We start from the raw sequence: 72,089 nt of genomic DNA, 5'->3' as shown, positions 1-72,089 counted from the left end.
GAAATAATATAAAACGTAAATACGATTTTAATTTTATCTACAAAAAAAATATCTTACTTAAATACAAAACATCCCAACTTTTTAATTTTTCAAAATATACGTTTAAACCCATAAGCATTTTAAATTCCTTCCTAAACGAGTCTGAATCCCGGGGTAACGTTCCTATTGAGTATCATTTGGACTGTTCTTCAATAACGAAAATTTGCCAGTTAATAACGCATATTGTTACTCAATCCTAAATGGCAGATTTTTACCCCGTCAAACAGAAAATATTTCATCCAAAAATTAGTTGTTATATTTGAAAACAGCTTTCTGCTTGTACGGTGTTTTATAACACTAATATTGGAAATTAAATGCAAACTTCCCTGACATTAAATTGGTTTAAAAGATTAAATAACAAACAAAACAAACACACAAACTAACTTGAACATGATTAATACATCCCCGGGACAATAACAGGTTTAATTTCACACTTTACAAATAACATGGATATTTTTAACAAGCCGTGATATCGACAAAACCAGGTGTAAAAACAGTACAGGTAAGTTGATGGGACTGAAAAATCTCATCGAGCTAAACAAAATATCGAGCTAATCATATCGAGGTAATGATAAATAATTACATTAAGATAATTAGGGAAAAATCGGGACCGACTAAAACACATTGTGTTAACCGGAGTATCGAGCTAACCGATATCGAGGTAACGTATATGATTAGGCTTCAAGATTCTGATACATCGTGAAAGTGGTTCATCATGATAAACTGAAGCCGTATACTGGGGATAAGGTTCCAAAATGGGTGGACAGATTATAGAAGGGAACAAGGTTCAAGCTGGTCAAGGCCCAAGGTCTAATCTGGATATACATTTTTTTTTGATGCATGCAAATATTTATTTTGTTAACTTCTTTCTTTAGATGGCCTCAGCGATGTTGAAGTGTGTTGCTAAACGGGGCAGGGTGTACCAATGTGCAACTTGTAGCAAGAAAGATGAGAAGTCACGCATAGAACTACACTTTATAAGAGCCCATGTCTGTGATTTCAATGTGCCATTCAAATGTGTTGCCTGTGACTTCAAGTGCGGGGATGCTGCAAGGGACAAACATGTAAACTCTCCCAGTCATCTTGAGAAATGTGAGGGAGATCAATAACTGCTGCCTTTCAGTTGTAAATCAACAGATCCAAAAGTATTAAAGTGGGGACAGGATTTGACAAGTTACAAGGGAGGAGTCGAAGAATCTGGCTTAGTGTTGGTGCAAGGCTGTGTCGGGGCTGAAGAAAGGGTGCTTGCCCCAAATCTGACAAACGAGAATGAGGACATATCCAGTGAAGGCAGCAGTAGTCCCTCCCCACCCAAGAATCATGCTAGTTGCAGCAATGTTATGATCCAGACAGAATTATAGACGATGAACTGAGTAAGACATTAAGGCCTTGAGAGAAAGGGTTTATGACCCTAGAGACGTTATTAGAAGCAGGAATCGTTAATGGAGAAAGTCATGGGAAGTCCAAAAAGATATACGAGAGGGCATGCTCAATCAAAAGGGGAGCAAGATAGGTGTAGGGAAAGAGAGGCGAGAAGATACACTGGAAGAATCGAGATGTCACAAATCTGGGCATTAGTATGGAGATCGCAGATGATGACAGCAAGTTCAGAGACTTTGTGAATTTTCTGTGCTTTCGCAAAAAATAAAAGTTTATACTGTGCGATTTTTTTTATTTTTTTATTTTATGTTTGTGTAAATTTTTTAAATAAAAAACATTTAGCAGGCGTGGATGTGGGGCCCAGGTGACCATGGTTGATGGACACAAGAAAAAGTAATATCATACTCCGTTATGGCTCGAATCCGGTCTTAGGGCTTATCCGAATTGGTGCAACTTGAAGTGTTTTTGTCGACTTATTTTCCGCTAACGGTGTTAACACGCTGTTTCTGTATAGTTTACCTGATGAACAACGTACAGACAGATGAACAGATTGTCTTTTTTAAAACGCTAGGTGTCTCCGTTAGGCCTTGATGAATTTTCCCAAAACTTCTCGAAAGATTTTGCGGGTACAGTGGCTGGAAATGTTGCAGTTTACGACATTCCATCTCTTGAGCAACCCCTTCCGGTGGTCGGTAAAACTTATAGATCAGGCCAGAAATTACAAATTTTTATCACACATAATTTTTTTTGTCTTGCATGTGTTAAAAGATTTTATTTCAGGTACAGCACAAGTTTTGGAAGGGGGATCGCCCCGAAATACTTTAGGAGCGGGTGCGCTGATGATTTGACGATAGCAATGGCGGAAGAGCGGAGACCTTGAGTTCCAGCAATTCTGACCGCCCTTTCCTGCAAACCCCAGCATCGCATGATATATAACGAAAAGCGCGCCTTGGATCTACCTCTCCACGCTTTGGAAATCTTTCCCTTACAAAATCTGTAAATTAGATTTTGGATTTTCTAAGCTTTTTTTACGCTAGTGCTAGGACAGGACATTTTGAAAGCGAAAGTTAGGATGGCGTTCAATGTTTGGATTCAAGTTGGAGTTTCCGGAGTTCAGTTAAGTTATTTCTTTTTTTTGAATTTCTATTTCTATTTTTTTTATATCATGTACAAGAACAGGCGGACGATGATTTTTTATCCTGAAGATTGATGACAGTTCTTGGACTATATTGTTTATACAGCGGTGTGGATGCGGTCAGCCAATCAAATGCTCAGCGCCGATGACGTTTTTTTTTTGTTTATGTTTTTGTACATGTTCTTCTTTCGTTTTGACGGATAGACAGAAGGAAATGCTGTGATGGGCCTGGGGGTAAAACGTCAGCTGCCGAACGTTTTTGAGAACTTGTTACTTCAATGGTTTTACAGTTCGTTCATATTCTGAGTTGCTGATGTTGACTGATTCATGAATTAACTTGATGTACAGAAATGATTATCTAACTATGCATAAAAGATGAAAGTTTAAAACCTAACTGGGTGTTTTTAACTTTATGGATTGGCGATTATGCGGGTTATGCTTCCTTTTTCATTTTCACCAAGGCTGCATTATATTTGAGGAACTTCGATTCATTTAGAAGATGCTGAATTTCAAGATACAGGGTTTAATACTTTCTTCCGCCATGAAACTTGCATGTATTTTATTTACATGGGCAGTGGTATATGAGTGTCTCACTCATCTCACTCTCATATTTGCAGTTTGCCCCAGCTAGATGAGTAATGCTCATATTTGTGCCTCCTGATGTCCATGATTGAGGACCTAGATCCTGACCAGTCATTTACAAGTTCTGGTAGAACAAAGGGGTACAGAACAGATATATACGATTTATGAATTTTACATGTACACATTTTTTTTGAGAATATTTTTCAATTATATTGTTGAAACTTATCAGACATGGCTGTACTTCATCCCCTCTTGTCTCTCATTCTTTAAGTGGTATGTTATAGGGATATCGGGGATTTAGGGTACGGCCCTTAGTAAAATTGCTTAAGTAGCCTTGCATGAACTAGGACTTGAACCGCACATTTTTTAATGATTGTTTTTAAGTTCATCGTCCCTGGACCCCGACAATATATATATATATATATATATATATATATATATATATATATATATATATATATATATATAAAAGCCCAATAATATGTGGATAGTTAAACAAATAAAGACTTGTCGGATCGTCAAGAATATTGATATGCTGTCTCGTAGACTGCATCTACCTATTTGCATTCCAAAATTGACATATCCAAAATATTTATACACTTCTTTAGCATAGAATATGTAATAAAGAATATTCTAATATAAAAATACAGACATAAAATTGTCTGTGTCTCTATATCTCTGTAACAGGTCAGTATTGTTATTACGCTTTGCTTCTCTTTATTAAGTTATATCAAGATTTTACAATGGTATTGGAGACCATTGTATATACACCGTAGTATGCATTATACAGAATACTAATGCAGCTGTCTCTAGATAAAATATTCCCAGTCTGATACAGGATCGACTGGTGTTGCTTCCGTGATATTAAAGACAACAGAAAAAGAACAAATGAACGAAAATTGAAAATCGAAATGTTGAACATTATTTTAAAGAAACCGTATCACAAGCTGTCATGAGATAATATTGAGTTACTCTTATACTGATCAAAAACAGCTAAGCTGCCGTGTATATTGCCAATACGTTTAAACTACAATTTCAGTTTTAAAAAATCAAACTCGTTGACAAAATTTCAATAGAATCAAACCATAACGTCATATCAAAAAAAAAATGTGTTTTACGACTTCATCCAGGTTTTGAAAAATAAATCAAAATGTCCAAAAAAGCGAGAACCGATCGGGAAGTCAGTACCTTATTTAAAACTAGCACGTTATTTTTGAGGAATTGGAGAGTGAAGGCTTACGCGCAGTTAACTGGTTTAAGCTCCTTTTATTTTTATTAACTTTAAACCGTTTTAAGTAAAGTCTTAGTGAACGTGAATGATGTTGCATTTTCCATAATCTCTCATGAACAGACTCATTTAAGCCAAGTCAGCAATGATTTAACTTGGTTGCACTTTATGCTTCCAATGGATTTTCTAACAGGCGCAAGCAATGTAAAACAGAAAACGTGAAAACCCAGGAATCGCCAAAAAAAATGAAAATGTTGTGGACTCAGTTTGATTGATCCTATGCATGGACGGCGGTGGAAGTCTCTAACTAAGCAGAAATAATTTCATATGTTTAAAGCTCCAAAAGCTATTAAAATACATCCACAGATGTGTTAATACTGTCATGTAAATGGAACCTTCAATGATTTCATGAAATGACCCCCAGTTGAAATAATGGACGAGACCTTAACGAATAAACAACAGGCATAACTAAAGAAACAAAAATTTAGAGCGGAGATCTGATGGCACCATGCGTATCACAGAAACTGTTAAAAGACAAAATTAAAAGCAGGCGCCATATCTAAAGGATGTTTAAATAAACCCCAAAACTATGAAATCGGTTGTATTGGAATCACAACACATAAGACATAAGCTGAAAAAAATCTAATCTGTACTTCTACCATAACATAAATGCCATGCTGAACGATCTGAATAGATCGAAATATTACAGCTATGGCCACCAAAGCGCGTCTTTCAGTTCATTTCATACACTGGTCGACAGATATTGACTTTAGGTTTTGATTTTTTTCCGAGGTGACGAATTTCCAAGGTAAAATACCAGCTGCTCCTGAGTTTAACATAATTGAGGATATTTTCGTCGCTGAACTTATGTCTTGTTTAGAACTGACACTTCATCTGGATCATAGCATGTGAGAAATGTTTCGAAACCAATCCTTCGTCTTTCCTTCATCGTAAAAACTACAAGACACAAAATGCATTAACCTTTTGATCCCATGCGAGTACACATTCTAATAAGATACAGCAGCTAGTGTGTCATTCCTATAAAATACTGATTTATTAGCTTGCTGATCAAAATATCTTCCAACTTAATTCAGTTTATGTAAATAAACAGATTGGTTGCTCTGTATAATATGAATAGCATTATTTGTTTTTCCTCATTACGACCACTTTCAAACGGAAAGCAAGAACTGTGCTACATCATACATAAATACACATGAAGAGTTAGCAAACCTTTGCAAATGACGCATTATCACAGGAATACACTATTATACGTTATTTTTTTTCTCGTTTCTGCGATGGAAAAACCCGAAAAGGTCTTGAAAATTTGAAAACAAGTATAAAGTGGACTAAAAGAAAAATTTATTTTATAAAAATAAAACACTGAATACCTTAAATCCTAGAATTTCTGTGTAAATATATATGACTACTGCTATTTTCAAAATTAAAATTAGTCCGCGGCGTGAAATTTTCGCGACGGATGGTAAACTTGAGAAATAAATAAGATAAGACTATTTGTAACAAAATAAACAGCACTTTCTCAAGTATTTATTGTCGCAAATACAGTCAGTTAGCGAATACAGCAAACATTTTGACAGTACAATAGAAGATTCTGTTTTAAAGTTCCTTGTGGATACAAATCAGCTAGAATCATGCAATCAGTGTTTTCTTAGACATTGTTCAAATAGATGAAATGACATTGTTAAAATGTTATCACGTGTGAACATTTTTACTATTATATTCAATTTTCAGAATGATAACTAATCATTTGAATATTACCACACACAAGTAACCACGAGTTATATTTCCTTACCCAAGATCCCGGCTTTGTTGTATATTAACCAAGTTAATGCCCTTATTCCATGATATTTCGTTGTAACAGACATGTACAAGTATGATGCATTTGTAAAAATCTTGTTGTGTAATTACAGATGGTGCTCTCCTAATGTCTAGGATGTATATAATTATTAGTATCATATTATTACTTTTACGTTTAAACACTTAACTTTAGTCTCGTCAACTTAGGATGACTGGTGGACAGTCAAGTTTCGTACAGTAAACCTCAGGCACAGTTAAAGTAATTTGGTTCAGCATGTTGTTTATTAGCAACATTAATGCATTGATTAATATCAAATTGTATCAAACGCATTATTTCCCCCTTTGAAGATTTTCATGAGAAGTTATAGGGTTTGGCAGTGTGATTCATTCCGTTGAATATCGTGATTCCTTTCCCGAAACATTCTTAGAAATAATGACCAATTTTGTGCTACTTGGTTTGGAGATGAAAGGACAGTGTGTGTGTGTGGGTGTGTGTGTGTGTGTGTGTGTGTGTGTGTTTTATTGTTAAGCCGTTTTTTCAATAGTGTTTCAGTTATGTAACATCGTGCGGTTAACCTAACCAGTTTCTGGATTCTGTACCAGTATAAACCTGTTCCCCGTAAGCATGGTAAGTAACTGCCGCTTAGCTCAGTAGGTAGAGCGTCGGTCTACGGATCGCGGGGTCGCGAGTTCGATCCTCGGGCGGGGCGTGTGTTCTCCGTGACTATTTGATAAACAACATTGTGTCTGAAATCATTAGTCCTACACCTCTGATTCATGGGGGAAGTTGGCAGTTACTTCGGAGAACAGGTTTGTACGGTACAGAATCCAGGAACACAGGTTAGGTTAATTGCCCGCCGTTACATAACTGAAATACTGTTGAAAAACGGCGTTAAACCCAAAACAAACAAACAAAAGTAACTACCAACTTCCCCACATTAATCTGAGGTTGAAGACGAATGATTTCAGGCAGAATGTCTTCTATCAAATCGTCACGAAGAAATACGCCACGCCCGGGGATCGAACTCGCGACCCCGCGATCCGTAGATCTTGAGCTTCCTATTGAGCTAAGGTTGAGGGCTGAAAAGGCATGATGGTACGGTATGAAACTATAACATTGCCAGACAGGAAGAACATGGACATATATTTCGAACTAGATGTAATTTTTATATTAAAAATGACACGTTCTAAATTACAGACTCCAGTAAAGTCATTTTTATTTACACATAAAGTTGAATTTTCTATTTTGAAGACTTTAAATGTATTTGTTTAGCATAAATGAATATACGCTACAGTTGGTTTTCTAAGATTTATTCTATAGGACACTTTCACTGGCTGTAGATGCAGTTAGAAATATCCTGTTCTCGTGTAACTGTTTCTGGCTCAACAGTCCAGTATTAAATGTTTTGTTTGCATTCTATACGAGTCAACAAATAATATCAAAATATAAAACAAAACTAATGACTTTTCAGTTTTTAAATCCTACCAGGACTGAACTGTTTTGATATTTGTCTTCTGGCCTGTTTCGTCGGGCCTTAAGGATGTTTTTCTTGTTGCTTCTGTCTTCTGAAAAGACATTGAGTACATACGTTTTGGGTTCTTAAGGTTGCTTTTTATATATTTATACACGAGCATTTTTGTGTTTTACATGCCATGCCTTTTTGTTTCCATTACGTGTGTTAGAGATTCACCTGGAGGGGATTACTTTTATTTACACTGTCCCATGTCTTTGGGAAAATGGTGAGGGTAAGAGTGAGGTTGGGTGCCCACCAAAAACCGGTTTAAGCTCCCCAGTGGTGTTTTTGCCACTGACCGTTCCAAAGGGGGGGGGCCCCACTGTGTTCCTTTGGTTTGTTCGTTTTGTCATTGTGTGTTGACTTTGTGTGCGCGCGTGTGTGTATGCTTATGTTCGTCTTGTCCTTATGTGTTGGCTTTGAGTGGTGTGTGTGTATGTGTTGTGTTGTTCGTTTTGTCCTGATTGTAAGCTTGAGCGTGTGTGTGGTGCACGCGTTTGCGTGCTGGGGGGTTCGTTTTGAGGAGGCTGCGCTTTTGGTGCGTGGCACTCCCTGTTTGATATTTTTCTTTGTTTTTTTTATACAGTAATGCATTTTTCTTACAGTAGCGTATTTAAATAAAGCTCGAGAGATTCACATACGTTAACAGAAAATACGTCATGGCAATACAAAGGCAAACAAAAATACGTAAATGCTCAGTGTTTCTTTTATTTTCTGCAGTGAAACATTATGTTCATTCAGTGAAATAACTCTGTTTTACTCAGAAATATACTTTATGAACTAACATGGTAACTAACAGTGATTTTTATCCGGTTTTGCGCAATAAAAAAATTAAGATACTGCACGATGTGGTTCGTTATTTACAGCACGAGATTCCCGGTGTAAGATTTGTATTTTCTAGCACTGATGCAAACATCGGAGACTCCCGTCTGGTATGCAAGTAATTATAATATGGTATATGGTACGCCTTGTCAGGACAACACTGTTAGCGTTCTTTGTTTTCTTTTGATTATATTCAAAAACACAAATGAATGCAATAATAAAACACAGGAGAAACAAACCAGCTAATACACAGATGAAATAGCAACGTAGCAGGCCAGTGGCAAAACCGTGGTCATTTTCAACACAGCAACAACACATATTAGCTTATAAATAAGTGCAACTGACATCCGTATCGTACACCAGTCGTAATAATTTCTATGCAAAAGTTGACACTCAGATTGCTTACCGTCTCCCTAGTAGCATAGTATCAGTAAACTGAATACAATTCTACAAAAAAAAATTATATATAAAATGTTTGTATGTCTGCATGTTTGTAATGCCATTCTTTCATTACGCTTTGTTTCTCTATTAAGTCATATCAAGATTTTACTATTATATTAGAGAATACTTATAGCCAGCAAGTAAATGTAACGGTCTAGCTTAAAATCTGCCAGAGTCGAATCATCGTATCGTATTTCCTTGACATTTTAAATTTATTTATTTGCAGAAAATAATCTAAACATAATCAGGGAAAACAATCGAAAATCGGACAGTACAGTTTTAATTATGCAATTCTATATCAATCTATTTATAAAACTGCTTAGCTTGAGTACAAAGCTCATATTTAATTCCACTTGGCAAAGATACCGTAATATGTAATATCCTCTTAAAAGATTGAATACTGTCGTCACATGTTCAAAATGTTTCGGAGTTTTTTTTCAGTATTACACGTTAACCTTAATCACATACTTTTTCTAATATTTGTTTCAGAACCCATTAAATCCTACATTGGTTTGAATAAATGGTTTATTTTAATATCGTCTGCAGTAAGAAAAATGCTTTTTTAAGTAGATATTCTAAGCATATATCACAACTCGCACATGTAATTTTCATGCCAATTTATTAACTTAAAATTATCGACAATTACGGTACGACCGATCGTAGCACCCGTCATTTCAAAGCATGAAAATTGCATTGGATTTAAGTAAAGCCAAACAAATATTTCGAAGAAACTTGAAAATTATTGTAAGATACCAAAACCACATTAAGGAAAGAAGTAGAAGCGGAGAACGGTATTGAGATTGGCGTAAAAACATGCTAGATTGACAGTTATCAAGAGGATTCCAGACTGCCACTGATAATGTGGATCATTCTGAAGGAATTCTGTGTTTTTCTAAATCATGAAACAATGTTTTCTCTTTGAAGTGGTAAGTTAATTCAGTTTTAAATGATTGGTAGCTTGTTTAATATACAGCGTATTTTGAGCATTACTTGTTCTCCAATATTTGTTGTTGTTTTTTTTTCTGTTTGGTTTAACGTCGCAACGACACATTTTTATGTCAAATGGCAACTTCCCAGCGCTGATGGTGGAGGAAGACCCCAGGCGCCCCTCCGTGCATTATTTCTTTACGAGTGGGCACCTGGGTAGAACAACCTTTCGTAAGCCAGTTGGAAGGGTCTCCAACATTTTGATAACTAAGAAGTAAAATAAGCAAGCTAGATCAAAACGACGAGAGTGGAAAGTTAAGTACAGGATATAGATGAGACAGTAATACCTAAATATGATTAAATTAACCGAAACAAGTTTCAAGTAAGCCAAAGTATGTGTAAGTGGCACCTTTATGGACGTTTAAGCTGCATGTAATGTAGATAGCAAGAAAATAATAACAAAAAAAAAACACGGAACTTGTTTATATTTTTTCCTACATGAGGGCTTTGAATTTTATGTTAAAACAGATTGAACAGCTGTCCAAATAGATGGTATGCACACTAACATGGTTAGAAAGCACTATTTTTAATACTGAACATGAACTTTTAGAGTTGGATACATCAAGGGAGGTAAACAAAAACAATAGATCCAATAACACTTTCTACTATGTTCATCAATATTCGAATCTTTGACAAGTATTAGAGAAAACAATTACTGGAAAGAGGATTTAAAAAGAAATTAATGTATTCTATGTTCATAACGGAAAATGTGGCATCCACAGTTTAAACTTTAAAGGAAACAGCGACGCATTTTACAAGCGGGCTATGGTGGCCCTGAATGTAATAGCTCTAAATCGCTAACCGGAGTTGCATAGCTCAAACAAACATAATCGGACATATTTCAGCCCATTCAGAGCAGTAGATTTTCCATAACAAACTAAACCAAACCCCGGAAGCCTTGCTTTTAACAAATGAGGATGGATTCAAATACTTACAGTAGCGGGACACCTAAGAAACATTTCTGTGAAATTATTTCAAAGTTGGATCAGTACTTTTGGAGGAGATGACATCGGAATATTTTTTCTACTTTTAGCTGGCGGACATGTGTTTTGACAAATCGGAATGAAATATACACTCTTGATAGAACATTTATCAAGGATGATTCGAAAATGGGGTCAGAAATTTCTGATATAATTTTTTAAAAAGTTTTCACTGTTCTCATTTGGGAAAATAAGTCACTATATCCCCTTGCTGCAAAGTTTCTAACGAATCGAAAAATATTCAAACACACTTGATAGAGGGTTCTTCAAATTAATTTCTGTAAAGTCATTTTGAAGATTTTTCTACTTCAGGCTATGGCAGCTGGCATGTTTTTTGACGAAATAATTTGATCAGTCTTCAAAAAGGCTACATAACGAAATTTTGTGCAAAATTACTTCTAATTCGAACAGGCCGCTTCTTTTAAGTATATTGTTCAAACTATCGACAGAATTTGAACAATCTTTTTAGAAGGTTCTGAAAAAGTATTACTGGAAATTATTTTCAAATTGGGTTAGGCTAAACAAGAAAAAAATATGATTTCTCACTATATACATATACAGACAATTTAACATGATCGCCAGCGGTCATCTGTTTTGATGAATTCAAAACATTTGGACAGTCGTTTGAGACAGTCACCTAAAGCAATGTTTTGTGAATATATTTTAAAACTGCACCGGGTGTTTCTGAGATGTTGTTTGAAGATTATTCTTTTGCTGTTAGACAAGGATACTTGATTGGTGTGTGTTTGTGTTCGGGTTTAACATCTTTTTCAATAATTTTTCAGTCATATAAACGACGGTGTCTACTTGTAGCAGTAAGCACAATGCCCAACTTTATAGTGCTGTCTCACTGGAATATCAAGCCGTAACACGTGACATGATACCCAGTCACATTATACAAATACCGTGCTGACCACTCTTATTGATACTTGATTAATCAGAATCACTTTAAGAATAGTAATAAATAGTCAGCACATTAACTGTTGTGTAATATTATTTCAAAAATCAGGTCGACAGTTTATGACAAGAAGACTTAAAGTTTTCATATACACTTAGAGAAAGTTTAACACGCCCTGTTTGACGAATCAGATTAGTTTGAAAAATGTTGGTAGATGGATACCCTAGAATGATTTACGTTAAGTTATTTTAGAATTAGTTCAGTTGGTTTTGGCAATATTTTTAAGATTTCTAATGTATACATCTAAGGATAAGTGATCATGCCGCCCTGCTCTTGACGGAACAAAATAGTTTTAACACTTGAGCAACTTTTTTTGGACATATTTCAGTTTTCATATATTCTGTTAAAGATTTATTTAAGGAACAAAACGACCCATTACATAGAGTTAGATCTCTATTGGAAATGCATATTTTTACTTTTTTTGTAAAAATTTCTAATTACCTCCCTTTAATATAAAAGCATTTTTTTTTAAAAAAAGGTCAATTTCTATTAGTTTCAATATCATTTCTAGTTTTGCATTTGATAAATATTGGGATAATTCAACTACCTAAAAAGTAAAAAGTAAACAGCGTGTTGCTTCGGAATTCATTTATTTTCAATATATCATGGCTGTGCAACCGAGATAGACAAAGGGAGGTAATAATAATTTCATAAGCTTACATTTCTAATTAATTTTGGCAAAATATGTACTTATCAATGCAAATCTTTGACAACTTCAATACAGCAGTGCTTATATTCATATTATTCTTTAGGCAAAATATGTTGATTTAATTTATACTTATGCTAAAATAACGCTATCTTGGTTGGATAACCAGGATAGAAAAATCCAATTATATAAATACTTCCAATGAAAATCTGACGTGTATTAAGAACTCGGTGAACACAAGTAAGTGTAAATTATCAACTTGTTTAGTTTTGAACAAATCTATTTGTTGACCACACTTTAAACAAGCTTGGTCGCTTAACACGACATAAATGAAAATGTTGCAGGCTCGGATTGATCGAGCAAAACTCGTATGAAAACGTCAAGCAACCAAACTTCTGGCAAAAAAAAAAATAAATTCCACCACACAAATGTTTATATGCAACTTTTCTATGTTTGAAGCTAAAGACCGCAAAATCATTTTTCAATTATCTGAATAATACAAATAATTGCATATCTTGCTATCATATATAATAACATCGTTAATTAATTATTACATTCATCTTATTTGGAAGGTGGGCCGGTTGTCTAGTGGTAACACGCCTGACTGCCAATCCAGAGGTCCGGGTTCGAATGAGGGTCCTAGAACTGGACATTTCTGAGATGCTCTTGAGTCTCTCCCACCTGACTAAGAGGCCTGTACTGGTTCTTCCCAGGAAAGACTGCTTCTCGTGTATCGGTGCTATACACCGGGCACGTTAAAGAACCAGACTGTCTATTCGCAAAGAGCTAGGCTGTTAGCCGGACAGGCTTGTATCTCTCTCTGTTCTCTTTGTCTGTTCTGGGGGCTTTACCTCACTCTGTCCCTCTGGTCAGATCGCTCTGTGTCTGAACTAGTAGAGGATGAATTTCGCGCCCTGTGTGGCTGCGTTTGCTATACGTAAAGCGCCTTTGAACGTGTTTATCATGAAAAGGGTGCTATATAAATCTGGTATAATGATAATAATAATATTAGTCTGCAAGTTCCCGTTCGATGTAACACATTTCTCGTGACATTTACCCATTTGATGTATGTTTCTTTGCAATTGTCATCATTAAAAAATGACACAGTACCCTAGGTACTTTTCACTAATTCTTTCAATGTATTAAAATTCAATGCCGCGGAATCTGACGCTAAAGCTCAGGGAAAACTATGAAGTACTAAACGGCTAAATCAGGCGGATAGGCTGGATGTTTTTAAGTTCACAGCCTACAAGTTCAATATCGAGGGCATGTTCTAATCTCTGGCCAGGACTCGCCTCGCCCTAAAAGCCCAATTTTCGATCGGGCTAAGCCAGGCCGGATTTTACTGTCCAAATAGAAATGAATGGCATACAATCTAGATATAAAATTACAGTAAAAGCCAGTATTTACATGTAATAGTTTACTTGCTGCAGGTCAAACAGAATGAGATACCAGTCCTTTAGAGAATCGTTAATTAATTATCACATTCATCTTATTTGAAATTCGGATTCCCACTGAAAAAAATAGTGTAATTGAATGATAAGTAAACAGTTTTTTTTCTGTCATCGAATTATCAACAATCAACTATAGCACTTAGTTTTAAATCTTATGGCTAATTTCATTACATAGTTCACCTGCTGTGATATAACTGTATCAAAATAGAATAATGGCAACGAGTACATTCTCTTTGGGAATTGTAATTACAGGTTGTCCAGCGCCCTGACAAGATTTTTCCATGCGACCTTTAACCGAATTCAAATATAGTTAAATGGTGATTTTCTAAGACTAATCTCGTATCTGATAAATGAATGGCATAGATAAAAGCCATATACTATTGTGATATCATTATTATCATTATCATTTTAATGTTCTCTTACCATACAAAGAATTTTATCAGTTATGGATTCGGCGTTGCCTGCTGACGTCGTTGTTTTCACCAAAGAAGGTACACACCCGATTATACTTTTCCTTGTAACAACGAAATTCCTCAATTCAACTTTCGATATAATTCTGGCTGTAAACTAAGGCGAAACGTGTTTCATTTGTATTTAAAAAAAGGCGTCGTGTTGCACAGCTAATGAAAATCAAGTTGTACAATAAGTAGGAGTTATATTGCTATAAAAGAAATGTTTTCAGTGAAGGTTGCATTACGTCGTAGTGTTGCACATGATGTTATTGAGGTAAAAAAGATAGTAAAGTTGATAAAGGCATTTACGAAATAAAACTACATTTTTTATAGGATGGATAATTTATCTCCCAAACACTAATACCAAATTCTAAATTTTCACCTGTTGCTATGCGATACGGGACTATAATATATATAGAATTGTCACTATGTGATTAACCTAACTTAGTAACAAATTCTAAAATTAGCCATGATTATTGTAAATACATCACCGAGTTTATGTAAAATATTTGCAACACCAAAATTTGTTATCTATGTGGGGTTTTTTTTACATTTCTTATAAAAGCAGTTTCCCCAATATTCAATTGGTGGATGTGCATTTATCACATTCAACCGGACAGTTTCTTCCCAATAAAAGTAACAATTTGAAATCATTCTTTAAACATATTTTGGTATTTGAAGTTGAGAAATGACAGCGATTTTAAAGATACAAAATTTAAAACATGCTGAGCAGACATTTTGTTTCAGATATAGACTATCCTGAATATAAGATCTCAAAGCAGTTCTAACTTTTTAGAAATGCAGACGGAATGGTGCTGTGTGATATTATATAGATTAGATTTTATTTTCGAGAGAAATTTATAAGTTTGTAATAGTAGAATCTGTTTCTATATATTTTCTAAATGTAAGTGAGGAGACGTTCAGTAATTTGTACTGAATGCCCAGCTTGAAAATCTGCGGTCGTTTTTGTCAATCTAAAAAGGCACGAATATCGACTATTTCAATAGCACTATTTAAGTGCCATGTGCCGACAGTAATATTTCTTCCCGTACATCAATTCAGTTTTGCGATATTATCTGGTCTTTTGTAACTATGGGGTGCATTCAATATCTGCGTAACAGAAATCCACCAACTGTAAAAAAAGTCGCTCATACTTGGATTGTGTTTAGAATGCGCTAGCGGTGTTGCACTTCTCATTACATTTGATGAAGACTCAGTCGAATCGAGTCTGCTGTTATTTTGCTGGGTTGCATTTTATTCTTCAAAAGAATCTTCTTATAGATTCTGTTACCTGCAACAACAGCAGATTATAAGTGCTGTGTGGTGGCCGTGAATGTCTCCCCCGGTACATGTACATGGAATCAATGTTTTTTCGGCGACGCCGTCTAAATTGGTTTCCGTTACCTATGCCACGTGACTTCAGTTTGCAAATCAAACTACTTGATAACGCATTATAGATAATTTATCAAAATGGAAGATTTATGCAACACTGCCTGATTGGACGAGAGTGTCAATTTCTTTCACTCTGTTGATTGTGCTACGCTGAGTGAAATGTAGACAAAGCGTTTATCCTAAACGACGCTGTTCACAGTTTTAAAGCTAACTTTGGCTCAGTATATTTAGCAAGAATATTGATATATCTCAAAATGATAAGTAAGTTTAATAAATATGATAAAAACCTGTTCAAATACCAGCATATATCAAATTAAAGAAAGAGTTGAATACGGTCTGCGTATCACATGAATAAGGGTGTGATAAGAGTCTTTTATGTAGAGAAGTGCTTTTTAAAAGATTTTCCTTGTTACAATTGTCGTCTGTATATGAAAAGGTTTCTTGCTTTTGTGACTTATTCAGATTGCATATTAAAATGAGTACTTGTTTGCTTTGATATATTTGTTATAAATTATTTAACTGATTTATTATATATGAATATTTTTCTTTAGTATGGTATGCAAATATTGAACTGAGTTGAAATCTGTTTTATTATATATATGCTATATAATGACTGAATCTCATTACTCTGAAATGAAGATACGCTGCATACAGCTTATCTAAGTGATATGACTACGGTCAAACTTTGCTAATGAAACAGAAATATTGAAATAATTACAATTGTATGTTTTGCTTGACCTTCACATTTTTATAGGTGTGACGTCATTGTCCAAAGATTCATGAATAGCGAATATGCATTTGTTAAAGCGGGATCAGTTGGCCTATTTTAGAAATAAATAAAAATAATAAATAAAAAAATGCTTTAATTGATTTTTTCTCATGTATTCTAATCAAACTTGATTTGTAGCATCTTTATTAGGCCCGCAGCCAACTTTGTTCAGCTGGGACATTTAACCCCTTTTAGGGGCTGCTAGAGCTAAAGCTAGAAATGCCTTTATACAGAGTCTCATGAACAGCTTGGTGGATCTTTGTCATACTTGGTCTGGAGCATCATTATAAGGTCCTTCTCCAAATTTATTTATATAGGAACTTGGGCCCTATTAGGGACCACTATAGCTAAAAGTAGATATGCCTTTCTTCGCATTAACCACTAAAATGTAATGGATTTTTATCAAACTCGATGTGTAACAATATCGTAAGGTCTCCTGCTATTTTGTTACAAATGGGGATAGGGACCGATTTAGCTAAAAATATAAACACGTTTAATGAGCTCTTCTCATGAACCGCTTCATGAATCTTCATCAAACTACTGCTGTAATTATTCGTCTAAGGATAAACGAAACAAAATTGCAACCCTACGAAACCTTTGCGAAAAATTAAAAGAGAACCATTTAAATTGTTAAAGTGCGGTGTTTAGTTAAGCAGTTTGAAAAGTGTTAGATGAAAGATGAATGTTAGATGAAAAAATCATAAACTTCTTTCCTTATTACAATTCGCCGACCATCATTTTTAAAGATATTTCTTGTTTGTTTTTATTTTCAGGTCCTTTGAATTATGGAGTCCATTCAATATCTGAGTAACAGAAGCCCGGTTAAGCCGAATCATGGAGGTACTTTTCGTTTTCACTCATGAACAGATTCAGTTAAATTTATTGTGCTATTATTTAGCTTGGTCACATACTGTGCTATAAAGTGATCTTCTTACAGATTCAATGTCCCTTTATTTAATCCACAATACATGGGTAAAAGGTTACAAGTGGTACATCTTCAAATCTGACAATTTATTATTAAAGGAAAAGCTCGTGTAGTAAATAAAATAGCTGAATCCATTTTTTCTAAAGGCAAAGATCAAAACTGAAACACACTTTTATGATATTTTCCTTGATTAAAGGGTATTTTAAATTTAAATCAGAACTCCATTTTCATTGAAAGGCGAGAAACAATTTAACGTGGGCTGGTTTGTTTAGCTCCTGTTAAGATGTTGAAAATGTCCATATCCTGGCGTTTATTTTAATTTTTTTATACCCATGGAAGACAAACCACTTCCTTGTGTAGTTGTAACTGTAAAATTGTAGATATAAGGATAAAGAGGTATTTTATGCGTTTTCAGGGGTAAATTCCATATTTTTGACTTTTTGCAAATCCATTAATTGCATAAAGGCCGAGTCAAATGACAGAGAGTAAAGGTTGAGTGAAAATACGTAGGCAAACGCCGAGTCCAAAGACAGAGAGTTTAGGTTGAGTGAAAATACGTAGGCAAAGGCCGAGTCTAAAGACAGAGAGTTTAGGTTGAGTGAAAATACGTAGGCAAAGGCCGAGTCCAAAGACGAAGAGCTAAGGACTCATTTCTTTTGTCACCGCGCAACGCATTGTCATCGTGATATGTTATTATTCGATTTCTCCTAAAAAGTTAACAGACATATTTTAAACCCAGTATCAATCCTTTTTTCAAGAACTGTCTGTTTTCTTGTTTTTCTGTATTTTTGAACCACAGACTTCCGTGACAGCCCATTTTCCTCTCAATGTGTTGTCCTCACGCGACAGACAATCGGTCGGAACGGAACCAAACTTCCTACAAATATTTTGTTTATATTTGTTTTGTCAATCAATCTGTCTCATAAACAACAATCATATCTGTATGAATTCAGAAATATTGAAATATAGCGGTATGCAAATAATGTCCGTCTCGGAGTAACTGAGAATTAATTGTTGCGTGGTACAACGGAACACGAGATATTTAAGTTTACTGGCAGTTCAGTTTTGATGGCAATTCTCACGACTGACGCATGCGCGGATTGTCTGTTAATAAATGTGTATATTAAAGGAAAGAGTAGTTATAAGTCAATCTTTTGTAAAACAAAATTCAGTAAGTAAATATCTGATGAAACTCTCTTAGGCAGATAAATGTAAACTACATTATAAGCTGCAATATAGTTTTTTCTTCATTATTACAATTATCGCTACAACAACGTTCACAGACTTTCGCCGTTTTGACTTTTCTTCTATTAATTGATCATACTTTCTTTTTGATTCTGCAGATTGAGGAAACAAGGCGTCCGTCATTTTGACAATAATCGGATTTTATAGCGGCGGCTGGTAAGTGAACTGTTATTTCATATAAAGCAAGAGTTTTTATCACTGCAAAATGTTATTGAAAAGGATATATCTGAAATATATAAATTTTAAACAAGATATTAGATTTTTTAATGTAATTTAGGCACATCAAATGTCTTACGTTGCATTTGAAACAGAGATGTTCCATTTAAGAATAATTATGTGAATTATTAAAGTTAAGTGGTTTTTAATCATTGAGACAATCTAAACATTGGAATGGTAGTTTTGTAATTTAAATATATGTTTTATAAATGAAATTGATACATTTTCAAATGGAGTAAAATTTATAGGTCTTAAGGATTTTCATACAGATTATATTGGATTAGATATTTTATAAATATCTAAAAGTAGCAGTTCCGTAATATAAGTAAATAAAATTTAAAAAAAAAGATGAGTGAAATGGAAAGATATGTAAGATATAAAAATTAACGCGGTATAAAATAATCCAGTGTTAAAGAAAACGTGGTTGTAGAAACAAGAGGCTGATTTTGCAGTAGTATACAGAAACATTCGATACCATTTTTTCACAAGGTTTAATTTCCTTGTTAAACGTAAAGTTTTCATATAGAAATCAAAGTTTTCACGCTGACTAATTATTGTGAGATAGTCAAGAACACGAAACTACGAAAATTATTCCCTCCATTATGCATCTTTCTTACAGAATTTAATTCGGAAAGTGAATGCTTTATTTAACAAATGGAAAGAAAACGCCTCGCTGTATATCAAAGTAGACTAATCATTTCGCATTCATTTATGATATAGAATATTACAAAATGATGTTATTTTACCGTTCAATACGCTTGTTATGGATGCTTAAAATAGTTTCCAATATATTGTATGAAAACAAATGGCAACGTAGGAAAGAGACCTGTTTTCTAATACACTTCAAGTTTTTTTAGTACTGGTGGAGTGCTGAGCCGTGAAAAGGGAGAAATAACAACACATTTACTACGAGAGGAAATTGATTAAGTGTTTCGATTTGTTTATAGTTATTTTAGATTGTGAATCATGTTTTAGAGTCCATATTAATATAACACTGTACAAACTTCATTCCTGATGGTATACATCGCTGTTTTTAACCCGGCCAAATGACGTTATTCAAGGAAAATCATTTCAAACTAAAACCACACTGGGCATCTAAAAAAATAAATACACCAGTAAATAAAGTAACCGAGTTAAGAGTACATTTTTAAGTTTTGACATTAGCAAGTTACGTATAAATGTTTTAGCATTGTTAACTAAACATATAAGATACGATATAAAGTATACAGTTACAGGGTGAATTCATTTAAAGAGCATAAAATAATGTAAATTGTGTAAAGTATGAAAAAAAATCCGTTCTGCTCATTGTTTTCTCGTTTAGGACAAACCCATTATTTTAACCGCTTTTCATGGATTACACTAATGTATTACATTGAAGGTTCCATGTGCACCGCCGTATGAACACATCTGCAGTTGTCTCTAAAAAAATTTAATTTTTTTGTACTTGTAGCATGTGTAAATGTTGAGTTCTGCTCAACCTGGGGCTAGAGGGCGTGGACGGTAACATCCATTCCCACTACCAGCCATTAGCAGGCTCAATTAAACCGAGCCTGCAACATTTTCGTTTTTGTCGTGTTGAACGACCTGTGGAGTTTCCACTTTTTTCTATTTTGTTAAATAGAAAGATACTGCGACGATATAAAAAATGTATTTCTTAAAACTTTCCTCGTATAAAACAGATGATTATAAATTTGTACCTTTGCAATTTACTCTTTTACCAGATAGATAGACCGTTTTCAATATCTGACTTTTTCAGTATTTCCATTATGAACTGACAATGACTGAAGTCATTACACTGCTTTGAAGAATAATGTTCGACTTAGCTTGTTGCAACTGGAAATGTGATAAAAGCTTTGCCATTTATATTATTTGTACTTAATATCAATTTCTACATGTTTTATTCCATTAAAAATAGTTGGCTTTCGAGAAAAATGTGTCTCATTTCCCATTATTCACACATGCATGAGAATATGGTAGCTATGCCGTTACGTTCTTAACATGTACAATAATTTTATCCGCTTTTGTAACGAAGCCGAGTTTTACAATTTTTACCACGATAACAAATACTTATGGGCATTTCCAAGACGCTATCTAATCTATATATCCAATAATTTAGATATTATGTAATTTTGTAAACTCGTACTATTTGCTTAGGATAAATACTTTATACACGTTATGTTATTTGCACGTTATTTCGCAGTTGGCAATAATATTACCCCAAAAATACATTTACGTTATATTGTAATTATGTTTAAACATGTTTAACATCCTGAAACGCTGCATCAAAGGCGTTTCAGCTGCTGCAAAGTCAAACAGGAAGATTTTTTTACCCAATTCATGAAATGATTTAAATGATCTAGACATAAGTGATATTATTTTGCTAATGTTTTCAGACAAGATTTATAAATCCAAACTTTTTCCCATGGACGTTTGTCGCCAAAAATCCAGCATTTTCTAAGACGGTATCCTTAAAATGGACCAGCATTGCCTTGTCCTTAAAAATTACCAGTCTTGACCATTTACAGAAATGTTCAATGATTTGTATTTCATCGCCACAAAAATTTTAATATTCTATCAGATCCGTTAAAGGTCCATTACTAAGGGAAAGTGAGTTGGCAATTTTTTTCATAGCCAGTGCATAGACTTCTGCAAGACACTAAATAATGAAGATTGGCAGGTCAAAATTTACAGAAGTTCTTTGGAACTCAAAGAAATGTATGTGTATTATGTTGAAATTTCAATGAATCGACAGAATGACCCCCCAGGTCTTTTTAACTTTCTTCATACTTCATAGAAAAATAATTGTACATATACTGCGATTTATTTCGAATTTCTACATACCAACTTTCATTTTCCAATAAAATGAAATAGTTTCTGTGCTTTTTAAAAGAAATTAAAATGTTCACTATCCTTAGTATTGGACCTACTGCATAATAGTTGCCAAAATGGTAGATTGTTGTTAATAGTTTATTGGTCAAGATTATTCTATTGCTCCTTAAAATTAGGTCTTAAATGTGCGCTCCTGCAGCCGTCTCTTCAAGATTCCCCCCTATACCAAAATAGAGAAAAGTGGAAGGTCACTTGGATTACGTAAAGAGGTTTCAGAATCCATTTCTCTGGAGTATTAAGAAAGTCCAATGTTCAGTGGCTAAGGATATAGCTAGATGCGGTGTAATGATGAAATATCAAATATTAAACAAACTTTTTTTGTAACAGAGTGGGCACAGTTTTTGTCCACAGATTATTTTAAATTGTTAAAAAAAAGGTTTGAATTTTATGGATCTTTTCCTACAAAAGATTTAGCTTTCCTCAGTTCATTTGTTGACAAAGTGTATCTTAGATTTGTCTTAGTTTTACCTTGAAACGATACTCCAGCCCAAGCCGTAACTACGACAGAAAAAGTGTCAAGCTTAACGATCATCGATCATTTGTTTCTGACGAGCATTGTTAACTTTTCTGATATGCCGCTAGGTTCCGCCTATATAGAACACTGCCTCGTCAGAAATAACAAAGTCTCACCATATCCGCACATTTTCTTATACAGCCTCAATAGCCTTACCTTCTGTTTGTTGATTTGTGCAGTAATTTGCCCCTAAGGTTTCAAACAAACCACTGTTAAAGGTTCCGAGAGACACTCCTCACTTGACTTACATCTGTTTTATGTTGCTAGACTGAAGTTTGAGGAACGGACAAATGGTTGACATGACAACGGTAGGTGCTGCCGCATCTGGTCGTTTTTGAAACATTTCTTGAATTTCACCAATACTACTAATACGATGGTAAAATTCAACAACAACACGTGAATATTTATCTTTTATCAACGTTTCGGCGCTTACGCCATCATCAGGATAAATACATAATAAAACAACGGACGTGACGTAATGAAGTTGACGTTACGTTGAATGGCGGAAAAACGTATAGTGTTTTTAAGTATACCTATATTAAGGTGAATAACAGATAAAAAGTTTAGTACGATACGGATATAAGAATATTGAATTTCTTATTGCAGTATGTGTAAAAAAGACTTGATTATACATTATTTGAATTTGTTTTTTTGTTGTTTTTTTTTGTGTGTTTTTTTTTTGTATTAATTCTTTCTTTTTGTACCAATACAACTAACAAATATTCGGATTTGTTTTGGCTACTTATTAAATTTACAAACTTCAACACATTTGGTCTCTGCCTATTAGAACGCTTATATATTTTGACGTATCTCGTTGTATGGTGCACATATTAATACAGAATGAAACTAGTCTTCAATTTCATTTATATCACATTTTTGACAATAACGTTGTTTCTTTCAATTCTGTTTTGGAAGTAACTCCAAGTTTGTATAAGAAGACTATGGGCAGATATACGTTATTTCGTTAATGCTATCCTTCGTTTTCTTGTAACAATATTGTCTAACTAAGATTTTAAAGCAAAAGATACTTTTACAGACTTATACAATGACAATACACTACGTCTATCTATACTGTCATGTCAATTTTGCATGAATTCATCGGGAAAAAAAAATATATATATATATCATACATCTGGAAAATTGTATCTGGCTAACATATTTTTACATTGCTAAACCAATTTACTTTTTATGACACCCACCGTTAATGTTTCTTTTGACTAAGTTCTACAAAACAGATGCGAAAGGTATTTCACTAGCCTGTACTTCGGAATTGATTGATCATTCCATGTGTGTGAATACAACTGATAATTTTGTTATAGATAAGGTCAAAAGATTTTTTTTCTTGTATTCCCTTTTTTGTAAAAATAATCAAGCTTTTCCAAGAAAATGGTTATGACGCAACAACTTACAATAAATTACAAATTGCAACTCCGTTATTTCATGTCCTAACAAGGTTATTCGTTAATGATACGTTCATGGAACTCAAAACTGACTTTAGTTGTGTCTATAATCTAATAATTGTCACATTTTATGCAGAAATTACATTAAAGTCAAAAGATGTGGTCATGTTCTTCCTTGCTGTCTTTGTAATAGACTCAAGTTATATCCCATTGCCTTTTGGGGTCTAACATATCACAATATTAGTCATTATTTCTATCAATGTTTTTGAACGACACGCCAGTTATATTGATAGACAACGATACTTTATGGTAAGAATCAAATTGCCTAACACTTTTTCCTCCCTAGAAAATATAACCCGATAAAGTACATCGTTTGACACAGTACCACATACATCAATGCAATTCAATTTTGTGTTCGAGTTAATTCATAAATCATTTATACAAAACGAAGTAGAAATTGAGTAAAAGGTAACGTCACAACAAAACAGAAAGACATCTTACAATTGTGCGTTGAAAAATAATGCACTGTACGAAATTACTCAACGAAAAACAATGACAGTAAAGACCACACATTAACAGACTAAATGTTTTATAGAATCAATCGTCTGAAAGTTACTAAAGGAACAAAGTTTAGACTACACTACTGATAAGCCATGTTATTCTACGAATGAAATAAATCAATAAACGTCTTAAAAATAACGATATGTCTTCCTATAACTGTGTATATATTATTTAGTAATGGTTGAATATTCAATCGATGGAAAAGACTTAAAATAGAAAACTCAACACATCAAAAACGAAAATGTTGCAAGCTCGATTTGGCTGAGCCTCTTTATGGACGGTAGTGGAAATGGATGCTCTAGCCCCACTCTAAGTCATATTCCTTCTCCTAGAATAGTATTCTGGTGTAATCTAAGATCAGTTTATATTCATAATGCACACATTAAACCCACTAGAGCTAATGCGGCTTAACATATTATTTTTTTAATTAAGTTATTAAGTATATATCTATTTCGTGAATTTTAACACAAACATTTGATAATATAATTTTAGGGTTTTTTATTTGTTAATAACTCCCTAATACCTTAAAACGATGTTTCAGCAAATAACTTGTTATTTACACTGCAGTAAGTTCTTTGATTTTTATGCCACCGAAGGTGGACATATTAAAATCGCACTGTGTCCGTCCGTCCGACCGTAAATTTGTAAATTCTTGTCCGGGCTGTAACTCCGTCATTCATGAAGGGATTTTGAAATAACTTGGCTTAAATATTTACCTTAATGAGACGACGTGTCATGCTTTAGCTCACACCCCTAGCTCCAAGGTCAAGGTCACACTTAAAAGTCCAACGTTAATAGGGTCTGTTTCGTGTCCGGTTAGTAACTCTGCCATTCATTAAGGGATTTTGAAATTACTTGGCATAAATCTTTATCATAATGAGACGACGTGTCATGCGCAAGACCGTGACCCTTAGCTCCTAGGTTAAGGTCACACTTAGAGGTCAAATGTTAACAGGGTATGTTTTTGTGTTCGGTCCATAACTCTGCCATCCATGAAGAGATTTTGAAATATCTTTGCATAAATGTTAACCATAATCAGACAATGTGTCGTGCGCAAAATCCAGATCCCTAGCTCCAAGGTCAGGTCATACTTAGAAGTCAAAGGTTAATATGGTCTTTTTCGTGTCCGGACCATAACTCTGTCATCCATGAAGGGATTTTGAAACAACTTGGCATAAATGTTTACCATAATGAGACCCTAGCTCCAAGGCCAAGGTCACTCTTAGAAGTCAAAGGTTACTAGGGTCTGTTTCGTGTCCGGTTCGTAACTCTGCCATTCATCAAGGGCTTTTGAAATTACTTGGCATAAATATTCCCCATAACGAGAAAACGTGTCATGCACAACATCCAGACCCCTAGCTCTAAGGTAGGTCAAGGTCACATTTAGAGGTTAAAGGTTAACATGGTCTGTGTCTTGTCTGTTCCATAACTCTTCCACCGTTGAAGGGAATTTAAAATTACTTGGCATAAACGTTCCCTATATTGAGATGACGTGTCAGGCGCAAGACCAAGACCCCTAGCTTCAGGGTCAAGGTCACACTTAGAAGTCAAAGGTTAACATTGTATGTTTCTTGTCAATAAGTCTGCCATTCATCAAGGGATGTTAAAATTACTTGTCATAAATGTTCCCTATAATGAGTTGATGTGACATACTCAAGACCAAGACCCCTAGCTCCAAGGTCAAGGTTATCTTTGGAGAACATTCTTTTATCCGGTCACAAAATGGTTCATACCGAAACTATTCTGGCATATTTTGTGCAGACAACTGTAGCATTCTTGGGCACACTTCGGGGGCGTCTGTTACTAATAGTGACAGCTCTTGTTTGAGGTTCAATTTTAAATACTTAGTATATTTTTAGAGTTATTTATACTTGTATTTTTAACCTATAAAATGTCATGGTTGTCGAGTTACCTTACACTTAAGTAATTTCTTGAATACCGATGGTTAAAAATAAATACTATCGCCTATTTATTAACGGTCAATGCGATAATGTAACACACTGATAGCCACACGAGAACTACATGCAGATATAGACTTGTCATAGTACGCTTATCAGCGACCACTACTGTGGGAAATATAAAGTGACTGGGACTTCATGGCATGCCTACTGAATAAAGTTTGACATGCATATTTACACTACATAGTTACTTGAAGATCTCGTACAGGTACGCAAATACGACGATATATGATAAGGTATTAGTGCGCAAATTTATATAAACGGGCAATGTGAATTTTAAGTTTATTGTAATGAAAAACTGTTCGCGTACGCTAATATTCGTGGAAAGGTGGCTTCCGCGAATATAGCGAAAATATATTAGGCGCAAATATTAATTTGTTTAATGTCGCTAATTGAAAGTTTAAAAAGTCTTAAAACCTAAAAAAGATATTAAGAATCTGAAAAGTAATGTTGTCACTACTGTGTAATTAAGGAATGGTTTAAACAATCAGCTGTCACCCTGGATCATATCAAGGATGAACTCAGTTTAGATAAAAATATCCAAGTCATGCTACAGAGTAAAACAAAATGTTATATCAAGACATTATTTATAATGATTGAACATCAATGTTTTTATATAGTGTTAAAAATATGAAACATATTTATACAAAATGTTAAATCGAAGTTGAAGAATACTGTAGCAGGTTTTATGTATGTTCGAAAGCAAAGCACGGGGTCTTTTTCTTTTGTTTAATGGTTCTGGTGCCAGTTTTGTGATGTAAATGTGTATCTTATTAAAGTGAGAAGTGTTTCAAGTTATTCATAGGGACGTTAATTCCAGGACATTGGACAAATATATCATTCTATGCAAGTAACGATTTCAGAGGCAAATTTCAATAAAAGTACCAAACATAGAAAATGAAATTTAATTCATATCTTTAACTGTTCGAATTTAAGTGAAACTTCTCTTGGTACACCCAAAAGCACTTGCTGGTACGGAAATTTCAGACCACTTCGTAGATAGGTAGACATAAAAATGTAATCCTATGCGGGAAAGGGCCAATTGATCAATATCGAAACTTAAGCACTTAATACGTTATACAAAATCGAAATGACATGTTAATTTCCAGACAGAATAGAAAACAAATATATGCATTCATTTAACATTTTAATACCATTCCTGGAAATTATTTTCGCTTAGTGGCGCTTCCGTTTTCGATCGTATCAGTTAATGATGACTTGCAATATTTTCACATAAATTAGTTACACGCAATCACTTAATGTCCACTCAAAATTCCTATGTTTCTATTGGGAGCTTACAATTTCGATATAACTTTTAATAAACACTTTTGACTACATACTTCATGCATATAGGTAATTGTGACACTTAGCTCAGTAGGTAAGAGCGTTGGTCTACGGATCGCGGGGTCGCGAGTTCGATCCTCGGGCGGGCCGTATGGCCGTCTATTTGATAAACGTCATTGTGTCTGAAATCATTAGTCCTCCACCTCTGATTCATGTGGGGAAGTTGGCAGTTACTTGCGGAGAACAGGTTTGTACAGGTAAAGAATCCAGGAACACTGGTTAGGTTAACTGCCCGCCGTTACATGACTGAAATACTGTTGAAAAACGGCGTTAAACCCAAAACAAAACAAAAAAACAAAAACAAAAATTGTGACACCAAAAATGACAGGTCGAAAGGACGTTGGGCTTTAATAATCGAAAAAAAGCATTTGCATTAATGCTATTATTACAGGATTTTAGGAAAAAGTTTACATACTAAATGGATTGAAACTGTGATACTGTCATAAACAATGTATGCTATAATTGTTTAATATTTCTAAAATTACTATTTTTATAAATCTAACTAAACTGACTGAATTAAACGATATCTGGTGACCAAACTGTCAATTTAATCTTCTTGAAAGACCAGATTTCTAATATTGCTATTTTTATATCAACCAATGAAAGTACTCTTTTCAACAGTCAAACTACGATAGCTTCCTCACAAGACCAGTGATTAATTCTTTATTGAAATCCATGGAAGTCAGTGATAAAAGTATCTGGATCACTTTTAAATTATTAACTACAATAAACATTCGTACAAGTCTTGATAAAACCTTTTGTTTTTAAAAACTTATTTCTTTAAAATTTCGTGTAATTTGTATCTGTTCATTGTACATGTGTTTTAGTTACTCCATTCAAAGTCCATTGTATGCATATGTATTCATAATTTGTGTGCACATATATACATTTCCATGTGGAGTGTTGTATTAGTAAATGAATATTTGATGTTTGGTTTGGTTGGTTTGGTTGGCTTTGTTTTTTTCAGGAAAATGAAAATATTTTCCTTGAACACTACCTTTACACAGACATTTACTTCTACTTCCAATCTAAAACATTGAAATTAAGGCTCTGACGTCGTCTTAACGTGATCTTCTTTTGGCTGTCCTCAGATCCTATGTGTAGCGTTTTAAGGATGATCTTTATTAGATTGAACTCTTTTTTTAAATCCAACTTAAATTTCCGAAGTTTACAAAAACAAAGCATTTTCATGAAGCGTAAGACTTTCTTCAGTGTATAAAGAAAGGATTTCTTTCATCTGCTGTTATTTCTATGACAAAAAAAAATCCCATGGTAACGTCAAGAAAAAAAAGAAAATGCAACAGTATCATTGTATATCATATCAGATGGACCTACGCCTTGTGATTCTGAATAGAACATCTATCGATTTAAATGAAAAATATACAAATTGACTGTTACACTACCTTAATTAGTATTGTCATTGCAGTTGCATTAAACATCTTAAGAAGGTAGTATACATTGTTACCAGGGTAAATTCAAATTAATTAAACCGTAGCAATTTATTGTATTTCGTGTAAATAAATGTTTTAGTTGCTACAAGCTCATGTTCGTTTATCTCTGTCCCTTCAAATACCACACTGGATAACCGGCTATCCTGACGCCCGCTGGAAATGTAACCCAGCTGGAAATGTAACCCAGCTGTAAATCGGTAGGTAAAGTTTTTCATTTATTTCCATTAAAACGAAGCCAGTTCTTGCAAATCAACTTGACAGTTTTGTCAAGGAATGACCATGGCTTACAGTTACAATTTCTGGGCCAAATACGATCGTTACATTTTGAGATATTCGCTAACAATTTCTTCTGTTTGAAAAAATCGAGCGAAAATCCAAAGTTTTGCGCAAATTGTTTTGTTTATGAACAATATGTGAAAAATTTTATCATCTGGTTTAACAGATGTGCCCTTTCGGAACACCTGTGTAAAGTTTCCGGGTTCTACGTTATTCCTGAAAAGGTATATTAGCCGTTAAATAGGCATGGTCGAGAAAAAAAAAGACTGTCGAAAACGGCCGCTAGTGCTGTCGTTGAACTCGGATGTTAACATTAGTAGACTATCCATTAACTCCGATGATTTTGAATACTTTTGTATTTAAAAAGTATTACTGGCAGTGATTTGACGGAAACGTAATTATTTTTTAAAATGGCACTTTCATTTCAAGAGGCTTTAGGACTATATTCCTTCACACCCGGGCTGAATTTTAATCTAGTTCACGCGTTCTGGCCATTTTTCCGCCATGCGAAAGCCAACCATATATTTTTTGCAGTTACACCGAAGCAATATAGTACATATTGCCATTTTGCCATCTTCTGATGGTGGAGGAAAACCACTACAGTTGCCTCCGGGCTACTACAGAAAGTAATTTCACCTCGGGTTTTGCAAGTGCAAATGATTGCTTCTGGTCGTCAGTCCTTTGACTTTCGTTTGAAGAATTCAGTATCTTTAATGAAACTCAAATGCCCGTTCTTGTTTTGAAAAGTGTTCTTAGTGCAGTGCTTGATAGGTTTATAATCTTATTTGCTCATACATAATTATTTAATTGCTCCTAATGTAAATCTGCCATTTTGTTTTATTCATAAATACCTTTTTCAACAAATACCAGTTTATTCATGGTCTAAACCTGCAAATTGTTGATGTATAGGGGCAAACGATTGAAAACGATTGTTTGAAATCTAAATAAGCAGAACTTTGCAAAATGTCACATGACTGTTAATCAGTTATTACTTTACATGGCAGCCACATGTAGCTTTAATTAACATATAACAAGGTAGATCGGAACTCTTCTTTGCTTGTTTACGATCTTACACAGTCAGCTATCAAATAAAACCGCATGAAAATAAAAGTTCTACTATACGACACAATATATTTGAAATTTTGTCTGTGCATGTAGGAATTGCCAGTCTGACACAAAATACTTATTTATAGCTCTGTGTTAAAGATATTTTTTGTTATACTGACATTTGAGGTGGTCATTAATTAATGGGCGTCACTAATACTTGTATCATCGGTAACACATGTTTGAAGCTTAGAAATAAATACTTAAAAATCAGTGCATGCATTTAGAATCAGAGCCCGGACAAGACACTGCGGGCGGACGGACAGACGGACGAAAGGAACAAAGCAACTTCTAGACTCTAAACCAAAAGGACAATGATAATGAAATCAACCAGAATTACTCGACATGGCAATAAGGACCATACATAAGTATATACAAACTGTTTACTGACTGCAAGTATACACATTTTACACAAATGAAAGATGAAAGAAATCGCAAAAACACAGACAGACTAAACAGATACAAACTATACATAAAGAAGAGACACAACGTGGCATATAACATGTCTACAAGACAGTTTTTTTTTTTTACTTTTATACAGCTGTATTCTCGATAGCCGACAGCTGACTTCAACGGCTGCCTATGTCAAATACAGCGGCCGTTTTTGACAGTCTTTTTTTCTCGACCATGCCTATTTAACGGCTAGTATACTTTTTCAGGAATAACGTAGAACCCGGAAACTTCACACAGGTGTTTCGAAAGGACACACCTGTTAAACCAGATGATAAAAGGTTTCACAGGTTGTTCATAAACAAAACAATTTGCGCAAAACTTTGGATTTTTGCTCGATTTTTCAAACTGAAGAAATTGTTAGCGAATATCTCATCAACATAACGATCGTTTTTGGCCCGGAAATTGTAAATGTAAGCCATGATCATTCCTTAACAAAACTGTCAAGTTGATTTGCAAGAATTGGCTTCGTTTTAATAGAAATAAATGAAAAACTTTACCTACCGATTTACAGCTGGGTTACATTTTCAGCTGGGTTACATTTCCAGCGGGCGTCAGGATAGCCGGTTATCCAGTGTGAATACAATTTCATCTAGGTTTGAAGTAAATGACCCTCAAAAGGTATTTTATATTGAAAGAAGTAGGAAAATGCGGATATTTTACACTTTTCAGTGTATTTCGGTTTCACTGATATCCGTTGAAGTCTGTGTAGTTGATAATTTTACTAGTATGCGCGTTAGCTTTCTAGTATAACCTTAAAATGAATATGTCACGTGGCTCGTGTTTCCATTGTAACGTATTTTCTCTCATTTTTAAGCAACTTTGTTTGTTAACGGGTTTTTCGACAGCGTCAGTGCCCTTCTGTTAATGACCAACATGGCATGTTAGAGTAATATTATAAGCAGAATACCAAACACTTAACATTGTACTCTAATTATCTTAGCGTTTAAAGTAACCATGGCAACAGAGATGTTTAAAATATCTTATATCTTGCTTTTTATCGTAATTTCTTAGAAAAATATTAAATAAAATTATTTGCTTCGTTCAGTGTACCTTCAAAACATTTTATTTCTGAAGTGAGTCAAATGTCCGTGTTATTTGTATTTATTTAAACAAATTTCAAAGCTTAAAATACTTACAGCAGTACCCCTCGTCTGACATTTTTATGGAAAAGGCATTGTGCTTGGAATTATTATTCTCATGGATAGTGTTGAAATACAGATAAAAAGCTGAAGCTGTTATCCTTAAATAGACCAGTGTCAACGCCTTTGAATTTACATTTAGATATATAGGTTACGGGATTCGTTTCCATTGTAACATTAATCTAATTCAGGAAATCATTTTTTTCTACTGAAATTTGAACAATTTTAGAGCATAGTTATAGTATATAAGTACCAAAGTATCAATGGAAACGGAAAAAAAGGTGTTACATATCAAACTGCCAATTTTTATTTGAAAATAGCCGTAATAAGTAACATTTCACCGAACTATATTTCCAATAACATCAGTTACCATCATCCATTTTCTTACATTCCGCACACCATTTCAATATAACTACATAAAAGCCGCAAAATATTGATCATTATTCAGAGCGAAAGACTCATAAAAATATTTCGGCAAATAATGGCTGATTAAAAATAGTTTAAATGAAAAAAACAAACGCTCAGAATAAAGTACTTTCAAGATAAAAGCTATTAATTTTGCGCGGTAACTGACACGTAACGTCATGACGTAGATTGCGTCATTTTAAGGCAACTCTGTTTTGTAGCAATTTATTCATTACTTCAGCATGATTAAACCATTAGGCAATAAATCAGAGACAGGTGAATGATTTTTTTTTCAAAATAATTAATATACAAACACATTTAGATTGTCGTAATCGTTGTCGTAAATCGTCAGGTTAGCTTCTGGTTGGACATGCGCACATACAAATGTTAGGAACCTACCTCCTTAGGATTAATAGTTTTACTTAAAGAATATAATTGGCAACTTCGTTTGTTTTATCATTACAAAAGATTACGGAAAAGGAAGATAATTCATTCTTCAGGATTTAAGAAAAATACGGAATTTCAATTAAGTAACTCATGTAACAGTTTTGTTATTCGAACTAATGCTTATATTACGATAATTTCAAATATGCGTTTGATAGATGGACTTTGCAAGCTCGTTTTAATAATATACTTAGTAATATGTTCAAAATAGTTTTCTTCAATCCAGCCACTTCATAGAAACATTACCTTCAGTTCATCTTGCTACCTTATTGGAGGGAATGCCATATTTGACGAATAAGGTATCGACCCACCTTAAGTGGGTTTCCTACTCATTACATTCAAGATTTGTTGCAAAGAAGTGGAGACGAAATGATGTTGTAGTAAAATAATTTACTGTCAAATGCATGTGATTACAGAGATAATCTTGTCATGTTCCTATCTGGAGAGAGAATATGACTATAGAGATGAAGGTGTCACTAGTTTTCCTACGTCACTAGTTTTCCTGTCAGAAGCATGTGGTTATGGAAGTAATGGTGTCACGTATTTAACTGTCTAATAATATTATAGGTGATGATGTCATGTGTTTTCCTGTCAAAAGCATGTAATTGTAGAGGAGATGGTGTCATATATCTTCCTGTCTGAAGCATGTGATTGTAGACCTGATGGTGACAGAATGTTTTGTGTTATTTGTTGGGAGAATTAGAGACGGATAATCGAATAACTGTATATAGGTTTCTGCTTCTAGGATTGTTGAAAAATTCATGTTGATATTTATGTTGTGAAGTATTTATCGGATAAACAGCTTAATAACGATTATTACTGAAATCCCTACAATTTATGAGACATTTATTTCCTTAATGTAGTACAGTGCTGCAAGCAGCAGAGAAATGCATATACTAAAACACTTGTTTAAAAAGTAAAGATTTTTCTGAAAATGCGATTTGTTAATACTTTGATCTTATACTGCACCCGTCATGTGCAAATCATCTAGTAATGACACGGAATGTACCGAAATAGCGTCTTATTTAGATAAAAATATCTTGCAGATACAAATTAAAAACCTAATCAAAGTGTTTTAACTCGTCATACATCATGGCCATCACAGCTGAAAACTTAAAAACTGAAAACTCCGATGTGGCCGCTTGATGAGCCGCCATTTATTTCAGAAACGATAAACCATTGCCTTCTTACCTGATACCTGGTATCACAGGATAGAATTCAGGAGGTATATGGAAATAGCTGACCCTTTAGAAAAAGGAAGTACACTACTTATATTCGAATTTAAAAGCCCTTCAAACAGTTAACTTGCCAAGCAACTGCTACAATACAATTAAAGAAAGTGTTTTAAGGAATGGATACCAAGTATACTTTTGTATAATTGACTCTAATTTCACGAAAAACTTAATTGAAATGGATAAAAATGAAACAAAGCAGGGATTACACGAGCTAGAGATATATATATATTTAAGAGTTTACTTTGCAAATAAAAAACTGGCTTAGCATTTCAGCTCTCAATTTGAAATTTCGAATTTAGATGATAGATTGCTTTCTTAAGCAAAGGGAAATTTGAATGTAACAAAATTTACTTAGGACGACTGTATGTCTGTTTTAAAACTGTTTGATAAAATGCAACACACGTAAGAAAAGCACATGGGATTTAAATGATCGAAAAATGAACGGCCTACTTTCAACATTTTATGAAAAGATATATCATGTTTGTAACACGATACATAAAGGCAAGGAATAACATTTCATTTTGATGTTTTATTTGTTATTGGCATTGATACCGATATGCTGAATCACTTGCTTAAAACTTCTAAGATATTTGTGTCAGGATACGAGTTATATGACCCAGGGATGTGCCTACGCCTTAGTATCTTGAACAATGAAATGGGTCCAATCGCTAAGGTGACTATGTCTTAGACTAGCTGACAAACGATGTAGAATGTCCTTTGTTAAAACGTATAGCTGGTGAGACCATATATCTCATAAAATGTTCCTCTGACTACATTGCCTAAATGATTCGTGTACCAACGATTTTTAATAGGAGTCAAATAATTTCAGGGATCAGGCAAATTACTAAATGTTTCAAACTAACAATCTTCAATTAACAATAATCAGCTTAAACGCCTATAGGCTGGAGATACTGTACTTGACTGGTCTTTTTGTTTAAGTTCCCGTCACACAATGTCTTTAATCAACAACATACGAGTCCTATAGCATAGATGCTCAGCCTATGCCCTTTTAATTGAAGCTGCAACTCAATGTGTTTTCCCTGACTCTTGGATGCTTAGCGCCTATATGCTAACACATATAGCATTCAACTACCATAAAGGTATAACCCCGATGCCTTGGCTGTACTCCGCCAATAACGCTGAACCTCGTCTATAAGCTGGAACTCTCCTACTATCTCAGTAGATTACCAAACACTATGTCTCTGTCTCAGCTTTCCGATGCTCTTCCTATATTTGCTATTGTCTATAGCATTCAACTACCCTTAAGGTAAAACTCCTATGCGTATAGCTCGAAACCTTGTTGAAATTCTGCAGCTCTTCTTTAATCTATGAACTTCAAACATCTTCTTTTAAATAATTTATCCGCCCTGACAGTGTAGTTGCAATAACTTCCTTACTGGTATAAATTATTAGTTGAATCCTCGATGTGTCTACATCAATCGCTGGATACAGAATAATGATCTTTCTGTCATCCATTTACCTATTTATACCTTAACAGACGTGAACTTTGATTGGTGCTATTTATAGAACATGTTTCTGATTGGTTCAAATTCGAACATAGTATTTTACAACGAGTACTTGCTCTAACAAATAGTTGGTTCCCTTTTACTATTTATATAGCATAATGTGTGTTGCTGGGATCCAGCTAACACTGTTATTAACCCAAACCGTCCATAAATGACCAAATCCTATTATTTACAACAATTCAACAATAATTATAACAATGATATCATGAAAAGGGAGTCAAGCACTATCTGTGCTTATGTGTTACGTTATCAATATATCAAATATACAAATAATTCTGACAACTTGTTTGATAACTAGATTTTTTTTTTCAAACTCGTTTAATAAACTATGCTAAAATACTCTGCTTTTAGAACTTCTGTCACTTACATTTGTTTATATGTGTGCATCTGCTACTATATCAATCGTATCGGTAAAAATATTAGTATCACATACAATAGCCCTTCTATGACAAGAGTAACTTTATAAAAGCGATACGGGACGTCGAAAATGAAGTACATCGTATATAATACCATTTCGTTTTCACAAAATGGAAATAGATATAATGTAAGAGGGCCTATCAGCGCTTAAAAGCAATGACTATTCTCTCATGCAAACGTTGCTTTTCCCTAGAAGGAAAATCAAATAGCTGTCCAATCGGGTTATGATCACAAATATCATCAAGGATAATGTGAAAATTATTCAAAGAAAAATGCCATTTTATATGTTTACGATAGTCTTGGTTCTATATTTTAGATGATTTATGTCAAACCTGAAACCTCTTATACTTGTTGATATTGTCATTTTTATATCAATTTCAAGACAATTGCTCAACGTAATTACGTGTGAATGATATCGTCCATTCTTCGGCAAAATATCGAAATGAAGTCAAGTGGATCTAAGACAAAAGCAAATAATAAAAATCTTGGAGCACAATTGTATTAGCATATTATGAAACCTACTATCAATGATTGACAAAAAAAGAAAAAAGGATTTCAATAAAATTATGCAATCAGTCTTTAGATACGTTAATTGTTATGTTTCCAGAAATGAAGACGTAGGGAATACTACAAAACTGTTACTTTTCCTGTAAATGAAATATCTTGTTTTTTTTTCTCCCGAAACATGATTTCGTAAATTGAACATTCTGGAAATAAATTGAATGCGAATGTTATATACTCGTTTGGAGATAAATTTGCTTGTTTGAACAACTAAAAAATCCAATAAAAGTAGTCCCCAATCAAATATAAATGATTACACGGTATATTATATTTGAGCGTGAAATAACTTCCTTATCTTTAATGGTAGTTCCTATTATTATCGCGCGTCCCTTATTTCTGAAAAACAAAGACATTTAAATATCAACATTATTGCATTAAACAAGCATTATATCCTTAGAACAATAGGTTACCGTATACTACTGTATACTGTTTAGACTGTTTGAAGTATTCCTCGAACATATACCCTCGACGTATCTTCACTTAATTTAATGCACAACGCAGACAAACACAGTCTGTTAGAGAAACGACAGAACAAATTTCCCCTCATTATCTTAATTAATGTCATTTTCCTGACAAAGTCCAGTGCAAGAGGGATTAACCAGTTTATATAGGTACTGGTCATTATTTGAGTGGAGTTTGTATACATCGAGGATGATAGTTACAGCATATTCGACTACCTGGAGGGGATTACTTTTATTTACACTGTCCCATGTCTTTGGAACATGGTGAGGGTAAGAGTGAGGTTGGGTGCGCACCATTAACCGGTTTAAGCTCACCAGTGGCGTTTTTGCCACTGACCGTTCCAAGGCGGTTCCCCACTGTGTTCCTTTGTTTGTTCGTTTTGTCCTCATGTGTTGGCGTTCTGTATGTGTGTGTGTGTGTTTGCGGTGTGCACGTCTGCGTGCTGTAGGTTGCGGAGGAGGCTGTAGGAGGCTGCGTTTTTGGTACGTGGCATTCCCTGTTTGATATTTGTCTTTGTTTTTTAACAAACAAGATGTTGGTGATGATTTAATATATATGTAACCTGCAGAAAGAAACATATAAGGAATATGTTTACATCAATAACATACACACCTACATTTTTCATAACACAGAGGTTATTGACATATCAAATGTTATCAATGATTCCTTTTAAGTCGGTGCTGAGGGGCGTTAGGGATGTTGCATATATAATTACCTCTTGTAAAGAGACACAATTAAACCGAATTTGGTACTATTCTGCTTATTCGCGTATGCTTCCAATTTGCAAACGAACATATAGTTACTTATAGATAAAATAAATCCTCGCTTTGTGTTTGCAACTATTCTTGGAACAATATCTTTAATCATCTGGTAACTAAACAGTTCTTCAGTTCTGGCTCGGAGTTACAACTTCCGTGAACCACATGTAGTTTTGGATTCGGATGAATGTCACAAGATGTACGTTGTACCTCTGATCAAAGGAATACTTTTTGGATACAATTTCATGATGACAAACATATAAAATATGCCAACAACTTAACTGATATAAGATAAATATTTATACACATACTATTCTCTGGAAGCATCTACAGAAATAGTGTATCGTCAAAAGTACTGATAAGCTAGCCTGATTTTTATCAGTAGAAGAAGCCTACCCCAAGATGGTGATATTTTTAATAAGATAGATAGTGACTGAAATGTAAAACTACCATAAAAAGGTTTATTTAAATTGAAATAAAGCTGGGCTAAATAATTTCCCTATTACATCGAGTTATCAAAACAAGCGCTTCATAGAACTTTTTTACGAATTTTACAGACTACAGACTGCTGCTTTTATAAATAAATAATGATTAGAACTCACGGAATCAGTTTAATCTTATTTCAATTTACAACCAATAATTTCAGAAAAAAATATTTTGGATTACTTAAAATAGACTAAAATCGTTTCGCCTGTAAATCAAGGAATATATTTATCGACGGTTCTTTGAATCTCAGCGGAACTATGGAACGTAGGAGCTGTCTTATGTTAGATGAACACGAGGTATCTCCTTTAGTTAGAATAGTATTTTTTCAAGATCTTGTTATGTCTTGTTAATTACTATCATGTTGACTTGCAATACTAGGGAGGGAATATAGGATGATCATTTGACAAAGTAGTAAGTCACTCTGACAAGATAGTATATACACTGAACATGTTAGCATGTTCCTTTGAGAAAATAGGTTGTTCGTTTAACAGAATAGTACGTCACGCTGACAAGATAATATATACACTAGACATAATAGCATGTTACTTTGAGAAAATACGATGGTCATTTTACAAAATAGTGTGTCACTCTTACAAGATAGCATGTTACTTTGAGAAAATATGATGTTTGTTTAACAAAATAGTACGTCACTCTGACAGGATAGTATATACACTGGAAAAGATAGCATGCTACTTTGAGAAGATAGGATGGTTGTTTCACAAAATAATACGTCACTCTGACAAGATAGTTTGTTCACTTGACATGATAGCATGTTCCTTTGAGAAAATAGAACGGTCGTTTAACAAAACAGTACTGAGAAAATAATATCTTCACTGGACGTGATAGAACGTTGCTTTAAGAAAATAGGATGGCCGTTTTACAGTATAGTAATAATTATAAGTATTCTTAGGATAGAGATCGTCAGCATTTAGACACCGAAAGGAGGAAAGCGTAGAACAGCCTCAGAATCAGCTCTTTATTGTGCAGAGGCTGTAGTGTACATATTGTACACCCTACAAGAATAAATACTGGAAAGTTTTGAAAACATCTTGCAATAAACTATAGTTATTACTTAACATAGGTATACTGCGTGTTTCCGTTGGTAAGAATTCGCGACTCATACCTGGTTATATTTTATTACATAACTTGTGTTGGTATTCATTTTTGTTTTGAGTTTATATACAGAATAAAAAATGAAATATGTGACAAATTATTACCGTAAGAAACAAACGTTTTTCCGCTTATTTACATGCTCTTCGTGACTTAAAAATAATTTAGATAAACTTCAATATTTTTTTGTCGTCGCTAAAAGTACCTTTAGAGATGTAGCCTACAAAAGTCTAATTGATGAAAAGTTATATTAAAAATTTAAGACTACATTAGTTTGAAACCGGTTGTGTATGAACATTTATTGATCTGCGTGAAATTTATTTCTGTGGAAATTTTGCGATATTGCAAGTCATCATTAAGTGATAAGATCGAAAGCGGAAGCGCCTCTGATGCTGCAATAATTTTCAAGAATGTTATTAAAATGTAAATTAAATTCATAAGCTTTAATTTGATATTCTGTTTAAATTAAGCTCTCAAGTTTCCTCATTTATTAATTGGATCCTTTCCCTACAGGGTTAAACACACTTTTTGAATACCTATATACGAAGTGGCGGTGGCCCATGCCTTCTCCTGTTAGATGGCTAGAAACATTTGTTACAATTATTAAAGTAATGAACGAAACGTTGCAGTACGAGATAATTATCACGTAGTAATATTGTGTATCTATGTTCGGAGTACAAAATGAACAATTCTAGCAAAACCCAATTTGTTTTCCTACTGGATAAGAAAGATTGAATGCGTGACGTGTTATAATATGTATCAAACAGTGATGTTTTCTTGAATAAAATATTTCGATGAATTTCAGATATATATCATTGCACCCTCTTGATATAATTTCTTAGCATCTAGTCTTCAAACATTGATTTTAATCAATGATAAAATTACTGTTTGAGATATATTATATCTTACTTTTAATCAGAAAAGCGGTTCAAGACGTTCGAATCTATCGATTTACGGCTATAATTCAACTTGATTATACACAGTATAAACAATTTTAGGTCTTTTTCATCTATATATAAATGCCTAAAACAGTAAAAAAGAGAAGTTGATGAAATTTTCTTGGAGGATAGAGTTATTTTTCTCTATCTACCTGCACTACCTGCATGCATCTATTTATAACATTGTTATCATTAACTGTGCCAGTTAATTCGTCACGCTTTCCTGGATCGCACTATGGTTTGCCGGTTTTATTAGCAGCGGTCTGTCTACGTGTAAATAACTTTCATATTGCATTTTGCAATTATATTTTCGCTTAAAATATACAACAAATAGTGCAGATTTTATCAGTAATGGCGCAGATGCTGAGTATTACACTGAGTTCGTCATGTCGTCTCATCGCAACAGTCAAGTCGATACGTCACTGTCGAATTTCTGCAAGAGGATTGCTTTGGATGCGTTCATAGGTAGAAATGTTAAGAAACAGAAGGTTGCATCATGCACGACGATTGTTCTATGGTAAATCTCCTGTACATGATCCCATTCGTATCGTGGTTATAACACTGACACTCCTATGTCGAGTATTGTATTATAAAACTGTCCAGATATGCGCATGCTCTTCTCGTCACTCAATGCAAGCAAAAGATTAATATACTAATGTCGGGATTAGAGCAGTGCGTCTCAAATAAAGTTGCACATATAAAAGATAAAAGGGTTATTAGCGAACTCCATTGAATTCATTAAGATGTGGACAGCAGACACGATTCGTTAAAAGAAAAGCGGAAGTCACAGCTGACTAACATGATATCAGTAGTTATGTCAGCGTCCTAATGTCTAATAAAGGCAACACAAACGTTAAGTCAGACACCACATTGAACATTGTTATCAGAGGACTGCCTGAGACAAGAAATGTAAATGTTAAAGTTTAGGTTAACATAAAGGTGATGGTACCAGATGTCTCTTGTTTGTCAGCTGAGCGTAAAACTAGTGGGCAATCTGGTTAATCTAAACCAGGAATATAATCATGAGAAACGTAAGGTAATGACACAAGAAGCCGATGTTCAAGTATTTACAATCAGAACCTTGCTTTCAACATTTTGAAAGTGAAAGTAGAAGTTAAAAAGATCTATATTAAGCCTAGGATTCCAATTTTCGAAATGTAATTATCACGGGTTTAAAATTCTCATGACGACCACATCTCATAATTTCTAATTTGTGGCATAATAAAATATTAAAGTAAGAAGAAGATAGTATGACGGAATCTACGCATAGGAAACAACAATTTGTGGTCGATAAATGTGTTTTGTGCAGTTTGAAGGTTTGTGCCATTTTGAAAGTTAAGCAAAATGCTTGTTGAAACGAGTTGTCTGACTGGTTCAAATAAAAAATAGATTGGTGGATATAAAACAACGATATTGGAAATCTGATTGTATAAGATGAATTTGAATGGGCAGTCGTCAGATCTAACATTTAAGAAGGTATGAAGAACGTAAATGACATTTTGCTATACGACAGGAGATAAAAATCTTGTTATATTAAATTGTGTACTATATGACGATCTGGGATTTGTACTGATTCGTAAATGCACTTTACCTACCGGCTTCTTTGTTCCGATGAGGTCTATAAACACCTTATAGACCACTTAAGATGTCTATAACAATTTCCAGACCTGTCCTACCTCTACTGTTTACACGAAAATAACGAAAAACCTCAAGCGCCAGTAGAGGGAATTGAACCCAAGTCGCTCGAATAATAGTCCAATGCTCTAACCACTGAGCCAAATTGCCGACACACGCACTTGTCAGAGATTAAATTTAAAGTTATTCGTAAGCGACCGAAACAATGCAGTAGAATTATGAGAAATTCGTGCCTGTCATTTAAGGTGAACGGGTGACTGACTCCGTAAATATAGTATCACTTGTTTCAAAAAAAGTACGTTTTAAGTGAGAAATTTCCGACCAGTTTTACATATCTTGAAAATTGATCTAAACATGACTTTACTGTAAAGTTTTAACAGTGAATTCTAAAAGGGTCTTGATATCTGTCTGAAAGTTAATACGGGCGAGCTCGTCCGTCTAGGAGGAGAAGGCTTCTTGAAATAGGACATTTTATTTTACAATGAAAAATAATGACAATGATATAATTGCAAAAAATACAAACAACACAAATTTCCTCCAGGTTAATCATTGATCTGCTATTGTAAATTGTGACGATTTTCTGTACAATCAACATGGAACATAAATTTAGAAAATAGCCTAGTTTTAAATTAATGATCTTGATACATTCCAAACGTGTCTGAAATAAGACTGCAGATTAAACATATTTAAGGGCAGTTTTTAAATTTAGGTAGTGGTAATTGGTGGGTAACTGGTCAATGTATATGTCTTGTTTTCTGTAAAATGTTCTGATTTTGAAAATGTCGTTAATTCATACCAAATTAACAGTTGACATTTTATGCCTTTAAATATCATAAGATATATTTTGCACTTTACAAAGTTTTGTCGACCTGACAGTCTTCCATTTGTGTAAAACTGTCAGTTTCCTGGAGTCTATACTTGTATTTACATCCACAAGTATCTGACAACTTCTTCACGTGAATCAGATGTGGAGGACCAGAACGACTTTAAACTATATAATATTTATTCAAATTGTTGCCATGTCAATAAAAACAGAGGCCTCGAACTACAAGCCTCTTAGATAGTTGTACTCATTACTTTCATTGTCAAGAAGACTGAAGGTTTTAGTATCTTCTCGATGGTGTGCGCGCAGTTTTTTAGCACATTTCGTTGTGTCTTCTTTGCGTGTACCTGATCACGGTATATTATGATAGCATTTCTTGTGATAATGTAATGATAAATAGTGTGACCTTGACCTTGCAGCTAGCGGTCTGGGTCTTGCGCGTGACACATCGTCTCATTATTGTACACATTTATGCCAAGTTATTTCAAAATCCTTGTCTGGATGGAAGACATAAATCCCGGACAAGCATTTACCGGACGCACACACGGACGCACGTACGGAAGGACGGACAATGCAATTTTTATATGCACATCTTGCGGGCATAAAAACTTATAAAATACCATTCGCATCAAATTCTGACTGATTGACTAGACACACATTGATGATCTCAGAAAGAGACTATAATCTTCCGAATATTTCCCAAATGTGCACGGATTTTTCATGCAAAACAAAATGTCATGTCCTAGTTGCTGACAAATATATTTACAGGTGAGTAGCAAGTTGGGCCTTTGTTATATTAATAGTATCCGATAAATTTTAACACATATTGTCTTGTTCCTTCTTCTAACTATTTGTTTGTAATCACACATACACGTTACAAACGTTCTTCAAATCCGAAACCAATCTGGACTATGTAAAACAAAGAAGCATGTAGGTAAGTCAGTTATCATTCTCGGAATAGGTCTGCATACGCTCGCTCGGTTCACAAATCCCTCACAGGTCTATAAACACAATGCAGACCTATTCCTCGAACAATAACTATTACATATTGAATACAGAGTTTTCTGATTTTATATATTTATATAAAAAAACGTTCAGGTAATACTTGACAAGACAAAGTGCATAAACCTGTTTTAACATTTTATAACGACGGAAACCTTACCTTCTTGTCTTATAGAAATTAACGTTTTTTAATTTAATCCAAGAAGCAAATTTTATATATATAAACTTTGATTCAGGGGTCTCTTAAATAGTTGCGCCTAAGATTTAACGCGTACTGTATTTTATCGAGTACTGTATTGACGGTGTATTAAGTAATTCTCAATCTGAATGGCTGGGTACATATTCTTTGCTACAGTATTATTATGTATATGTGTGAAGAATAGAATTCTTCTAGGTTAAAAAGTAATACTGAAGGTAAATCTCTTATTAAAAGTAAAAGAGTATATATCAATTAAACATTTTGTCACCTTCGATTCTAGTAAAGCTCTACTGTACCACTTCCATTATTTCAAAAACGCAGACGACTTTGATCAAATCTTTTTCTTTTTCTTATATACCATATTCAAGAAATTATTGTAAACATAATTTCTTAACATCATGTCACTAAATGCCTTCGATGACTTACTTAAAAGCAATGTAGGTCTTGAGTTAGTGAAGATAATTTCTTCAAATTTTCAGATTTGTAAGGTAAAATAAATGTTCGTCATGAATATGTTGTTATGTCAATTTTGATGTTTTGTCACAACTACAAGTTTTGTCATGGAAAGTATTATGCGCTATCCGATAATTCATAGCATCATATACATAATGACCCTCAAACTTTATAATAAAACTAATTGATTTGTAACGCATTAATAGACTTCTGCAGAAAGAAGATAATTCTCTGCATAAAACAATCTTTGAAATTTGCATTTAAGTAAGTGAAGTATCTTCTAGAAGCGTAAACCGTTCTTCATTGTATAAAGGAAGAATTTCACGCATCTGCTGTTATTTCTATTTCAATGAAATCCCATGATAAAGACAACAAAGAAGAGGAAACGCGACAGCATCGTTTTTCCTATTAAATGGAACTGTGGTTTGTGATTTTGAATAGCATATCTATTGATTTAAATGAGAGATATGCGCAAATTGACTGTTACACTCCCTTAATTAGCATTGCTTTTAACAGCAAATAAATTTTAAGGATGATGATTTTATTTAAAGAACATAATTGCCCAATTTTGTTGTTTTACCGTGACAAAAGATCACGAATTCTAGGAAAATATTTTTCCTTCCAAATTTTAGAAAAATACGAAGCATTGAGTAATTTGTTCAAATAGAAACAATTAAGATGGTTTTAAATATACACCTGATATATAGATTTTGCAAGCCCATTTTCATGTGATTTTATACAATACCACATAAGTCTGGCATTTTGACAGAACTATTGGTTGTTCTTACCCTTGTGTAAAAATAGATTGAGCTGATACCCCTGGAACGTTTATACCTCTATTGGAGACAGCAGCCATATTTTCCAGCCCCACTGGGTATTGACTCTCAACGAAGCACTTGCAGTCTACCGGTAGAGAAAAGTGTTATTTCAAGGGTATCCTAGAACATGTAGTAGAAGAAATGTCCTATTTAAATGATATTTAAATATCCTGTTTTCACAGGAGGCCGTTTACCTGGTGCTCAACTTCCTTTGACGGGAAAAAGAACCTATGTACTTTACTAGTATATGAACCAACCCCAGTTTCAGCTGATCACATTCAAATTATTTTCTAGGTTCAGCGTTCCATGTGAACTCTTTTTGAATGTCAAAGAATGCTTACATGAATGTTTCGCACTCTGTGTGGTGTTGGACAAGAAACTTGTTTTTAGTTTTTTTATTTTGTTGGGTTTAACGTCGTACCGACACAATTATAGGTCATATGGCGACGTTCTAGCTTTGATGGTGGAGGAAGACCCCAGGTGCCCTTTCGTGCATTATTTCATCATAAGTGGGCACCCTGGTAGAACCACCGACCTTCCGTAAGCCAGCTGGATGGTTTCATCACACAAAGAATTCAACGCTCCGAGTGAGGCTCGAACAAACATCGATGAGAGGCAAGTGATTTGAAGTCAGCGACCTTAACCACTCGGCCACGAAGGCCCCAGAAAATGGTTTGTCAATGAGTAATTCTCCCAGTGCAAACCGTTCCGATTAAACATGAATCTTGTTATAATATATCGTGTTGGATGACATTACTAAAGATATGCATTTTTGGTGTATCTGACGAAAGGGCACAGCGCATTGTGATTGGTTTAAGCTACCTCTTTTTTTATTTTTTTTTCTTGATTTCGTCTTCTTCAGAAACTCCCAAAATATTGGCTTTTGCTGAAATGTTGTACTTATAGGTCTGTTATATGTTATTGTTATTGCGCATGTGTAAAACGACATTAATGTCGTAATTCGAACTGCCGATCGCGATATCACGAAAAAACGATTCGACAGCATGATGATACGATACGATGCAATGCGATGCGATATTATTATTGTGCTGTCGCATGGTGTTGTCGTGCTGTCGTATCGTGTTTTCGTGCTGTCACATCGTGTAGTCATGCTGCCGAATCGACGTTATCGTAATGTCGCCTTTGTGTCTGCAAGGGTCGACATGTCGGCAGAACGATGGCCCTATGAGTACACCGTAAGTAGGAGAGAAACACATTTGCTTAATTATAAAACTATTGTATTTGTTACTGTTCTAAAAGTTTTGTTAAGTGTAACACGAGCTTTGCCAATTTATCTTACAGTTTTATTCTGTTTTAAAGTATTTGTTGAAAATGTAATTTGTTATCACTTTTATCTCCCATTGCACCCGTCAAATGTGACAAACCAAACGTGACAAGGAAACTTTCCGAAATAGTGTCTGTTATTTATCACAACCTAAATTAATAGATAAAATTGATAATTTTGAAAACAAAATGTCTTGCAAAGTGATATCATCATATGCATTTACACATTATGTATAAGCTTTAAACCTGACTCGATGAGTGGAGCTCGTGCGTTCTTCTAAAAGAGCATGTATGGCATCAACTTGGTAAAATCGGAGGCAGAAAGGTTTGAATTCCACATGGAACCTTTCCGATCTCACTGGTTAGTAGCTGCCAGCTAGTTAAATAAAGTTTACCAATCGCTGTCCTGCCTGATGCCAGGCATTAAAGGTAAATGTGCTCAAGGCTCATAATTCAAAAATGGCTGAACAGTGGTTTCAACATGTCCTGTTTAGGAACGAATCATGCAATTAACTATCATTTAAAAATATCTTTTCAGTGTGCAGTATTCGTTTACTTACATCTGATCTTTTGCGGAAGTTTCAACTTCCGGTACGGTCACATGAAAGCACCACTTCTGCTGAAAGAGCAGTAACTTTCGTAAAATTGACACGTCAGGTCTATTTTATGTACTTCACAATGAAATAGTCTTGATATCATAATCAAAAGGAAAAATATAATATTTATGTTAAAACAGCTTTTGTATTGAAAATTGAGATAAAACATTTTGTCTGACGTTTTATTTGACTCAACGCCGCACGAGATTTCCCTTTCAGGCATCACTCAATATACTTTTAAAATCGTTATAGTAATATGCATTTATGACAAAAGTCATATGCAATTTTAAAGACACTGACATTCGAAAAACGTTCCTCGTTTATACGAAGACGTAAACGTAAACGTCAAGTGACAAAAGGAATAAATGTTATTGTTTGCGGGTTTATCCGTTTTCTATTGAGATGATCCTAAATTTACTTTGCATCGACTATTTAAAGTTCTGCATAGGTGTGTTTAGAAGTTTCGTCCAGTCTATAAATGCCTACATGTTTCATTATTTTGGAAGCACTTGGAATACTCCTGACATTGGACAGCAAAAAGGGTCAGACAGGTTCCTTATTTAATTGTTTTGAATTCATGCGTACAAGTTACTATTTTACGCCGAGCATTGGTACCAGGATTCTTTCAGATGTTTCAAAGAATGTATGCTGCGTCTGCTATGGTGTCGGTGTCTTCACTAAGAATAAAATTGAAACAATAAAATGTCTGTTTTTAAAAGCCTTAGTGTTTTTTCGTAAATAAAACAATGTATTAACATTAATTTTCGAAAATTTGAAATTTTAGAATTAAAAGATAACTTTCCCCTAAAAAACCGGGATATTTAAACACGATACTACAAAAAAGTTTAACAGACTCTATGTCTGCATGAATATTGTTTGATTAGATGCATCTCTTGGGATTAAAATGATTGATAATTTAATGTCTTACTGTGAACGGGTTAGAACACAATACATTATGTCTGTAACTGATATTACCACACTTTAAATTTACAAAGAAAATTAACTTAATATAGTATGTCTACAGTATTATATATACACCACACTCTTATACTTATAGAATGATGTCACTCAAAATTAATGATTATATCTACTTTGTGCTTTGGATACGTTTAATTTTAAATCTGCCGATAACTTGATATTAAAACTGGCAAATTTCCATAGATTATTCTATAATCCCTTGTTTTTGCACTGATTTAATCTTTTTATCCTTTTAGATTAATGTGGACCAAATGCCTGTATAAATAAAACGTTATCCATTATTTATCCAAGTTTGTTTAAATGTAGTCTTTGGGAAATCTGCCATTCGTATATAACGGGCCCGAGCTAAATTTATTATAAACCTATTTCTTACGCCTTACAGTCAAAAAGGTAAAGTTTCTTGTTTAACGTGGGTAGTGAACGAAAGTCCTCACCTAGAATGGATGGAACAATTTATTTCCAGCCGAGCCCGCGTCAGGTGTTATATTTACCTCCAGGCCGATACTCCTGGAAACAGTACCAATTTAACCTGCTTTACAGTGCGCCACTGATTCTCCTATCGAATGAAAGATAGGAATGGTTAAAAAACGTACACTTCTCAAAACTGAAGTAATTATTTTTTCGAACTCTTTTTTGTGTTGCTGCTTTTATGTTGTTCTTTTATTGTTGTTTTTGTTTTGGAAAGAGAAACACATAGTGACATTTTGTCGTAAATCATGGAACTATGTGACAGTCAAAAAAAAATACTGCAGGGAGTATGACATAGCCTATCAGTACTAAAATGCAATGACCTTTCTCTCACTCTCACTTGGAAAGTTACTGTAAAACGTTCAATCGCTGTACAAATATCATAAAAAAAGTCCCTCAATACAGGAGGAAAAAATTGTCACGAAAATGGTTGCTTATCAGAGAAATAAGTAAAATCAAAACAATTCCGATTTGTTTTTACTGTATATGTTGTAAACGATAATTTGAGGAATGATTCAAAGCACTGTGACATTTTATACGTTTATGAGTGTTTTGCCCCTATGATTTGTACGATTTTTATCAAAACAGAAACATCTGGTATTTGTTGATTTTGTCATTTTCATATCAATTTTATTTGGGTAATTGATATCCATCCTTTCGTTTCGCTGAAAATGGACAAAAGTGGTTTTAAAAATTATAGCAAATTAGAACAGGAATCAGTATATAATGCAACACGCACTGAATCATTGGAATTTTAGTAGGGATTATTTATCAATAGACATATCTATCAATTAGATTAAAACACAGGCTATAGAACTGTTGAAATACAGAAGTTTTGCCTCAACTTCAACAATTTACTTATGTATTTTTTTACTAATATTTCACGTATCTTGCAGCCATAGAAACTTTGCTGCACCTTCGTTTTCTGTATGCTGTTGCAAGTTTCCACCTTTCAATCAATGGTATATCAAATTCAGGTCAGGTATATAAAATAGGGTCTACTCTCTTTTAGTCTTTATCTATTATCGGATCCTTCTGCTACGACAAAGCAGTAAGTGAACACATTACTGCGCGGTACGGTGGAACATGTATACTAATACAAATTACAGTCATTATCACATAAAGAGTAAACTTAATTTTAGGGTTTTAGTAAAGAATGTTTAAATAGTTCATACAACAGACGAATACCACTCGTATAATGCTGTCGAAAAACGGCGTTAAACCCAAAACAAACAAAACTCGTATAATGACAGATCACAAGTTAAAACAGAAAATCTTATTACCCTCGATGTATACATATACTCCATAGCCTACACAGACAAACTCTTTAAGACAAAAGTCAGAACTAATTTCTCCACATAATCTAGATTAATGTCATGTTTCGAGGAAATCCCCAGTGCCACTGCATGGGGGACTAGCCAGTATGTAAATGCTATTAATAATCTGAATAGAGTTTGTTTTTACTTAAGACTGAGGACGCCTCATTGACAAGTCTATTAACCACACATCACGTGCCGTAATTACAACATGATCATCTAAATACGCAGGATGTAGATGATGACATAAGATATTAGCTGCAGAAAGAAACATATAAGGAATGTTTTCACATAAATAACATGTTTGTCCACATTTTTCACATCAGAGGAACTATTAACGTAACAATGGGAAAAAGGACGTTCTAGTGTAGATATTGTCGGTACTAGCAGTAATGTTTTAGATTACAACAACAAAGATTCATGTTTTCTGTTTGCAAATATTCGATGGCCCGTATAATCCTTAATTTGCTAAAAAAAAAACACTCTACTTCCCGGGTTGGAAGAAGTGCGTCAGCGGACCACAAGTAATGTAGATTTCACAATGAAATGCATGTCACGGCTGGTATTCTGTGCCCTCGAGATAATGGATGAATAGAGACCGTACATATTGTAAACTTTTAACAGAACGCGTCTATATAATCATGTTTTTATCCACTCTCAATAGTTCTAAACCTTTGATGTCATTCCGAGGGAATTACTAGAATTCTTACTGAAGACCTAATGAATTTCCTTTCCTTAGAACAAAGGGCAAATGTGATTGAAAGCAAAGGCGTTATTCCCGTTATCTGATAATGAAGAATGAACTTCTTCAATATTCAATAACTGCTTTTGTTAAAGCGCTACTACTTGCATTGCCCAATGTCCTTGGTTATTGTTACTGGAAGCTTATAAATGTCAGGAGCGACTTCATTAGCAGCTAATTCTACGGTAATCCAGTAACACAAACAACGCACGATAGAACCCATCAACTGCTCTGTCATGCTCGAACATGACGTTAAATCAATTGATGCAGCTCGTAACCGTATCTCAATCACATTAAATCTAATATCACAATTTTATATGAAGTCAAATGAATCGGCAAAGTCTGTGTATTGTTTAGTGTCTCTGTCTAAACAGTATGTTTATTTCCGTCAAAATACATACAAAACTGCTTTTTATACGTTCTTTAGTTTTATAAGTGTATTTACATAACTTCTGATTTGAGACAAGAAATTCGGGAATGTTTTTGATTAGTTTTCATTCACATGTTTATATAATACAAATAATTTAGATAGGGATTTGGAAAGAAGTGGAGCATTTAATGAAATTATTCGTAGAATAACAAAGTCACAGAAATGGTTATTTAAAGCTCTCTTAATGAAATGATCTTAATTTTAAACACCATGTTCTATAATATTGGCAAGTGAAGAATGGAAAATTAAAATGCTAATAGATAATTTTAAACAGCCGCTGTTTTTATGTCAACGTAGATTATAATAACCGAACGAATGAGCGTTTCTTGATAGTGTTAAGCGCTGCTGATAAACGAGGCAAATGGTTTACAAAACAAAATTTCACTAAAATAATCTGACATTAGTCATCCTGTAATGAGGCATTTGGGGAGGAAATGCTCACCTGCACTATTAGCTGTAACAGGTTTTCACGCACTACAAAAACAATCAGGGACTTTTGACAAATGTTCCATTAGACTGTAAAATGGTATTTTCATATTTTAAAGATATGACATAAAGTTTCAAGGGACATGCCTTCAGATTTATGTCACGTTTAGAAAATTAGAAAGTATTTTTATTGCTAAAGGGTGAATTAGTGAGTTTTTTTTTCTAGTTCTAACGTCTAAACAATCTTGAAGTATGTAAACTATATGAAAAAAGTATTTACATGGAGTATTTAAAGTATTTATAATACAACACAAGTATTCACATGTAGTAAAGTATTCATGATAACACGGAATAATTCACTTACAGTAAATTATTTTTAATAAACAGACGAAGGTTAGGGTCGTTTCTACTGCAACAATATTTTTATCGAGATTATTAAGTAGTTATTTACGATAACTAGAATATTGTCAAATATCAATATGACAAGTTTCTCAACAAGCAAAAAGAATAAATTTCCTAGGGTAAGGTAGGGATAATGAAGAAGGCTGGTGTGGTAGGGAAGGCCAAATAACATTTTATTTTCTGCGGGGTTTAATGTAGAGATGGTGGGAATGTAGGAAGCGCCCAAAACGTGTGATACTGGATTTAGTTGTGATAGGACGGGGATACTAGAGACGACTGCATATGTTTTTGTTTCGGGTTTGGGTATATATGTTGTGCTTTCGTAGGGGTGAATGATGGGGATTCTAAGAAACTATATGGAAAAACTAAAAAAAAACAATGAAAGAGAAAAGAGCATACAAAAATGTTGTATAAATTAGATTTGTAAAACACAATAAATTGAAAAAGGAAGGCGAATATAAAATCTATGCTCTACGGGTATGTGACTGTTCTTAGGAATATAGAAATACGCGAAATTTAAAGCGGAATCTGGAATCTACATGTTAAACGCTTTACAATCCAAGTAGATGAATTGTTGGGAAGAGGGGGAGGCAGAAACACGAGAATTAAAGAAGGAAGTAGATCGTAAAAGAATGTTTTCTTACGCACACGCTGGGATGCAGTATTTCCTTACGCCAATCTAAAATGAGGAGATGTGATGCATGGGAACTGGCTCAGGGTGATTATAATCAGATATAGTAGTTTTCGTGAATTTAAAAATAATAAAAAAACTACACTGAATAATGTTGTCCGCATTTTCTTCTATAAGCATGCCTCTATAAAACAAGATAAATATATAAACTTAGAATATATTAAGCAAAGATTCAAAATGTTCCGTTGCTCTTTCATTGTGGAGGTTTAATTTGCTAAAATGCACTATTCCTTTCGCTGTGTTCACATTGAAAACTTCCCCAATATAATAGTAAAGCAAATCGTTTTATGTGCTATCCATACAAGAGACAAGCAATTATGTCCAAACAGTAAAAAGTGTCCATTTTTTAAATTCTTTCTTCAAGTAAAATTCTCTATATAATTTCTTATCAACTAAGGAAGTTTCTGAATTCTCATACATCTTGTGCTTAGAAAAAATAAAAAATGAAATTTGTTCAGTCATTTACACAGAAAGTGACTTCTTAATCCTTTAGCACGGTACCTAATAAGCAGATTGAAATAGGGACGACTATAAATGTCTCAGGTTATATTTATTTTTATAATTGTAATGTCATTATTCTCTAAAAAAAAATAATGAACTCGCGAGATTTCTTTATTCTCAACAAGTATTCACATACAAAGAGAAAATTGTATCAGTCGTTCAGTTCGAAAATGTACTGTGAAGTAGAATATGTGTAGCTGTTATTCATTTTTTTCTTTGTTCTTATTTAATATTTTTGAACTAAATTAGTAACTTAAACGAAACATTAATCCAAAGTAGCACTGACCAAAGTCAGATATTTTAGATGCTTTAGAAGCTTAAAACAAGCAAACTTGTATGACTGGGTCTGTTAATGAGAGGTAATTAAACGTGAAACTGTCCGTGCGCTCCTAGCAACGGTTTAAGCACCGAAAATGTAATTATCAATTAATATCACATGGAATATGGCCATTCATGACCACAAATATTATTACATGACTGTATTCTATTGTTTCTCTGATTGGCTGAAAACGGTTCGAAAAGTAATGAGTACATATCATATCAACTTATCTTGGGTTATAAATAGTAGGAAAATAAAAATAGATCGAATTAGGTGCTTGGGAAACCAATATCAACCTGATTTGGTCTAAATTTATTCCTTATTTCTTTATTAAAGATACAATTGTAATAACAAGACTGACTATACATCTATTCATGTAATAAAACAATTGTTGACTTTTTCATAGGTTGATATCAGGATTTATCAACCCGAAAAGAGTTATATTCACCGAGCCGAATTGTATAATAACAACTACAAAAAAAAAACAACAACAAAAAGCAAACATGAGCATGGTAAACGCCAATACAGCCAACGTGCTAGTACTTTTAGACAGATATAGTAATCTAATTTTTTTGCAATATGTACAAATTTGGTTTAGTATGAAGCTGATACATTATTACTGTAGCATAATCAAACAAAAAGAGCTCCATTACATAAGGCACGAATGAAATACAGTTGAACGTATCTTCAGCGGACTTAATCTCCAACATTCCATTCAAAGAAATGGTAACAATGGTAAATATGGATGTACAAACAATGGAATGTTTCTCTACGATAATATAGAAATTTTTAGCGGAAAGCAATGTTCGCAAGATATAAACCCTCATCCATACTTTTTAAAAGCTGAAGTTGTTGGACTTAAGGGGCTCCTAAGGACCCAGAAGTTTTTTTCGCGATGTACTGAACATATTTGAAAACCGTAATTCAAAAAGGTTAAGTTTTAATACATAGAGTGTAGGGTTTGGTTTTGTACTTGCTTACCATGGCAGCTGGCCCATGGCAGCTGGCCAGACCTGTGAACCAAAATGCCATATTTTGCTATTTCGTCGTAGAAACGTTAGTATTCAGTATTCAATATGGTTATGTTTCTTCATTTTAGAAATTGCACTTTTAAAATTTTCAGCTTGCATTTTAGTGAAAGGGAAAGAAATGTTGTTCTCATTTTAATTGCATCTGCTAGGATTTCATAAATCATTTAGATAAGCGAAAGAATTTTCAAAATCGGCTTAAAAATGAGTAAGTAATGAGCATTTAAATATTTGATCAAAAACGGCAGCAATTTTGTTTCCATCGCAACAAAAAAAAATAGCTGGTTTAATATATTTCCAGATACATATTTGAACTGCATTTACTTATTTATGTAAAATAACTCATCTACTTTTTCCAGCTATAATGAAAGAAATTACCATATTTTACATCTTACACTCACGAAACATGAAATTAATCTATTTAAAAAAGGTTATTTGCTAAATAAAGATTACAGCAGCGTGTAAATGACGTCACAAACACACAAAGATGGCTGCCTTCATGATCAGCCATTTTCCTAAATTTCAAACTGCCATATCTTTTTCAATAGTGCAATAGTCCAGTTTTAAAAATTATTTCAGCGTTATGAAAGGCTTGCGGATATCTTTCATATGAAATTAACTTATTGTCAGGCATTCATTTCCCTTTAAAGCGACTAACCCACACATCGTGGCGTGAGATTTTAAAAAATCAAACATTTTCTGTATTCACCTTTATGTCGCAAATTTGATGTTCAAATAATGTATTTTTCATCAAATTCTGTTGAAAATCGTTGTTTTTCTAATAAATTAAAAACAAATTAGTGTACGATTTCTTATAAGGGTTTCCCGGTTTATAAAAACGGAATTCCATTCAGCGAGCACCTTGCAAACATCACGTGACAGTGAGAGAAAATAACACCAAACACGATAATCAATAGAGCGCACACGTATAGGTATCGCTCAGTATTTTAGCGTTCAAATAAATTAAGTCACTACGATGCAGTTGGCCGAGCGGTTATGTTATTCCTATTATACTTTTTCGTCGGGAGTTCGATTCCCAGATCCGTAAAAATTTTGTACAAATTTTGTGAAAACGCCAGTCAACGCGTTGAGTAAATGTGTAAAGAATCTATTTTCACAAGCGGTTATACATACAAAAACTTTACCATGATCGGGATGCCAACAATTTGGAGAGTGCAATAGCTCTACCTATTCTCAGATAAAAAGGAATTTTTACAAGGGTGCAAGATCCATGTAGGAAGTAATAATATAGATGACTTTGAATACTTATAAAGCCATATGCTAAATTCTAGTGAGTTTTTAAGATAAACAAGGAAATTCAGATACGCACAAAAGATGGAATTCCCCTTCTTGCTTATATCATTCGTCTTCGGCAGTGTTCAATATTTCAACGTCGACGGAAATGCTGCTCTTCCTTAATAACTACACAGAAATGTTCAAGCCAGATTTTTTTATTCCAGGACCCATTTAACATCGAATGGTTGGCTCCTAAACAGACTCAATCAATCCAAGCCTGCTATTATTTTGCTTGGTTGTGTTTTGCTGGCAAATCGAAGAACAACTAAAAAAATAAATGAATTATTACTTTTAAGTTTAGAAACAGACTCTCAAATAAACGGCGTAAGAATATCGGTATTTTTCCAGAGGGGACAATAATTCAAGATTGTTGATTTATGAGAGCTGATTAATTCTTTTGGGGAGTCGTAATTTGGCAACTTTGGCCTTATTCCGCATTCTCAAATTGTAATTCAAAAGCAAACATATAAATAATTGTTATTATAAATTGCCAGGGTCATACTATTTCTCATGCGAAATGTTCTCAGTGAAAATAATCAAGGAAAGAAATATTGCTGGACGCTGATTTATACTCTTTTAAACAAACAAATAAATTATTCAATATCAGTGTTTTTATTTGGTTTGGGTTTAACGCCGTTTTAGAACAGTATTTCAGTCATGTAACGGCGGGCAGTTAACATAACCAGTGTTCCTGGATTCTGCACCAGTACAAACCTGTTCTCCGCAAGTAACTGTCAACTTCCCCACATGAATTAGAGATGGAGGAATAATGATTTCAGACACAATGTCGTTTATCAAATAGTCACGGAGAACATACGGCCCGCCCGAGGATCGTACTACCATATCAATATCAGTGTAGAAATGGTATGGTAGAGATTAATATGATTAAGGCCTGTAAAATGTTCATCCATGCTAATTGTTTCAAACAAACGTATAATTATTAAACTCTTTTTTTTCTTTCATTTAATTTTAGAATGAAAACCACATTTCATTCGTCTTACCAATTGTAGATACAAGTACAATTTTAGCCTATTTTTTGTCTATTGAAGCTCTATCTTAGACTTAGAGTAAACTTACCCATTTGATATAAAAAAATTTCTAGCTTATGAATATTGAAATTTAAGACTAAATACCATAACTTATAAATTGATATTTGTCATGATATAAAGGTCCATCTGGCTAAAGTTAATGAAAGTTTATTCTATCAGGTTCGTGTTTTGACACATTTTCTAAACGTTTAGAGGTTTAGGTCTCCTTTTATAGGTAATTTTCGTCGATATAATGCATTGAAACTAACAATATTGAGACGTAAAAACTATGAACATAATTGCACAGAAAAACCTACCATTGCAAGATGGTTCTTTTCATCGACACAATTCATTTATTTTAACTTCAGGAGAAGATGTTATACAGACAATGTGCAGGGACCACTTTGGCTTTTTACTTTATATACATGTTTTCACGGCGTGTTGCGGCAGATATACCAAGTACGGACGACATGAATTCCAATATTCAGTAAGTAACTTTCCTCAATCCTTTCATTTTGTTTGTATTGTTAACAATTAAAGAAGTTCTGCATATTTGATATTGCAGAAATAATATTTTCTAAAAAGCAAGAGACAAAAATAGAGAAACACTGCAATATTCATATATAGTCAATCATGCAAGTTAATGTTGTGTTGACATTTAATGTACCTACAGTCAGACAAGACATTATTCCATATTTAGTATCAAAGTAATACAGTATTATGCGAATATTCCAAGTGAATATCATTGTTTTAATCTTTCTGTGTTATTTTTACTAGTCAGTCAGGGCGTATTTTGTCTCAACTTTTACTAGTCAGCTACAGCCTGCAAATATCCAGTTCAGTGTCAGTATTGTCTTTAAGAATGTCTATATTTGATCATTAATATTTCATGTCTCTCTATGTCATGCCATCAGTAACAAGAACCACAATAGAAATAAGGGTTTTAATGTGTATTCTTGTGTTGCCCTTGGTAATGAGGTGCATGATATGGTCCATTACTCATGTCTGTGTATTTAATCTTTAAATAATGCAACATTATTTGTTATTGTAACTATGAATGCACTTCGTACCAAATAAATCTATCTATCAATACTAGACACCGATAATCCTGATTCCCTTCCTGTGTGAAAAGGGTATAACTACTGAGAATGAAGGGTTCACCTACCAGCCAGCTTGCGAAAAGATCGATGGTTCTATCGACGTACCCGGGTCTGGACTAGAATGATGTCCAGAGAGACACTGGATTACGGTGTAGCCAACCCACCGGCTATAATATCCTGTCTCATTTAATATATAAATTGTTGTGTTCAAATTTTATCACTTATTAAGATAATCATTCACATGTTGTAGTCGTACCTAAATGCAAAGGAAAACAAAATGTTAATGTAGAGTTTCAAATAACTGGTCTCATGTACAAACAACCGCAAAATGCGCTTACATTTTCGCTTATGACAAAAACAATGTTGGAGTGAAAACTGCAATATGACAAAAATAGTGTCAGTTAAGAGTTTTAATCAAACCAAACACAGCATTGCTGAAGAGCAATACTGATCACACAAACGTGAAAATTGTTCCACACAAAAATACAGCTTTACAAGCCAAAATTGTGGTCGTAAAGTCTGAATTGGGGACCACACAAACCTGTACTAGACATGGCCCGGATCGCCTTGAAACCGTTAAAACCTATATGTATTTTGACATTTTGTACACTATTTGACAGTTTGAATGAATAATATTGTTTTGATATCAGTTACAATATATTGCCTTTCTTTACAGGTTAGCAAACATGTTAAAGCCCAGTATTTCAAAAGATTTATGACACTTTAAGTACTGTTTGTATAGTGTCCGCGAATCAAGCGTTAAATGTCTTCTTAATCAGAACTATACATATTTACATAGAATGTATTCCCGTGCGATCAGTTATCAGTATATTCTTCTAGTGTCACGTATTTTTATATGTTTAGGTATCTTTCGTCTTTCACTTAATTTTACCTTCAGAGGAATAGATGAAAAGTGATTTCTTAATCCGCTAGAAGTAAAAACAATTTATCACGCTGACAATATCAGCTGCACGCAAATATTTCCACGACACAAAATGCATCTAAACTTAATCGGTTCAAACGTCATTCTGCAGTAAATCTTAAGACATTTATGTCGGTTTCTGGACAAATGTTACGATTGTTCCATTACAAATTGGCAAATTATTTATATTACAGGTTTCTAGAAGGAATGAACACACGACCCAATAGCGGCTTGTCCGAATTACGAGAAACAATTTCCAGTTTAGATGATTACTTAGCCAATTATCAGTGAGTTTTTTTTTAAACTTAACCACATTATGTCAGTGCAATTGCTTTTATGTCAATACATAAAATTTTGGTCAGTATTTCACATGTATTGTTATAATGTTTATATTATCGTTCATTTTGATTTATATACGTTTTAATAGTGTTGAAAAAATATTTATGTATATCTACTTTTTGCCATTTCTCATAAGGTGTATGGAGAATTTTTAAAAAAAAAAAAATCAATGTTTTAGGAAGCGTACGTGTCAGTTTGGTTTAAACAGTCATCATTGTAAACTATCAGCATTGGATAGCATTATGGGTGCTTCGAATTGGCTGAACAGTGGTCACAGTCCTGGAAAGCGTTCAAAGCCCATTACCGATCCACAGCTCCTCGACAAATATTCAAAGTAAGTTTACAAATTGACAATAACCTACGTCCTGATTGGAGTAATTAGTTGTGTTTAGATAATTCAATATCTGTAGATCGTAAACACAATATTTATAGCAAATATTAATAAAAACATAAAAACGCAGAAATGATGTAGTAATTATTTTGTAATAAATGTTGCGGTTAGAACTCCGGGAAACCAGCGCAGACAAGTCCTAATATACACACTTTTAATAAACAAGAAATATCTTTAAAAATGATGGTCGGCGAATTGTAATAAGGAAAGAAGTTTATGAATTTTTCATCTAACATTCATCTTACATCTAACATTTTTCAAATTGCAAAACTAAACACCGCACTTTAACAATTTGAATGGTTCTCATTTAATTTTTCGCAAAGGTTTCGTAGGGTTGCAATTTTGTTTCTTTTATCCTTAGACGAATAATTACAGCAGTAGTTTGATGAAGATTCATGAAGCGGTTCATGAGAAGAGGTCATTAAACGTGTTTATATTTTTAGTTAATTGGTCCCTATCCCCCTTTGTAACAAAGTAGCAGGAGACCTTACAATATTGTTACTCATCGAGTTTGATAAAAATCCATTACATTTTAGTGGTTAATGCGAAGGAAGGCATATCTACTTTTAGCTATAGTGGTCCCTAATAGGGCCCAAGTTCATGTATGAATAAATTTGGAAGAGGACCTTATAATGATGCTCTAGACCAAGTATGACAAAGATCCACAAAGCTGTTCATGAGACGCTGTATAAAGGCATTTCTAGTTTTAGCTCTAGCAGCCCCTAAAAGGGGTCAAATGTCCCAGCTGAACAAAGTTGGCTGCGGGCCTAATAAAGATGCTACAAATCAAGTTTGATTAGAATACATGAGAAAAAATCAATTAAAGGATTCTTTTATTTATTATTTTCATTTATTTCTACTGATCCCGCTTTAACAAATGCATATTCGCTATTCATGAATCTTTGGACAATGACGTCACACCTATAAAAAAGTGAAGGTCAAGCAAAAGATACAATTATTTCAATATTTCTGTTTCATAAGCAATGTTTGACCGTAGTCATATCACATAGATAAACTGTATGCAGCGTACCTTCATTTCAGTGTAATGAGATTCATTCATTATATAGCATATATATAATAAAACAGATTTCAACTGAGTTCAATATTTGCATACCATACTAAAGAAAAATATTCATATATAATAAATCAGTTAAATAATTTACAAAAAATATATCAAAGCAAACACGTACTCATTTTAATATGCAATCTGAATAAGTCACAAAAGCAAGAAACCTTTTCATATACAGACGACAACTGTAACAAGGAAAATCTTTTAAAAAGCACTTCTCTACATAAAAAGACTCTTATCACACCCTTATTCATGTGATACGCAGACCGTATTCAGCTCTTTCTTTAATTTGTTTGTTTGTTTGTTTTGGGTTTAACACCATTTTTCAACAGTATTTCAGTTATGTAACGGCGGGCAGTTAACCTAACCAGTTTTCCTGGATTCTGTACCAGTACAAACCTGTTCTCCGCAAGTAACTGCCAACTTCCCCACATGAATCAGAGGTGGAGGACTAATGATGTCAGACACAATGTCGTTTATCAAATAGTCACGGAGAACATACGCCCCGCCCGAGGATCGAACTCACGACCCCGCGATCCGTAGACCAACGCTCTTACCTACTGAGCTAAGCGGGCGGACTTCTTTAATTTGATATATGTTGGTATTTGAACAGGTTTTTATCATATTTATTAAACTTACTTATCATTTTGAGATATATCAATATTCTTGCTAAATATACTGGGCCAAAGTTAGCTTAAAAAACTGTTAACAGCGTCGTTTAGGATAAACGCTTTGTCTACATTTCACTCAGTGTAGCACATTCAACAGATTGAAAGAAATTGACACTCTCGTCCAATCAGGCAGAGTGTTGCATAAATCTTCCATTTTGATAAATTATATGTAATGCGTTATCAAGTAGTTTGATTTGCAAACTGAATTCACGTTGCATAGGTAACGAAAACGAATTTAGACGGCGTAGCCGAAAAACACCCGCAAGTGACACTAGCTTTCCTGGTTTTGATCAAGAAATATGTCTGTGAGTTATTTATATTTTTCTCAGTCAATTTTGTGAAAAAAGAGGCGTTTTGTCGAATGAAATTTTGGCTATGGTGGTCGCTTTTATATAAGACTGGTACATGTAACATGTGTTCCAATCAAGACTTTGTCTGTGAAATAAATGAATTACATTTAAAAATTCAATATGAAATTTATAGAATTTTTAGTTGAAATCCTAAACTGCCATACATGTCACTTTTGAACAATCAAGTCATCTATTTTGACTAAGAATGTTGGTGAAATTCCAGACATATGACAGTTGTCACGTGATCCATATTACTGGTCAACGCCACCGGGCAGTTTAAATCGGTATAATGTACTCACCAAGCCTCCTTGAAACAAGAATAGTTATCTGTTTGTGGCAATATCATCTGAATCTCCTGGTATCAGTACAGTATAAGCGTATCACTGTTGACTCACCATCATGGTTTTGGTAAAATTACAAATTGATTGATTTACTTTCGTATTCGGTCTAAAACTGTCGCCAGATGTTATAGTTGCTACAGCTTAAAAACATGAGATATACGGATGGATCAGAATGTGACGAAACCTTATTCACTGGGACAAAACTGCCCTTTTTGTTAAACATATATTATACCCAAATTCCATGTATTATGAAAGAACAAATACTTCGCAAAATAAATATATTTGTGCGCATAAGCAGTATTTCATGTTAGGCTAAAAATAAGATACTCTTATAGAATTCTAAGTAAATAAGGTATGGAATAATAAAACCACTAAAACTGGTATTCTGTAAACAAACGACAGTTGCTAAATGTAATTTTAAATCGGATTTCAGCTCTATATACACTGTCAAAGTAAAAAAGAACGAATGTTTCTCATTGCAGAGTTGGTGCAGCCGTTCTGCGCCTGCGCGGAATTATTATCCATTGGAGCACACGGCAAAATTACTCATTTTTTTGCATGTCCGCACGCATTTAGAGTATCAAATGCATAATATACTGACTAGAGGTTAGGGTTAGTATCACCATGGTTACAAAATATATACATTTAAAATATTTTCTTTCAAATTTAGTTAATCCTTTATATACCGGAGTCTGTAATATATCACAGGTGCACCAACTCTGTATTTAGTCACAGCCAAAAACAAATGATGAAGATTTCCTTCATCTCAAGCTGATATCTATTGATAAAATAATTTGAAGCACAATTTCAATGCAATAAATCTACACACTAAAAGTGGAATATTTTGATAAACGTCATATACTTTTCAATACTCGAAGGTGATAAAAACGTTTACTCAGCTAAATTTCTCAACGATCTGTAAACCTTGAAGACGAAATTTAGGTTAATATTATTAATGATATTACCTTGTGTTTATGAAACACTGATATAACTGGTTTACATGTCTATTGACCATACTAATTTGTAGCAATGTATGCATATTAACTACGGGATTAAATGGTTAACTGCAAGAACAGTTAATAAAAGAAAACCAGAGATAAACTTCATTAAAATGCCATTTGTATGTGAATATTGTTTAAGTTGGAGACGCATGCGTTTAATGGATTAATAAGGTGAATTATGTACCGATACGCTTTGACACACCAAATGCATGATAACAGTCCTCAGATAACAGTTTCTGTTGTTCCACATTCTCTGCATTTTTTTTTCAATTTCCGTGTTATTATAAAAATCAGTATATTGAAATAAAAATGGGATTAGAAATGAATAATATCAGAAATGTTGAAAACTAAACTTTGAAGTTTTCCCAAGCCATATGAGAATATGAAAGTAAAATACATTACATTTTGAAATGTTATTGTAATTTTCTTGAAAGCCATTAGTAAAAAGGTCCATGAATAAAATGTCTAGCTGCCGTGAATACATTATACGGTAAAACACGTCTGTAATTGTCAATCCTTTTAAACATTTGATACACTTATAAACGTACATTTGTAAATTAAAATGTGGCCGCCTAGTTTGCAAATATTGCAAAGATTTACAATGACAGAAATAATACCGTACATGTTTTAAGCTTCCTCCTGCACAAGGTTCTTCGTACATTTCTAAACAAGTATCCTACTGGAGAAATTTATTTTTTGTCGAAACGTGTAAACATGTGGCTATTTTCTATTCGCACGTTTTAAAGTTGAAATTAAAATTCTTAAAAATAAAGATATAACCGCTTAAGTAGCACACAAGGAAAATATTGAAGTACAAACATGTTAAGGTTTACAAAACAAGAAGGACTTGATCATTGTAGATCACTTAACTCTGATTTAACACACAGAAACTAGCCCCACCAACTTGCGGAATGATGATATAAACAGTAACCCAAGGGTTAGTTGTTTTCAATTGTTTTTTTTCTTTTTTGCTTTTTTGTTGTTGTTGTTTTTTTTAAGAATATGTGAGAAACATAAAAATGCGATTAGTTTATACATTTGTATTTTGTTTTGAAATAGTAATGTAAATACAACTTTGTGAATCAATGATTGTAGTTTGCTGTTACTTAGACGTGTTATTATTTAAAATGTTTTTATAAAGTACTTTGAATGATACTATCAGAAGAGTTGCGTTGGGAGATTAATTGATTGTAGAGTAGAGTATTTCATTTTAGTTCCCTTCAGCATGGAGCAACAGATCAACATATATTATAAAAGAATTGTCATAATGAGAAGAAAAACACGTTCGTGAGCTCTTAGGACGTCATGCAGTATATGGGCTTTTTATAAATACTTGAAACAGACATATAATGATGACGAAAATTGATAATAAACAACCATTTCAGGAGGCATTCGTTATTTTGTCCGACATGTGCGGCATTTATGAGTTTTCTATTAAGGGATTTTTTGACAGTTGGGCAGATTTAGAGCTTTAATTCTCTCAAGTTCAACAAAAGACAATTTCATTGACTATGACATAGAAACCGTATGAAAGACATTTTAATGGATAATAAAGTTACATTTGACAACTTAATACATTCTATGTTTTCCACGTATTCCAAAAGTGTAAAATTGTCTTTTTTTACACAATTATTTTTGTACATTATTTGTTTCAGACTTTATTCAAAATGAAACGAAAAATTACAAATAATAGATTACTGACGTCAAAATAGCGTGCTAACTTTAGTAGAAATTAAAACAGAACAGCTGAGCCAAAAATTAAGCGTACTCCTTGACATATAAATCGGTTTTTTTAAATGAAATGTAATTTGCTGAATTGATACAGCATCTTAATGTTGATATTTTGAAGATATCCAATGGCAGTCTTTCACTTAAATAGTTTATATTTAGATATTTACGAAAAATGTAGAAAATCCTTATCAAATATATTTAACTTATCTAAAGATATGAATTAATTGTACATGTTGAACTGCATTCATGATTAAATATCATGCAGTAACAGTCGATTGTTTAAAAAAACTTCCAGTTTTTTAGTAGTAGTACACATTTATACTGTGGCCAACCATACATGTATACAGCATGTACTATGTTTAGCCTAATGCATTGTACTGTTAGAATACACATAAATGTGTTTAATTTACATTTACTATATTTAGTATTTGTCCATGTTTTTAAACATGAAATTTGGGTGTTGTATACCTTTAATAATTATTCAAACATTCTTCTGTTACAGACTTAATTCCTTTGTAATAGTTTTGTTTAAAGTTTTTGAGTTCAGATGCGCAGTAACTGAACCAGCTCGAGTTTTTTAATAACAAGCATCTGAACAATGAACCGTGGTAAGTTAGACGACAAACCACAATAAGGCCTTGACTGTTTTCATTCTTACATGGTCACTGAAATATTTAGATAAAAATTATGCTGGGTTTCATTTATCCGAGTAGTAACGAACCGAACGTCTTGCATCAATATGACGTCATAGTTGACGTCATAATGTTCTCTTACCGGTCAGCGCATCAACCGTTGTTTATCGCAGAATAAACAGAGCTTCAACTTCTTCTTTGTTTAACTGGTAGACAAATCAAGCCATGTTAGAAAGTTTTGTCATTTCCTTTTTTTTTTCTTTATTATAGTTTCACATGATAAGACGATAGAATGCCGAATTCCTCAGAAACATCAAACCTAGAAAAATATTAAAACAAGCATTACTTCAGATAATACAACAACACGACAAATTTCAATATGGTCATATTTGGACAACTTTTCTGTTAAAATGATATGTCCATTGTTGATTTTCAAGAAACACAAAGATTTGTCAAAACACTAAAGGTACGATAAGCGCGGATAAAATTTTCTTTTTTTCGTCATGGAAATTTATTCAGTTCATGTCAAGAAATTTGTAGTAGGGATATTGCTATTGTTTATACATGAAGGCGTATTTACACCCTCGGACGAGATTACTTTTACCGGGTCGCAAACGAACATAATAGGCATCAATTGTTTTTCTTATTAAATCAAAAAAACTGAACCCAATAAAAGAAGAACTGGAAGGCTACTTGAGAAATCGTTTTTTTTTTTCCAGTGGTTTGGTCTTGAAATAATTACGACGTCAAACTATTATGACATCAAAAATGTTATGACGTCACCACTGGATATCAATATGTAGGAAAAGAAGAAGAAAGAAATTCCTTCTTTATGCTAGATGCAATTATTAAAAATATATTAATACACTTTCAGAGTTTTAGAAGATGTCAGTCGAAAAAGGGAGAATTTAGCAGTTTTAAGAGGTATTTTAGAAGACGCTGAGAATCATGTTACATTTAAAAGGTAAGTGCTGCTGGATAAATTTGCTGGACAAATGTATCGCTGTCAATTCATAACAATATACAAAACTCGGTTACACGATTTCAAAGAGAAATGAAAACGACAGAAACTCTTGGAAACAACTGGAACGTTTCTATAAATACGACTCCGTTCATTGCATGAAATGCCCATTCCGGCGATAATTGCATTAATCTTTATGCGTCACAAGGGCAGTCCTTGAAACTCAAAATATGCGTTTATGTTTGAAGAACGTTTTAAGGCAATGTTTAAGCCAAAGTTGCCGTATACATTGTTTAGTGAGTTTTGTAATAATGCTAGTTTCCTCAAAATTTAAATTGATTGGCAATATAAGATATTTCTCGATAGTTTATTGATATGTCTGAAACTTTATTGTAAATGAATAATGGTTTCCTATATAAGGCACTGTTAAATACATTCTCGACAGTTATATTCAGATGCTTAAACAACACGATGTTATAGAAGGGTTTTAGCTGTTAATCAGGATATAAATGATCCACTCTTTTACAAACAGTGATGTGAATGAACCTTATTAAGTAATTGTATTTCATGTTGATTACGTTGGTTAGGTTAAACACCCGCTATGGGGCGAGCTATTTGATCGCCAATCCTCACTTGGCAGATTCTGAGCACGATATTCAGGTTTCAATCATATTCACAATTCACTTAAATGAATAGTCTTACGAAACATCAACGCTATTCATCCATTTGTTGAAACTGTCGATATTTCAAGGAAATGATTTGTGTCGCCGTTAAACGGCACAAAGTTTTGCAATGTCGTCCAAATGACGATAAAACACATGAAATTGGTCGTATTTTATCCTCTTATTAACCATATCAGGGTGATCTAGCCATCCCCTGGTGCCAGAGGACTCTGTAGACATCTGTTGCTACCGAACTTATTTGTGATCAAGGGAACGCATTTTTAATCAAAATGCAACGTCAGTGGATACCGACCTAAATACACCTTTAAGGTTCTTGAACAACTTTCTCATGAATGAATCATTATCTTTGAAGACGTTAATTCTTTATACTTTATTCCTGCCACTGTACAATTTGATATATGTATGACAAGATAGAACGCAATGCAAGTAAAAAAAACCCAGCAGACTCGGTTTAATTGTGTTTTTTTTTCCAGAGGTTATGGTAAGTGCAACCGTCATGCCCCTTAGCACCGGCTTAAAATGAACTCTTAAATGAATGAACATTGGATGAACTGTATGGTCCTAAAGCCATAGAAATAGTATCAATACAATGAAAGCACGTATAGTAAGATTATTTTAAAATGGCACGCATGTACTTTCTTATTAACTGGAGCATTCAGACGAAATAGAAACGGGAGATTCACTTTCCGAAGATTATCCGTAAAGGTCTTATATTTGTTAGCTGTCTTTATCCATTATTTTGTGGAAGACATTTTAAATTCAAAGAAAAGAAGGTCAACTAAACACTCATATTTGTTTACAGTTTGTATTTTATAGAAAACACAAATTATGTAGCAAGATATGTCCATAATAATACGTTTAAGACTCCAGGAAAATATATTCTTTTAAATGTATTCATCACGAAATTCTAATAACATTGTTTTCAAAAACAAAGTTAACAATTTACAAATTCAGAAGTGTGCAGGCCGGGCATACAGTATGACATATGATTGTTTTCTGCAGGACCGTATGCGACCTTTTCAACAAAATTCGTTTCTGTATGTGTTTCGCATATTGTGTTTTAAATCTAGTATCATTTACATTTGGTAAACACTCCGATTTTTGCGCCTTTGTCTCGTCTCTGTTAACTTTATTTGCTTTCCTATTTCAAACAATAAGAAATCATGCTGTATGCGGCGACTTATAAAGACATTAAGATTTTCGCGCCAGGTACATTATTTATTATTTAGATCCAAATTCATATTGAAAAATATGAGCAATAATTATTAGTTGATTGTATCAAATTAACATATTTGTGTGTATAAATAGTACACCTAGTAAATGTATAGCTAAGCTCAGTATTAAGCTACACTACTACTAAAATATATTTTCAGTTTGATATATAAGGAACGGTGAGAAAACGAATCTACCACGCCAAACGGTGTGGTTATAAGAAATTCCTTATCCTTAGTTTGAGAAAAGCCAAAAAAAAAAAAAAACTCAGTAAAAAGTCGCTTCGTACAAAATTTGTCCCGCTGGTGGTCTCAATGTCCTGTCCTCAACTCGTTTTGTGCCTATTTGCTAACATTTTGCCTTAAAGAACCTTACTTAACGTCATTGCGCATTGTACATGAGACATTTTGACAAACAGCCGCAGAGGACTTTCATGTAACAATTTCCTTTGGCTAGCTCATCCTCAACTGTATTTCTACAACATTGTGTTTTCCATCTGTTGCTTCGTTGCAAAATGAGTATTAGCTTTCAGACAAAACATATAGTGCACTTATACACTAATATATCATATTAAACGCCGGTTAATTGCTACGCTTAGGAATAGATAGGTTAATATCAGGATACAGGTTGGAATAGGTGAATTGCGATATAATCCTTTTGCCATTTGTTGAATCAATTTGTCTGCCTTTGGAGTGTTTCTTGATATTGCAAGATAACTCATCAATTTCACAATCTCTTTACTCGAGTCACATCACATTTGATAAATTAGTAGAACGATGTGTTTGTTGTATACTTATTCCCAAAGTTGTGAACACTGATTAAATTGACAAATGTCACTGGTAAACAGTTTATATCACTAAACAAAATTAATTTCGTTAAGTCTTGTATGCAAAGAATTATTTTTAAGACAGCTAACTGTCCTATTCTTCAACTTAAACAATTCATCTGTTTGTTTTAAACTGTCAAATAGAAAAGTAAAATAGTAAATAAACATTTTTTACATGTAATTTCATATTCGTTAATTTGTGAACTGATTTGACATTTCTGTTCATGATTTCGCCACATTAGAAAATATTTTACAATGAGACACGTTACATCGTTAACAAAATTAATTTCTAATAACATCTTAAGTGTTGTTTTTTTTTTTTTTTTTTTTTTTTTTTTTTTCAAAAGTATCCTTTGTGGTCTACTACATAGCAAAGTTCTCTGAAAGTTCTGAAAAATTAAAAGAATGACGGGTCATCGAAATCCATGACTTTTGATTAAAATATTTCACACAAAAATATGGCGTTTCCGAGCTTTAAAAGTATATAAAATCTTAATTTAACGATGCCTTCTTGGTAAAAATTTTAGTGCTTGATCTATTTTAAAGCATTGCGCCTCGAAACTGGTGACATTTCCAAAAAAAGAAGGAAAAGATATTACCTGTTAAAATTGTCTTTAAATGAAGGTCTTTAAATATTCAGTAAATATGCAGTAACTGACCATAAAACAATATTCTTGTTTTCCTTTTATATGAAATACTTTGAATAAACGTATGCAAAATGACTTATTGCTCGAATGTCGCTTCTGCTTCTCTCAACAAAGCAAGCCCGAAGAGAAACTTAAGGATAAAATAAAATGTATAATATCTTTATATAATCTTAAATTTAAAAAAGGTTGTACGAACATTGTAAAAGTACATAATCATCTCACTTGTTTATTTCAGGACTGGATCATGTATGTTTAATCTGGGTGGTCGTTGTGCTACAGAACTTGCATCTGCTATAGCGGATCAGTACTATTATCTCAATGGACCAAACAGCCCTGGTAAACGGAAAAGGAGATCTATATTTCCAATAGCATAACTGAGGGGCACGCGTCCGAAAAATCAGTTATATAGTGGGAAATTCTTATTAATGCGTTGATACTTTCTTCATTCATTCCTCATCTTCAATCCTGATGTGATCTTACCTCTTGAACAATTTGATTGAACAATATTAAGTATACAACAGGACAGTACAAGTTCAGTGATAATGCCTGGAAGTAACCATAATACTTTTAGAAATACGGCTTTAGAACTTGAAATTGATATCTTTTCCGTTTTATTATCGAAGAAACTCCATAGAAATTGTTAGCGATTTGTTAACTAAACAATAAAATCTGCATAGTGACTTACACACGTTTCTTTTTTATTTGTTGAACACAGTATCCATACATTTGTTAAAGTTTGCATTCTTGTAACAGTTAGCTGTTCTCTCACTAACTAATAGTTTAGTTCACTCCAGTCCTCTTTTGTCGTATTCTTTCAAAACTGATTCATCGACAATATATTTGCTTATATTGAATATGTTAAGTGCACAATATAAAGGCGTTAACTGAAACCTGCGTTTACAATTTTGTAAAAACGATCTATGTGACTATATAGATTATTTTTCAGTATACTTAATAACCTTTTAAAAACGGGGATTTTGATCAAAAATATTTCATTTCAAATACATGATCATGCATATATGCTCAATAATTATGATGTCATTGTTTGGAGTTCCGATGCGACAAAATTATTTCACTTGGGCACAGGATTATTATCTACATCGTAAGCGATATCCACCCGATATTTGCCTGTAAGCTGTAGTTTTTGTTCAGCGCGCCGCTATGGCGTTTGACGTTTTGACGTTATAATTGTGACGTACTAACAGTGACTTTGTTCCATATACTTACACGACCCGATTAATTTCCCTGTCAAATAAAGAATACTGAAACTGTGTTATTATGCAACACATGCACTGTTATATGTAGATTCCTGATCAGCTCGACTTCGTGCGCACCTAATCATAATATTATGGAGTCTATAGCTAGCTTCCGGGTCAAATCGACCTCTTACAGACCTAATCTTAATACTGTGGAGACTATAGTTAGATTCCGGGTCAGCTAGACTTCATGCACACCTTATCATAATTTGGGTAGTCCGTAACTATAGATTCCTAGTGAGCTCGACTTCGTGCAAATGGATAGTCTATAACTGTAGATTCTGGGTCAGCTCGACCCCATGCAGACTTAGTCACTACTTGTCTGATCTCATATATATTTGATTGCATGAATCTAGTGGAGTCATTTCTATAAGAAATTCAGGTAGAATATCACGCAATCAAACATTATACTATCACACTTGGTTGACTGAATCTGTTCTTCAGAAGTTATGAAATGCAAACAACCTTGCGACCATAAATAATCATGGCACTGAGTCCAAGAACATGGCAAGCTACACTAAAATTTAATACCGCTGAGGTGAAGGTAAATTTATTCTATAAGGTACTTAACAAAGTAAAATAGAAGTAGGCTTGGAATAGAAGTCCGTTCATTTGAGATAAATGTAAAGTGCAATGTTCAATACACCCCTAGCACCGTCTGAAACAGACTTCTATTATACGATAACATTGAATGAACCCCGAGAGGACCAGAAAAGATATCAACTAGGAGTTCAGCAACTTGTACAGGAATGCATCGCCTATATATCGCGGTGTTTTAGCAGTTAATTGGTACCATACTACATCCGATTACATGAAGTATAACATATACGAGTAATGTGAACTGAATAATCTTCTAGGAGACTGTGTTTTATCAATTTAAGGAAATAAATACCAAGCAAATTTAGTTTATTTTATATCCCCCCGCCAGAAAGGAAGGCTGTTTTGAGAATGAGGGGACTATATTTTGAATGATATTCAATTTCCAGATACATGTATACACAAGTTATTTACGAATGAACTGTGCCATAGTTTGTGGTTTATATTATTTATATTAAATTTCATCAAGATCCATCAATGGGTTACATTTTATGTGGGAAGTTAAGAATTTTAA

General features: G+C 33.7%; 1 protein-coding gene across 1 annotated transcript; it reads left to right on the top strand.

Moving 5' to 3' along the window:
* The first annotated feature begins 18,561 nt into the window (after positions 1-18,561).
* LOC123536596 (uncharacterized) lies at positions 18,562-70,406 on the top strand. The gene is made up of 7 exons (XM_045319919.2): positions 18,562-18,690; positions 18,863-18,920; positions 57,215-57,333; positions 59,063-59,155; positions 59,386-59,541; positions 66,268-66,357; positions 69,958-70,406. Exons 3-7 carry the CDS (start codon positions 57,221-57,223, stop codon positions 70,094-70,096), a joined length of 591 nt encoding a protein of 196 aa, XP_045175854.1. The 5' UTR covers positions 18,562-18,690; positions 18,863-18,920; positions 57,215-57,220; the 3' UTR covers positions 70,097-70,406.
* Positions 70,407-72,089: the final 1,683 nt, after the last annotated feature.

The sequence above is a fragment of the Mercenaria mercenaria genome, chromosome 17 (assembly GCF_021730395.1).
Source record: "Mercenaria mercenaria strain notata chromosome 17, MADL_Memer_1, whole genome shotgun sequence".
Taxonomy (NCBI): domain Eukaryota; kingdom Metazoa; phylum Mollusca; class Bivalvia; order Venerida; family Veneridae; genus Mercenaria; species Mercenaria mercenaria.
The sequence above is the reverse complement of the archived record's forward strand: the minus strand, read 5'-3'. Positions and strand labels throughout refer to the sequence as shown.

What these genes read in the sequence shown, in the direction of transcription:
- LOC123536596 (XM_045319919.2), top strand. Translation starts at nt 57,221, where the DNA reads ATGTTATACAGACAATGTGCAGGGACCACTTTGGCTTTTTACTTTATA. An exon ending in GACATGAATTCCAATATTCA is followed by an intron (nt 57,334 to 59,062) that starts GTAAGTAACTTT and finishes TTTATATTACAG; the next exon opens with GTTTCTAGAAGGAATGAACA. An exon ending in CTCCTCGACAAATATTCAAA is followed by an intron (nt 59,542 to 66,267) that starts GTAAGTTTACAA and finishes ATACACTTTCAG; the next exon opens with AGTTTTAGAAGATGTCAGTC.